The sequence below is a fragment of the Heteronotia binoei genome, chromosome 8 (genome assembly GCF_032191835.1).
Source record: "Heteronotia binoei isolate CCM8104 ecotype False Entrance Well chromosome 8, APGP_CSIRO_Hbin_v1, whole genome shotgun sequence".
In the NCBI taxonomy this organism is placed as follows: Eukaryota; Metazoa; Chordata; class Lepidosauria; order Squamata; family Gekkonidae; genus Heteronotia; species Heteronotia binoei.
The window spans coordinates 82,927,039-82,999,127 of record NC_083230.1 but is presented as its reverse complement, the minus strand read 5'-3'; the positions used below and the strand labels follow the sequence as shown (position 1 = coordinate 82,999,127).

At 42.9% G+C, this 72,089-nt stretch overlaps 1 protein-coding gene across 2 annotated transcripts; it reads right to left on the bottom strand.

Annotated features, from left to right (window-relative positions):
- Positions 1–18,898: 18,898 nt before the first annotated feature.
- Positions 18,899–68,302, bottom strand: PDGFB (platelet derived growth factor subunit B). Of its 2 annotated transcripts, none has more exons than XM_060245433.1 (8): positions 68,161–68,302; positions 52,217–53,232; positions 36,179–36,275; positions 30,004–30,093; positions 27,844–28,055; positions 24,645–24,780; positions 21,716–21,883; positions 18,899–19,397 (listed from the first exon to the last, which is right to left on the bottom strand). In XM_060245433.1, exons 2-7 carry the CDS (start codon positions 52,304–52,306, stop codon positions 21,747–21,749), a joined length of 762 nt encoding a protein of 253 aa, XP_060101416.1. In that variant the 5' UTR covers positions 52,307–53,232; positions 68,161–68,302; the 3' UTR covers positions 18,899–19,397; positions 21,716–21,746. The 2 variants fall into 2 exon arrangements, with proteins under 2 accessions (XP_060101416.1, XP_060101415.1); XM_060245432.1 differs by having other exon boundaries at positions 21,716–21,886; positions 68,161–68,300.
- Positions 68,303–72,089: the final 3,787 nt, after the last annotated feature.

Here is a 72,089-nt window from a genome sequence, read left to right as displayed (position 1 = left end):
AACAGGGTGAGAACATAAGTTCTCTCTTTCTCCCTGTTAAATCAACTTTGGAGGCAGCACTTAGCTCTCCACTCTCTTCTACCTAATCCACATTTCTCATGTACGCAGTCTCTTGTATCTTACAGCCATTTTTTTTTTAAAGGTATACTAGAACATTCATACTGTGCAATAATATTGCAGATTTTAAACCCCCTGGTTGATGTCAGAACAGGAAATGCTGTGGTGGCAGATGTATGCACACCATTGATTGGCCTCCTGTCAGCACTGGCACTGCATGTTTACTATTTAAGGAAGGATTATGGATGACTTGGTTGGGTAGAAACCGGGGATTGGCACAAACCGAATTATGAACCAAAATGCATACTCAGCTTTGGTTCATGCCATTCAGCCCCTTCTACAAAACTCCCAGGTGGCTTTGGGAGGTTTATGTGGTTCGTGTTGGCAGACACGCTGGTGCTGGTGGGGTTTGGAGAAGGCATTTAATGAGACCTTCTATGGGACACTCAAAAGTATTTGGAAGCAAACCCTATGCATATAATTCATAAGAAAGAAGGTCATCCAAGTTAGCTGATGGAGCCAAAGAAGGAACGCTATTCAGCAAGACGTAAAGGTTACAGAATTCTGGATCCACAGACCAACAATATCACTGTGAGTAGATCTGTCCATTTTGATGAAAGTGAAAAAGCTCCAGTTCCACAGGGGGCCAGCACTGAAGTGGACAGCCAACTACTGTATCCTGTGATCAACATCTAGGAAGAAGAGACTACAGATTCTGAGATGACTCTGACTGATGAAGCAACAGAAGAACATAAGAGAAGCCATGTTGGATCAGGCCAATAGCCCATCCAGTCCAACACTCTGTGTCACACAGTGGCAAAAAAATAGGAGGTTCACAGGTGGGGTTAGAAGCCCTTCCACTTTGCCCCCACCCCAAGCACCAAGAATACAGAGCATCACTGTCCCAGACAGTTCCAATAATAGCCACTGATGGACCTCTGCTCCATATTTTTATCCAAACCCCTCTTGAAGCTGTCTATGCTTGTAGCCGCCACCACATCCTGTGGCAGTGAATTCCACATGTTAATCACCCTTTGGGTGAAGAAGTACTTCCTTTTATCCATTCTAAACCTACTGCTCAGCAATTTCATTGAATGCCCACGAGTTCTTGTAGAGGAGCATATTGCAAAAAACATAAAGACCAACAATAAAAATTTCTTCAAATATATTAGAAGCAGGAAACCAGCCAGGGAGGCAGTGGGACCCTTGGATGACCAAGGGGTCAAAGGATTACTGAAGCAGGATAGGGAAATGGCTGAGAAGCTGAATGCATTTTTTGCCTCCGTCTTCACTGTGGAAGATGAGAAGTGTTTGCCCACTCCAGAACTGCTAATTTTGGAAGGGGTGTTGAAAGATCTGAGTCAGATTGAGGTGACGAGAGAGGAGGTCCTACAACTGATAGACAAATTAAAAACTAATAAGTCACTGGGTCCGGATGGCATATATCCAAGAGCTCTGAAAGAACTCAAAGGTGAACTTGTGGATCTCCTGACAAAAACATGTAATCTTTCATTGAAATCTGCCTCAGTTCCTGAGAACTGGAAGGTAGCAAATGTCACCCCCATCTTTAAAAAGGGTTCCAGAGGAGATCCGGGATATTACAGGGCAGTCAGTCTGACTTCAATACCAAGAAAGTTGGTAGAAACCATTATCAAGGACAGAGTGAGTAGGCACATTGAGGAACACAAGTTATTGAGGAAGACTCAGCATGGGTTCTGTAAGGGAAGATCTTGCCTCACTAACCTGTTACATTTCTTTGAGGGGGTGAACAAACATGCGGACAAAGGGGAGCCAATAGATGTTGTTTACCTTGACTTTCAGAAAGCTTTTGATAAAGTTCCTCATCAAAGGCTCCTTAGTAAGCTCGAGAGTCATGGAGTAAAAGGACAAGTCCTCTTGTGGATCAAAAACTGGCTAATGAATAGGAAACAGTGAGTGAGTATAAATGGGGAATCTTTGCAATGGAAGACGGTAAGCAGTGGGGTGCCGCAGGGCTCAGTACTGGGTCCCATGCTCTTTAACTTGTTCATAAATGATTTGGAGTTGAGAGTAAGCAGTGAAGTGGCTAAGTTTGCAGACAACACTAAATTGAGGAGGAGGTGGTGAAGGAGGAGGAGATTGGATTTATACCTCACCCTTCACTTACAATCTCCTTCCCCTCCTCTCCCCACAACAGACACACTGTAAGGTAGGTGGTGTTGAGAGAGCTTTTTGAGAACTGCTCTTGAGAGAGCAGCTCTTTCAAGAACTGTGACTGACCCAAGGTCACTCAGCAGGTGCATATGGAAGAGGAACCAGATGGATGCTTTATCATCAACCAATAGCAAAAGATCAAATCTCTGAAAATGGAGAGTGCTAATTCTGCACCCACTCTAATAGAAGTAAACTACATCAAACAATGAGATGACACAGAAGAGCTACTTACCATCACAACAACAGGTATTGTGAAATTCTAGGTAAGTTTCTTTATATTAGCATACTAACCAGACTAGACATAAGCACTGCAGTGTGGTTACTGGGTAGAAAGACTGAGAAACAAGCTAACAAGACCGGAATGCAGTTAAGAGACTTGTGAGGCACCTAAGGAGTACTACAGAACTCAAACTTAAGCTACCAGCCAATGATAGCTCTAAACTAATGGCATATATAGATGCTGACTGGAATGGACACATAACAGACAGAAAATCTACCAGTGGCAACATAATTTCCTATGGAAGAAGGAGCTATAAACTGGTCAAGAAAGAAGCAAGATATGCTTACAGCATTCACTACTGAAGCAGAGTATATGTCAGCTGCACAAGGTTGTCAAGAGATATGGTGGCTATGCCAGCTACAGTCAGACATAGACAAAGATGTACCACATCCCATACTAATACATAAAGACAACCAGAGCTGCATTCATCTATCCAATCAAGAAGATATGAAGCAGCACACCAACCACATTGATATAAAGTATCACCTAGTGAGAGAGCTGCAGAATGGAGTTATCAGGTTAATCTACTGTCCAACAAAAGAAATGATTGCAGATGCTCTCTCTAAGCTGCTTCTTGCAGAACGCTTTGAAGATCTACAAAAGAAGATGAATCTTGTAAATCATGAGACATCAAGAAGGGGAGTTAGAAGAGAAGGACTAGATGCTGTCTCTTAGCCTTAGCCTCCAGAGGGGAGGTTACAAGACAGCTAGATAGACAGGCAAACTGTAGATTTCCTTCCTGTTTACTCTTCTGCCTCTGTCCTTTTGATGTATAGACTGATACTCTCAGGGAACTGCTTCCTTCCTTCTGCTTCCCACTTTTCTCTCCTACACACACAATGAAGGTGTATGTTTGCTCTCCACATTTGGCACCATGGATGCAGGACATGCATCTCTGCATCTGCACCCACCCTAGGTAGTTAGATTCTATTCCTGTCTCTCATCTGTCCTATCTAGAATGGAGTTTTGAAACTGACAAGTTGTTCTGTGTAACTATAACTTTGCAACCACATACAGAACAAAGAAACTCTGCTGCATGTAGCCAATTGTGCACTCTGCTGAATTAATACAGGTTCCTGGCTTGCCATACCAGTTGAAACTTTTACATTCATTTTTCTATTCAGGAAAAGTTTAGGTTAGTGCTAAAGTAGCCTACTTATGAGGATCTTGCTGTTATCTTTAAGCCATGTTGGACAACGCACATTTTAGGAAGAAAAGTGAGCAGTTCTTTCTACAGGGAGATTTCCTGAAGAGTAGCCAAGTTAACCATTGTGATTCATACACACATTCCTCAATCAATTACTTATTACTCAGTGACTCACAGCTGAACTGCATGAACTGTTCCCAATACAAAAAGGTTGTGTTTAAAATGGTATGAAAGGCATATCCAGTGTTTCATCTACATTAATGTAGCCCTAGTTTCTACTAGATAGAGCACAAGAAAAGCGGTATGGCACACTAGAGCTGGGGGCCAGGCAGACTTCAGGTTTAAGAAATCTGTGTTTTTTTCTTTCCCAGAGTATTTTTTGGGAGGAAAGCAATCCAGGTGAATCCAATAGCAAAATCCTCCAGAGAGCAGAGCCAGTCAAAATTACCAGTGCACTGCATAAGTCGTACACTTAGGATCTGCCTGTATCATATTAGAGTCTAGCTTTTCATCCTAAATACTTTATCACAGAAGACCAATTAATACTACAATTTTACAGGTGATAAACACTGAGGATCTAACTATTCATTACTTAAGATTGCCAAGTTTGTCCTGGCAACCAGTAGGAGGGGGGGGTGGACATTGGGCTTAGCCATTGGCTATAGAGTAATGCCCGCTCATGGATTGCTGCCTTGCCATGGCGAGAGGGCTTGCGCAGTTCAATGAGGCTGTGGGCTATGCCATGCAGGGCCACCCAAGATGGACAGGCCACAGCTGAGAATCCAGACTAAATGTGATCCACTGGAGAAGGAAATGGCAAACCACTCCAGTATCCATGACAAGAAAACCCCATGAACAGAAACAAAAGATTAAAAGATATGGTGCTGGAAGATGAGCCTCTCAGGTCAGAAGGTGCCCAATATGCTACTGGGGAAGAGTGTTCAAGTAACCACAGAAAGAGTGAAGCAGCTGGGCCAAAGCCAAAAGGATGCTCAGCTGTGGATGTGTCTGATGGTGAAAGAATAGTCCGATGCTGCAAAGAACAATACTGCATCAGAACGTGGAATGTAAGATCTATGAATCAAGGTAAGCTAGATGTGGTCAAACAAGACATGGCAAGACTGAACATCAACATCTTGGGAATCAGTGAACTAAAATGGACAGGAATGGATGAATTTAACTCAGAGGATCACTACATCTATTATTGTGGCCAAGAGTCCCATAGAAGAAATGGTGTGGCCTTTATAGTTAACAAGAGAGCGAGGAAGGCAGTAATGGGATACAATCTCAAAAATGATAGAATTATCTTGGTCCGTATCCAAGGCAAACCATTCAATATCACAGTAATCCAAGTCTATGCCCCAACCACTAGTGCAGAAGAGGCTGAAGTGGACCAGTTCTATGAAGATCTACAACACCTTCTAGAATTAACACCAAAAAAGATGTCCTCCTCATCATAGGGGACGGAATGCCAAAGTAGGAAGTCAAAAGATGACTGGAACAACTGACAAGTTTGGCCTTGGAGAACAAAGTGAAGCTGGGGAAAGGCTAATAGAGTTTTGTCAAGAGAACAAGCTGGTCATAGTGAACACCCTCTTCCAACAACCTAAAAGGCGATTCTACATGTGGACATCACCTGATGGGCAACACAGAAATCAGATTGATTATATACTCTGCTGTCACAGCTGGAGAAGCTCCTTACAGTCAGCAAAAACAAGACCTGGAGCTGACTGCGGCTCAGATCATGAGCTACTCATTGCAAAATTCAGGCTTAAATTGAAGAAAACTGGGGAAGCCATCAGGCCATTCAGGTTTGACCTTGATCACATCCCTTATGGATATACAGTGGAGGTGAAGAATAGGTTTAAGGAAGTAGAGTTGATAGACAGAGTGCCTGAAGAACTATGGACGGAGGTTTGTGACATTGTACAGAGGGCAGCAATCAGCACCATCCCAAAGAAAAAGAAATGCAAGTAAGCAAAGTGGCTGTTCGATGAGGCTTTACAAATAGCTGAGGAAAGAAGGAAAGCGAAAGGCAAAGGTGAAAAGGAAAGATTCACCCAACTGAATGCAGATTTCCAGAGAACAGCAAGGAGAGATAAGGAGGCCTTCCTGAAGGAACAATGCAAAGCAATAGAGGAAAATAATAGGACAATGGGAAGGACAAGAGATCTATTCAAGAAAATTGGAGAAATCAAGGGAACATTTCGTGCAAAGATGGCGATGATAAAAGACAGAAATGGTAGGGACCTGACAGAAGCAGAAGAGATCAGGAAGAGGTGGCAAGAATACACAGAAGAATTATACAAAAAGGATCTCAGTGTCCCGGACAACCATGACAGTGAAATCGATGACCTTGAACCAGACATCCTGGAGTATGAAGTCAAATGGACTTTAGAAAGCATTACTAACAACAAAGCGAGCGGAGATGATGGTATCCCAGTCGAGCTATTCAAAGTCCTAAAAGATGATGCTGTTAAAGTGATGCACATATTATGTCAACAAATTTGGAGAACGCAACAGTGGCCACAGGATTGGAAAAGATAAGTTTATATTCCAATCCCAAAGTAGGGTAATGCCAAGGAATGTTCAAACTATCGCACCATTGCACTCATTTCACATGCCTGCAAGATCATGTTAAAGATCCTACAAGCCAGGCTTCAGCAGTATGTAGATCGGGAACTACCAGAAGTTCAAGCTGGGTTTCGGAAAGGTAGAGGAACTAGAGATCAAATTGCCAACATTCGCTGGATTATGGAGAAAGCACGAGAGTATCAGAAAAACATCTATTTCTGTTTCATTGACTATGCTAAAGCCTTTGATTGTGTGGATCACAACAAACTGTGATAAATTCTTAAAGAGATGGGAGTACCAGACCACCTCACGTCTCCTGAGAAACCTGTATAAGGGTCAAGAAGCAACTGTCAGAACGGGATATGGAACAACTGATTGGTTTAGAATAGGAAAAGTTCGACAAGGATGTATATTGTCACCCTGTTTATTTAATTTATATGCAAAGTACATCATGTGGAATGCTGGCCTGGATGAAGCCGAAGCCGGAATTAAGATTGCTGGGAAAACATCAACAACCTCAGATATGCAGATGACACTACTCTAATGGCAGAAAGTGAGGAGCACCTAAAGAACCTCTTGTTGACGGTGAAAGAGGAGAGCACAAAAGTAGGCTTGAAACTCAACATCAAAAAAACTAAGATCATGGCATCTGGCCCCATCACACCTTGGCAAATAGAAGGGGAAGACATGGAAGTAGTGACAGACTTCACATTTCTGGGATCCAAGATCACTGCAGATGGTGACTGTAGCCATGAAATCAAAAGACGTTTGCTCCTGGGGAGGACAACTATGGTGAACCTGGGTAGTATAATAAAAAGTAGAGATATCACCCTGCCAACAAAAGTCCATATAGTCAAAGCGATGGTATTCCCAGTAGTAATGTATGGTTGTGAGAGCTGGACCATAAGGAAGGCCGAGTGCAGAAGAATAGTTGCTTTTGAGATGTGGTGCTGGAGAAGACTCTTGAGAGTCCCTTGGACTGCAAGAAGATCAAATCAGTCAGTGCTAAGGGAAATCAACCCAGACTGGTCCCTGGACGGTCAGATGCTGAAGCTGAAGCTCAAATACTTTGGCCACCAATGAGAAGGGAGCACTCACTGGAGAAGATCCTGATGCTAGGAAAGACAGAAGGCAAAAGAAGAAGGGGACAGCAAAAGGTGAGATGGCTGGACAGTGTTACTGATGTAACAAACATGAATTTGAGCAGACTTCGGAGGATGGTGGAAGACAGGAGGACCTGACGTGACTTTGTCCTTGGGGTTGCAAAGAGTTGAACTCGACTGTGCGACTGAACAACAAATAGAGTAATGTCATTTCTGGGAAAACCCTGATGTCACACCTCTGTAGTACTTCCCATGAACTCTATGTGCCAGAACCATAGACCTGATGACAATTTTTTGATTTTATTTTTCTTCTGCCACCACTCTGAGTGGCGAGGGAATATGGGGACTGGGGGCAGAGGATTCCCTGCCACACTGAGTCTGCCACAGGAAATTGCCCTGCTAGCTTGGTACTTAAAAGACATCTCCCATGAGTGCTGGTGTCTGATTTAGCTCAGGATTAGAATATGTCTTGAGGGGTGTAAACCTTGTCCCATGTTTTCCCAACCTGAAATGCCCCCAGGGTGCTGTTATTTGCTCAGTTGGTAAAACCTACAGTTAGCCCTCAGTACATGTACATTTTCCCAGCAAGTCAAATAGCAGCTCCCTAGGGCCATTTCAGATTGGGAAAATGGTGCTGGAAGGACATTTAAGCTACTTCTCTCACATGCTGCTATCTCAACCCAAGTTGGGTTCATTCCCCTGGGAACTGAATTTTGAACACAGAACCCACAGGGCATGGCTGACTGAAAGCCTCATGGTGGAGATGGAAATGTTGTAAGGACAATGCAATGATTACCTAGGCCCTGAGGCTGACAGATATAATCACTTATCTTCCTATATGCAATTTTAAAGAGCAGCAATTTGTGTTGGTGTTCCTTTTCATGACTTTAGTAGAGAGGAACGGCTGCAATGCAGCCAACCAGCCTGGCTACTATAGTAATTGTGGGGCAGGGTGTCAGGTCTCATAGGATTTCTAGAAATTAGGACTGAAGGGGGAGAAGATGAGATTTATCATAAGAGCTATGCTTTTTCCAAAGAGCACTAGACAATAAAGATACCTTGTGGCCCCAGAGTCAGGAGTTTTAGAAGATCCACTGTGACCCAACCTGGGACTTGCTCACCCTTACCCTAGAAAAGGCTGAAATTTTACACAGTGGTGAACTGCTTACATGAACATTGTGTGGCTTACTGGTATTCTGGCAGTAGCCCAAACCAAAAATACTAGTTAGCCTGTCACTGAAAAGTAAAAATCTTGTGCATTTTTAAGACCAACAGAATTATTGTGGCAAAAGGAGTGCTGGCTCTGTCTTGAGGTTATGTAAAGCCCTCAAGAGGAAAATAATTTGGGGAAGTGGCATCTCTGCTTCCTGTGAAGATAGTTTCAGAGGGTAGCCATGTTGCCCTGCAATACAACAGCTAGATTTGAGTTTAATAGCACCTTAGAAACCAACAAGACTTGGCGGGGGGTGGCATTCCCAAAATCCTCCAAAAAACCTCTAAGGTGCTACTGGACTTAATTCTAACTCTGCTTCCTCTTTATCCCCACTGTCTCACCTCCCACTCTGCCTACCCCATGTCACCAATCTCTGCTTGCCCCCTTCTTGTTTCCCAGCCATGCTGAAACACAGTGGAGCAAGCTGTGCATGTTCTCTTGCACATTGTGAACATTCAGGAAGCCCTATTGGGCATGCACAGTTTGCTTTGCAATGTTTAAAGGTGCCTTAGTCAATGAATATTATTAATATTTGGGAAAACTTTCTCCAGTAGAACACGGCACTTGATCCCGAAAGATTCTACAAACCCTAATGATGTTACCAGCCGTGAAAACCTGAAATCTTTGAAAAAAATTCTCTTTGTTAATTCTCTCCACCCTGTGCATAATTTTATCAGCCTCTATCATGTCCCCCCTTAGTCAACTCTTTTAAATTGGAAAGTTCCAGACTCTTCAGCCTTTTCTCATAGGTAAGGGGCTCCAACCCCCTAAACATCCTCCTTGGTTTGCTGTGTCCAAAGAACTCCCTGCTCTGAAGAAGCAGGCAGCAAAATTCCAGGGAGCAGGGGTGGTGGTTGCCCTCATTTGGACACAGAGGAAGCCAATGGTGGCAACAGGAAGGAAATGGCAAGCAGGAATATGAGCTGTAGCTGGCATGCTGGCAGAAAAGGGAGACTGGAGGCTGGGCCAACAGCCCCACCCCATGCTGAGGGTAAGGCAGGAGGGTGGGGTCACAGAGAAGGTGCCCCACTGCATGTGTGGAATGTCTGTCACACAAATCTAACCCAGAGTGGGTGGGGATTGGAGAACCCACTGGCATCTCAGCCCGAGGGGGAGGGCTTAAACAGCAGGTGTGAGGCAGGTCAGGGAGGAAGAGCATGGGTGAGGCTCAGAGATGCTGGAAGAATGACTGGGCTACTGTAAGCAGGATAGAAGGAACAGGGTGCCCGTAATCCCCTCTCCCCCTATGCTATCTGAGACCAGAGCCAAGCCAATTTACTAAAAGTCACAACCTGGAGGAACCTGCCTCACTGAGCTTGGACCCAGAACACTCAGAACCTAGTGGCTACACTATGTATACTAGGTAGAAAGGTGATTAATAAATGTTTTAAATAAATATAATAAATTGAATAAATAAAAGTGGCCTAGCATTCTTAATCTTAATGCCTATTGTGAGAATTTGGGAACCCTATTGGGTATGTACTATGTTTCAGGGTGCCTGGGGGGGGGTCTTAATTTTGTTGATAGATCTCCTGGCAGTGGGTCCAACCTTCAGATTGGAAAGACCAACTGGGTGGCTATACATGCAGCTGCCAGAGATGGACACTCTAGTCATTCTGCCCTTTCCTTGTCTCTGTGGTAAAGATAAGCAAGAATGCCTAAATCTGAGCCATTTTGGTGAAGTGCTTAACTGTGCAAACTCTTATCTGGGAGAACCAGGTTTGATTCCCCACTCCTCTACATGCAACTGCTGGAATAACTTTGGGTCAGTCACAGTTCTCTCAGACCTCAGAAAACTGAGCCCCATCTACCTCACAGGATGTCTGTTGTGGTGAGGAAAAGGGAAAGAGATTGTCAGCCACTCTGAGACTCCAAGTGAAGGGCGAGGTATAACTCCATTTTCCTCCTCCTCCATCATCAGTGTGGCACAGTTGGCTTCAATGGCTTGCTAGTGCAGGCTCTATCCCACCTCATCTTTCACCTATCACCTGCCCAGGGGAAGGTATATGAGCCCACCGGTTGGCAAATCTGGGGGAGGAAGCAGGGAATGAGTGTTAGGTGCTCCTGGATTGTGGCAGGAAAAGAAGATGAGGGTAACTGGAGGAAGCTTACATGATACCTCCTGTTGAACTGTTACTGAAAAGATGGTAAGCCAGTTGACCAACAGCATGGGGAGAAAAAGCAAAGAAAGCCAAGGAACCAAAGCACAGGTCAGTTTTCCCTCTCTCCTCAACCTCGCAAGCCACATGTTGGCTTTGCAAGAGCCTTCCAAAACTGCAGGATTGTCTTCCAGTCTCTTCTGGTTCCTAGAGCAACTGTAAAGGCTTCTGCAAGAAGGGAGAAAAGGGATCCAGAAGTACATCCCTTCAAAAAGAGAAGGAAACCCCAACAGCTGCTGGTGGACCAGTGCACAATGTGCCAATGTCCTGTTCTATCAACTCAAGACCAGTTCCTCGATGGAACAGCAATTCCACTTGTGGAGCAGGGGAGGTCAGTTTTTGCTGATTCCCTTTCCTACTGCAGATTCCCACTTTACTCCCATACTCTTCCTTGAGGTTCACTAACCCACAGGAGCACAATATTGGCCAACACAAAAGGCTATAGAGATGAAACAGCACATTAGCTCATTGCCTTTCTCAGATGCTGCTCCATTCATGTCAATGTTTACATTGTACTAACACAACTGTGATAATGGCTGGCAGCTTAGCACACAGGTATCGCACAGGCTTTCCTCGTCCACCAGAAGAGGAACCAATGTGCCCTTCTGAACTCAGAGGAACTGGATCTGTCTAGACAATGACTAAGTGGGTAGAATCCATCCACTGTTTGCAGGTCTTTAAAGACAGTAAACAGCAAAGTGGGAGAGGAATTTTCTGAAATGGTTTGAATGGATTAGAAGAAGGAATGGGAGGAAAAAGTGTTCACTGAGAACGTTAGGTTGGGTTCTGAAATGAGAACAAATTTGCCAGTGGAGAAATTTATTGAACTGTGGAATTCTGATGATCACAATAGTTTAAATCTAGTTCTTTGGGTGTTTTTAAACTGTGCTCCCAGGAAAGAGTGTTTTTCATTTGCTTACCATTGATATTGCAATTATTGATATTGCAAAGTAGTGTTCCCCCTAAACTGGGCTAGTTTGAGCTGGCTCACACTTTTTTTTGTCTCAGCTCAGAAAAAATGGCCCCAGAGCAAACTAATTTATGCAGTAGCTCACAACTTTAATACCATTAGCTCCTGAAGTAGAATTTTTGCTCACAAGGCTCCACAGCTTAGAGGGAGCATTGTTGAAAAGGTGTTGGGTGTGTTTAAGGGCACATGTTCAGTTCATGTGCAATGATAGAGATGCCCAATTGGACTGGCTGGGAGAGAACTTCATATGCTCCTCAGAATTCTGTGCAACATGGAAAGCTTCCATAGTAGATGCTCATAATTTAAGACATGGCCATTTAAGTATAGAATGATGGCTTTAAAAGTGTGCTCCAAAACTTGGAAACTTCGTTTGGAGAAGTCCCAAATCCCCTAGCAGACAAGTCAATGTGGAAAGAAAAGATCTTTCAAGGAAGAAAGTCTGAAAATCAGTTGTAATAAAGTGCCGATGTTCACTTCATGTGGCATTTTCTATTCCTATTTGGTGTGCTGGACATATGTCAATTCAAAATGGGATACTTTATTGTACCATTAAAAAAAAAGAAAAGGTAAAGGTAGTCCCCCTGTGCAAGCACCAGTCATTTCCTACTCGGGTGACGTCGCATCAGGATGTTTTCTTGGCAGACTTTTTACGGGGTGGTTTGCCATTGCCTTACAATAACCATATCTGAATGTTCCCAGCTTATCCAAGGAGTAATTACTGTATGTGGGGTAATCATCACAGTAGTTGATACTACACAATTTCTATGAGGTAGGGTCAATGTTATGCCTTCTGTTTTATGGATTTTGGCATGAAGCCCAAGAGACACTCCAAGACAGCTGAGATTTACCTTTCTGTGTACTACTAACAGCTCACAGACATTGTCCTTTGGATGGCACCAGCCTTAATAGGATGCCAGTCATGGAATGCTCAGCAAGTTATTTGACCCACTATAGCATAGTCACTGATAAGAAGGATGTTGTTTGGGTGGACAATCCTTTTGGGGCACACAACAAACAATGAGTCACCTCAGTTATAAGAGAAGTGACTCATCCTGTTTGAGACAAGCTTGTCTAGATTTGGCTGTACTGTGTGTCTGTTTTAAGAGATACAATGCTTAATTTTGCATGATGCCTGTTGAATTTGTGTCTTTTATGAGATCAGCCACCATATCTGGCTGGTACAATGAGGCTGGAACCAGCATATCTGCATGACCACCTCTTCCTGTATACTCCCCAGAGAGCTTTACACTCCATGGATCAATATCTGCCAGTAATCCCTGCCCACCCACCCCCAAACTCCACTTAGCCTCAATCCAGTAGAGTTGCCAAGTCCAATTCAAGAAATATCTGGGGACTTTGGGCGTGGAGCCAGGAGACATTGGGGTTGGAGCCATAAGCAAAGTTGTGACAAGCACAATTAAACTCCAAAGAGAATTCTGGCCATCATATTTAAAGGAACTGCACACCTTTTAAATGCCTTCCCCACATTAGAAATAATGAAGGATGGGACACCTTCTTTTGGGGCTCATAGAATTGGACCCTCTATTCCAATCTTTTTGAAACTTGGAGAACATTTTGAGGAGAGTCATCAGATGCTATAATTTGGTGCCTCTACCTCAAAAAACAGCCCCTCCAAAGCCCCAGATCAATACTCCATTATACCTGGCCGATGGGAATTGATCTCCATAGGGAATAATTAAGTGCTCAGCAGACATTTCCCTCCCCCCCTGTTTCTGATGACTCTGAAGCGGGGGAGGGCCTGCTCCCACCTGGGGATTGGCATCTTTACTCATGAGTTGCTGAACTTTCAACTTCTTCAAAGTAACACAGAGCAACCAAAGGTTCAAGTTTACCTTTCCTATGCAAACCGCCTCTGAAAAGATTGTGCAACCAACGGGAGGGTCTGGGCTGCTTTCACAGCCACTGGGAGCAGTCATGCTGTTCTGCCTGCTCCCCCCCACCCCCATTCAGCCTTAAAGACATAGACACACCATCCCAAGAGGAAACCTTTCCAAGTGGAGTCTGAAGCCTCCGGAGGTGGAAAGGTGCATGGTGCCTGTGGGGGTGGGGCTTCTCCCTGCCAGCCAGCTGACTGGGGGTGGTAAGGAGCCTGGGAAAGCGGGAGAATCCCCGCTGGGACCTGGGGATTGACAAGCCTACAACCCAGGCAAGGGCATTTTCTGTCCTGGCCCCTACCTGGTGGAACAAGCTCCCACTGGATGTTAGGGCCCTGTGGGGACTGTTGCAGTTCCACAGGGCCTGTAAGACAGAGCTGTTCTACCAGGCCTTCAACTGAGGTGGTGGACATTTTATTAATCTTTGGCATCCCAAAGAGAGCCAGTTTGGTGTAGTGGTTAAGTGCGTGGACTCTTATCTGGGAGAACTGGGCTTGATTCCCCACTCCTCCACTTTCGCCTGCTGGAATGGCCTTGGGTCAGCCATAGCTTTCGTAGGTGTTGTCCTTGAAAGGGCAGTTGCTGTAAGAGCTCTCTTAGCCCCACCTACCTCACAGGGTGTCTGTTGGAAGGGGGAAGGTAAAGGAGATTGTGACTGCTCTGAGATTCAGGATATAGGGTGGAATATATATCAAATTTCATCTTCTTCTTCCCTGCTGCAGGGGCCTCGATGAAATAATTCTGTTGAGTCATCTACTTTATACCAGCTAGGGGATGTATGGGAGGAGTGGAGGCAACTAACATCACCACCTGCAGAATTGTTTTTTTAGAATGTTATATTGGTTTATTATATGAATCTGATTTTCACTCTGTGTTGATTGATTGTTGTTACCCAGTCAAGAGTCCATGCAAGAAAGGGCGGGTTATAAATTGAAAATAATTAAATAAATTTTAAAAATAGCCCTTTTCAGACATTCCTTTTTCAGCACTTTTGCTTTGTGTATGCTAATCTTCAGAGGGCTTGCTTCAGGAACCTTCACTTTCTGAGATAGGTGGGTGGCAACCCAGGAAAGGGCCTTCTTAGTAGTGACAAAAAAACTCTGGAACTCTCTCCCCAGGGAGACTGGGCTGTCTCCTTCTGTTACCATCTTCCAAAAACAGGAAGACTTTTTGTTTTGTTTGGTGTTCTCTCAATGATCCCTTCTTTCTGCCCAGTATTTTATATGTTTTCATTGTTGTTTCTATTTTTAACACTGTTTTTATTGCTTTAATGATGTGTTGTTTGGTTTTAAAATGTGATTTTTATTATTTAAATATATAAATTTGTTTGGTGGCCCTTGTGAGGGCAGAAGGGTGGGATATAAATTTTGCAAAATAAATAATAAATATGCTATGTATAATTTTCCTCACATGCATGGTTGCCATAATAGGGTAACACATGTATTGTCCAGGTTTGGTAGGCACTACTGAAAACCCAGATTTGTTTTGAACGTGCATTCACACATATCAAAGTTGATAATCTGAAGAAATGTGCATGCACACAAAAGCTCAAACCTTGAATAAAACTTTGTTGGTCTTAAAGGTGTCACTGGACTCATACTTTATTCATCATGTTAACTTGTTCACTCAAAATAGTGATCATGTATAACATGCTGTGTTGAAACTCAATGTACCCAAAGCATACTAAATGAAATGGTCTACATTATTTGGACTCTTGGGAGTACTGCTGACATTTCTCTAAATTTTGAACTTCTGAAAATGTGAAAAGTTGCAGAATGAAGCATAGCATGACAATAAAAATGGAAATCCAAGCTGTATCACAGAATGTAAATTTATCCTTTGGTATACTTTCCCCCAACCATCCCTCTATCATGCTTTTAAGAGCAGCAGACAAATGAAACACTAAACCACTGAGAGTTTTGATTTTAGTATTTTTTTTAAAACAACTTTTAAATACAGTACTGAGTATAAATTAACTTTACATAAAACGGGACAGGGGAGAGAAAAAGGCTTCACCAACATTGCAAATTAAAAAATGCAGGGAAACAAATGGTCTTTAAGACATGAAGGATAAGAGAGTAAGAGGCGTCTGAGAATCAGAAAGAAAGCTCTGGGTGTAAGGCTGGTAGGTAGTAGACCTGTGAACAAAAGCATGTATTTTGTCAAGCTATTAGCTTCCTCTATGGAACCACATGCTGACACTAGGAAATTTTATTAATTTATTCACTGATAGTTTCTTAATGTAAGCCACTAAACACATTTTTCTTTGCCAAGTGTTCCTGCCCAAAGACTTCGGGAGGGGGGAAGGGCCAGGTCAGCTAGGAAAATTCCAGGCGCATCATGTAAATGCAGGCTGCAGGGGAACACTGGCCACAGCCACCTCATATCCCTTGGACATGAGAATCTGATGGGTTTGAGTAATGGGGGAAAGGAAACTGAATGCACCTTTCCCTCACTCTCTCCAAGTGAATGGGGTGAATGTGTCCATTCACTTCTATGGATCATGGGAAAGGGGCTGCTGTTGTGTGTGTGGGGGGGGGATTGAGGGATGGGACTACAGATCGGTCCCTCCTGTGGTTTTCCGAAATGCCTTGAACCAGCCCTAGTGTAAGGATTTATTTACTTCAGTTTATATCCCCACCTTTCTCCTCAGTGAAGAAGAGATAGGATTTATACCCCACCCTTCACTCTGAGCCTCAGAGTGGTTTAACAATCTCCTTTCTCTTTCTGTCCTCACAACAGACACCCTGGGAAGTAGGTGGGGCTGAGAGAGCTCTCACAGAACTGCACTTGAGATAGCAGTTCTGAGAGAACTGGGGCTGACCCAAGGTCACCCAGCTGGTTACATTTGGGGAAGTGGGGAATCAGACATGGTTCTCCCAGATTAGAATCCACACTCTTAACCACTACACCAAACTGGCTCTCCACTACACCAAACTGGGGATCCAAAGTGGCTTACATCATTGTCCTCTCCTCCTAAGCTTTTAGCACATGCTCCACATTTTAAGTGGCTCCAGGAGGGTTTATTCCTTCCTTCCTCCCACCTCTTTCTCCAAGTCTGTACAGCCTTGTCTTCACTAGAGAGGCTATGCAAGGGGCACCCACCACCTCCTAGCTAACATAAATATGTCCTCAACCCTGCCTCCAGCCCTCTTATTGTCCATGAATGTAGTTAGCAAATCTTCTATATGTTGGGGCTCTATTCAAGATGCATTTTACACTGAATAAATGTCCTGTATGCTTAGGACTCCACATTTGATCTTGGGAAAGAGAAACAGCTGAGAAGAATGATGAGGCAGTGGAGAACTCAGTGGAGGGAGGAATTAAATCAAATTCCCATGTCTCTTGCACACCATGATTTATTCTGCCTTTTCTCCTTTGGAGCAAGAGTATACAGTGAACGAAAAGTGCCAAAGAGGTAGATGGAAAATAAAATGTTTCTGTCTCTCAACATTTCTGGGCCTGGCTTATTTGATTCTTCTCTGCTCTACCCTCTAACTTTTCCCACCATGTCTAGGTGAGTTTTTCTCCTTCAGAGTGAACAGAAATATTTCCTTTTGATTTTTAAAAACATAATTCTTGCAAACAGGTCAGTGTCTCACTCTGTCTAATCACTCAGAACCTTCAGGGAGTCTCATTCTTGGGGGTTTTGGAATGGCTTTGTGAACTACAGAAAGTAACCTGTGGCAGGGTTCTAGAAACAAGAGACAGGTGGAGAAGCTTTAAAATGGCATGTGGTGAATGTGCATTAGTTCATTCTTCCAGCTTTCTTTTCCTCCTCTACAACTACTGAATGCTAGTGGCTGGATCTTTGTCTGAGGATGCCAGTTGGATAGCACTGGAAGTAGACATGAAATGCAAATGTTCCACTTGGGAGTTTAGAATGCAACTCTATATAGTGCATCATTTGTTATGGCTGCTACAGGGCTTTGTACAATTAGTGCACAATTGCATTTTAATCAGACCAGAAGACTGATTAAGTGTTATTCCAGTGTTATTCCTGTGTAAGTATCCTGAGCATTTGCACATTCTTAACTAAGGGAATTCTGAGAAGAAGTGGTGGTGAAGTGGTAATAAAAATGGTCTGTAAATAAGATCACACACAAGGGACACTTGTGACTGGTGGATACTAGGTTGGCAATAACATATGTAACCAGGGCTTTTTTTGTAACATGAACTCCTTTGCATATTAGGCCACCCACACCACAATGTAGCCAATCCTCCTGGGCCTTACAGTAGGCCCTGTAAGCTCTTGGATGATTGGCTACATCAGGGGTGCATGGCTTAATACGCAAAGGAGTTTCTGCTACAAAAAAAAGCCCTGTATATAACTGAATCAAACCACTGAGTCATCCATTCCATCTAGTATTGTCTACCTTAAACAGTAATACCCCTCTCCCAAGTTCACATTAAGTAGTCTTGTTCTGTCCCACTTTAACAGACTGCCCAACAGAGATACCATAGAAACCTGTAGCCTTCTACGTACTCTCTCACAGCTTACAGAGACTAGCAGCCATGGAAGTAGCTACGCCAGGGATAGCAATCCAGCAGTGTTGGCGACCTACTTTATCCCTAAATGATCAACTTCAATCTGCTCTGCAATGTTATGTTCTGCTTTCATGGGCAGGTGTAGAAAGTGAAGCTACTATTTGTTTGGAGATTAGCACCTTGAGGGTACATCTGCAGGAAGATATGCCCTGATTGTTAGTGAACTTCCATATGACCCAACCATGTGGCACACCTATACCTGCTTCCAAAGGCCACAGACCATCTGATCCTGGCCTCTGGAGGTTTGCTCTGAAAGAGGAAAGTGTAAAGATCATCCCCTTTGGCTGTCCAAAACAGCTGAAGAAGCAACAGAATACTGGAACACTGTTACCCTCCATCTCCTTTCTCATGAATCCACAGCTCACATGGTACATACACTGCATGTTTGCATATTTGCTTTTTCTCTTCAGCTTATACCCAAATCCAGCAATAAATTCCTCTTATGGAATAAATCCACGAATGAAATCTCACAGCTGTACAATACCACCCCGCCTCCCAAAACTCTAAACTTCCAGCAGATGTAGGAGACTGGAAACAGGATAAGCCAAGCCCTCCATAGTCATGTGCAAAGAAGGCCCAAGGGAATGATCCATGGATGCGGGGCAGCGGTGTCCTCGACTGCAGCTCCTTTTCTGTTCATTTTTCTGCGGGTAGTCCAGTTGACAACAGAGTAAAGAAGGTAGATGGATTTTCTTTTGTTTGTTCCCCGAGGCATTGTGTGGTTTAGTGGTTTTAAAAATAAAAATATACATACGCACATTTTTAAAAAAAATCTATTCAGACATAACAACAGAAGTCCTTAGTGCATTTGCTGTCATTGGATGCCAGTCTGACTGCTTTGAATTGTGCCCAAACAGTCTAAGCCCAGCTAATGTCTGGATGGGGGGAGGGGAGAAGGAATAGGAGAGAAAATACCCTTCTCCCTGCTTTTTCGTCCCCCTTCAAAAAGGTGATAGGGACCACAAGTGCCACATTTCCATTTGGGTTTGCTGCAACAGGAAGCACAGAATCCATCCAAATTGCTGTTTCAAGTTGTTTATTCCCTGCCCACAGTTTCTTCCTTTGGGAGAATGCTGAAATGTGGTTAAGGAGCAAAGAGTAAAAACCTGAAGGGTAAACTTTGGTGGGAGAATGTCCAGCAAGTGAGGGATCGGAAAGCACCATTTGCCGTCCAGAACAAGCGATGAGGCAGATGGACGGAGAGAAAAATTCCGAGGACCCCATGGGGGCAATACAGCAAATATATTAAATAATAAACCTGTAAGGTAAACAAACAGGAAAAGAAGGTTTAGATTCCATCCTCTCCTACCATGTCCTTTCATTCCCGTTATTCTTGCAGAGTCGGACAATATACTCTCAACATAAGGGTTATGGTTGATAGAGCCTCATTAAGTTTCTTTTTTAAAATAAAGAAAAAGAAGAAAAGGTCTAGTCCCCATGGTTAGAGACAAATATCCAAAAACATAATAAGCATATTCTCAACATCTCAGAAGAAGAAAAAAGATACCTTTGGATATTGGCTGCCAAGCCAATTTTGAACTTATCAATACCTGATTCAGGATGTCAGACATTTATTTTTATTCACATATGCTGCCTTTTTGCCACCTGGGTCTTCAAAGAAGCTACTACTGGTGGCAAAGCCAATGCTCTCTGGGGCTGTTAGAAAGGGCAAATGGCCACATGACAAGGGATTTTGAACATGTGTATGAAAGATGTCTGGCACTAATTTTTTTATTTAGAACCTATGTATATTTTAGAGCAAAGTTGAGTCCGGTGGCACCTTTAAGACCAACAGAAGTTTGTTCAAAGTATGAGCTTTAGTGTGCATGCACACTTTCTCAAGTACATAGAAATGGGAGTTAAAATTTCACATATATAGGCAGATGCTTCTACAGCAAATTAGCATACATTCACTTATGTAGCGGCATCTGCATATATATATATAAAATGTTAACTCCCATTTCTATGTACTTGAGAAAGTGTGCGTGCACACAAAAGCCCATACTTTGAACAAACCTTTGTTGGTCTTAAAGGTGCCACTGGACTCAATGTTTGTTCTACTGCTTCAGACCAACACTGCTACCCACCTGGATCAGTATACCTTGCAGGGCTTTTTTTGTAGAAAAAGCCCAGCAAGAACTTATTTGTGTATTAGGCCACACCCCCTGACATCACCAATGTTTCACATAGGGCTTTTAAAAAAAAATCATCAGGAACTCATTTACATATTAGGTCATGCCCTGATGCCAAACCAGTCAGAACTGCATTCCAGTGCGTTCCTACTTAAAAAAAAAAAAAAGCCCTGATACCTTGTCTTTCTTCCACCACAATCAGGACAAAAAGGCCTGATAACAATAAAAGTCAGCGTTTAACATATTTCAAAAGATAGTTAAAACAGTTAACACTGTTTGAGCTGCCCATAAGCTCTTCAAAATAAATAAATAAATAACATAACTTCCAGCTTCACTGGGAAGCCCTAACGATAGGTGCCTGATTCACTCCTGCTGCAAGGCTGTCTCATAGCAGCAATGGAAAAGGCCTGGGATGTCACACACCATGTCCTTGAAAGTGAGGGAATGACTGAGAAAAGTTAATTACATTGTGCAATTTTCAAATGTAGGCAAAAATTATAGTTACTCTTTTGTTGGAGGAAAGACATCTAGTTGACTAAATCCAGTATTTGATTTTCTACAGAATTTGGATTTATTATTTTGAGAGAGAAAGAGAGAGAGAAGGAAAAGGTAGTGTGGTGGCAAAAGAAAATCAAGAGGAAGAGAAGACACTGGGGTATGTAGGCAAAAGCAAGCAGGAAAAAATGAGCATATCTTTCTTTTTCTATGTTTGGTCCTAGCAAAGCCACATTGGCTATGCTTGAAGCCACTTCTTTGTTCTATGTTTCCCATCAATCAGGAGCTAAGCTGTCAGCCCAACAGAATAGAAACTTGTTCCTTCCCTTTGATGTGGCATCTCAGTCAGCAGGTCTATGTCTTTTCTGTAACTATTATGCCTTCCTTCCTTCCTGGACAGGTGATGGCCCATTAAGAATAATCAAAGACTGGTACAAAAATCAGCCTCCCTCCATAAGAGAAATCCCAGTGCAGGAAATATTTATTCCTTGTCTCTTCCTCTCATTCTCTGCGCTCCAAATATGAAAAGTAAATTGTGTGATTCTCACATGACTGCCAAGGGAATCACATTTTAAACAGCTATCAGATACAGAAGCTAGTCACAAATCATGTTACCTGTAAAAGGCAAGGTTGGCATTGTCATTTGTCAAGAATGTTACAAACTGGACAGCCATTAGCGTTTCTGACTTCCACATTGTATGCTGGAGTGAATCAAGTCTGCACTGCATAGGAAGCCACATATAGAGCCGACACCTGCCCAAGATATCGCAATGACCCTGGTATGATGTTGGCTTGAGATTCTCCTGTGCTGCATCATGTTTTGTTTCTCTCCTTACAGACATCTCCTGCAACTTCCACTTTCTTCCTAAATTCCAAAGCAGAGTTCTTGTTTCTGTACATTATGGTTTCTGTGCATTCCTAATGCAGCTTCTAAGTCTGTTGCACTTACCTGACATTTGCACTTTTGCCTGCCAACATCTCTATGCTGGGAAGATATCTTTCAATGCCTTCTTATCATGTACATGCTTGAACTTCCGATGCTTCCTTTTTTGGGGCATCAACCGATGCGCTCGTGCCCTTGCTGGAAGAGGACTGTCTGTGCTCAGTCGTGGCCCACCTGCTGGAGGAGGGAGCACAATATACCACTAGCAACAGTTACTGAGGCCCCTTTCACATTATTGCTCTCAGCCAGATGTTATTTATTGTTTGTCCAATTCCGAGTAAAGCAATACAGGGACAGGGGTTTCATACAGCAAATTTCCTTCCATTAATGAGCCATTTCTAAAGTGCTATGGAAGGGGTGTCAAATGGCCAGCCTATGGGTCAGAACTGGCCCACCCAGGGCTTTAAGCAGGCCCCAAGGTTCTTTTCTCCCTCCTCCCCCTCCTGTCCTCACCCTTTGAAGCTCCAAGGCTGCTGAAGTTCCCTGCTTTTTCTGCCTTGTCTTTGCCAGCTGCAGCAGGAAGCAAAGCTGCAAGGAAAACGTGGAATGGATTTTCCATTAATGTCTCTGTGCCCAGACAGAGAGAGGTCCCAGAGACCTTAATGGAAAATCCATTCCACATTTCCCTTGCAACTTTGTCTGTGCTGCAGTGTGTTTCAATGGAGTGGAGATCAGTTTCACTTTCAGTGTTCCTATAGCCAGCTGAAACTCATGCTTCCTGGAGTTGTGTCATTGAAAATAAAGGGTTGATGCTTTGAACGAGCTTGTCTCTGTTCAATGGAATTGGCCTAGTGAATACTCTAACCTGGGAACTCACAGCCAAAGGCCATATTACACAGGCGATCCATTGCCAATCTGACTAGATCTCAGGGAGAGGGTGAAGCTTGAAATGCCATTTCATTGTTTCCCCAGACTCAGAGCATTTTATATTTTTAGTTTCTGCTGTGATCCTTGTGCTTTTTCTTAAATGTTTTAAAATTGCATTGCCAAATCCCCTATTCCCCCACCTTTCCATTTTAAACAAAATATTGCAAGAGTTTTAAGCATGTTTGTATTTTAAGTTAAAAAATCATATATTCAATTGTGTTTGTCTATGTCCTTTATAAAGTTTATATCTCCGCTACCTCACATTACACTTTATGACATACATGGCCCAGCCCCACAAAGTCCCATTTGTGTCAGATCTGGACCTCCTAACAAATGAATTCAACACCCCTGTAAAACAGTGCTACTTTCCCCCCCTCCCTTTTTCACTGAGCGATCTTCCTTGCATTTTCCTGAACATTCTAAATTGAGTGCTATAGCACTCAACCATATAGCACTTCAGCACACAGTAGCACCATTGAGATGCCTTGACTCCATTGACTACAGCTGTGATCTTACTGTATGTCAATGGAATCAATGCATCTCAGTGGTGCTACTGTAGTGCTGAAGTGCTATACTGGTTGAGCTCTCAACTTAGAATGGTTTTTTTAAGTGAGCAAGTTCTCACAGTGAAATAGGGCAAGGGGGAAAAGCAGCATTGTAGGAAGTGCTATTGGCATTTTAAACAGCACACCACAGCCATTCAAAAGCACAACAAAGAGGTGAACATTAGAATCACAGAGTTGAAATGGCCCTCCAGGGTCATCTAGTCCAACCCCCTGCACAATGCAGGAAATTCACAAATACAGGGCCTTTTTTGTAGAAGAAGCCCAGCAGAAGCTCATTTGCATATTAAGCCACACCCCTGGTGTCAAGCCAGCCGCAACTGTGTTCCTGTGCATTCCTGTTCAAAAAACGCCCTGCGCAAATACCCCCCCACACACATACATCCCCAGTGACTCTCGCTCCATGCCCAGGAGACGGCAAAAACCTTCAGGATCCCTTGCCAATCTGGCCTGGAGAAAAATTTCTGACTGACTCCAAAGTGTCAATCAGCATTTCCCTGGGTGTTTAAAAGGGGTCACAAGAACTAAGCTCTGATGCAATCCTTCCTGCCCTCCTTCTCATGATCTGCCTAAGTTCACAGAATCAGCATTGCTGTCAGATGTCCAGAAAACTGGAAGAAAGCAGTTTACCTCAAAAACGACTCAGTGGGCCCTGACTTGGATAGCCCAGGCAACCTAATCTCATCAGATCTCAGAAGTTAAGCAGGGCTGACTCTGGCAAATACTTGGATAGGAGACCTCCTTAGAATACCACAACCAGGAGGCAGAGGCAGGTTGTATGAAGCCACTTCTCTGAACATCCTCCATGCCCCAGTAGGGGTTGTCAGAAGTCACCATGACTTCCAGGCATGCATGCACACACACACAATACAAAATACTAAAACAAAAGAGTTTGAGACTAAAAAGTGGCATGCATACATGTCTGTTGAGAAAAACAGCTCAACCATGCTTTGCTAGCCCAACATGAGTGGCTTGAACGAACAAGTAAATTAATTCCATTAGCAGCCAGTTACTAAAACAGGCCTGTTAGAAATGACAGGAAAAAAGCATTAGCAACCAGCTACTAAAATAGAATACAAAGGCTGTTTGAAAAGGGCCAGGGCCAGGAAAACAAAGATGTATACCACACTGTTGTAAAACAGAAGGCACAAAAGAGTTTCCCCACATTCCTATGTATTCCTGCATTCCCTTTCTATTCTTGGGCCTGTGGGATCTGGATGGAGAAACAGCCATTTGAACTCCTAGGCTTGAGTGAGGAGAGGCAAAGGGATGAAATAGACTACTCCTTTCTCACTTCATCCGTCCATCTGCTATTCCACTGCACAGATCCTGCAACTGTGGGATTGAGCTTTCTGGGGGTTGAAATGGGTACAGGAACAGAGAAATGCAGGAAAACTCTGCATTCCATGCATAGAGTGGTAAAATGCCAACCCCTGTCTTTTCTTTGGACTTCTCCCTCTCCACACTCATCTTGTTTTCATAAACATCAGTTCTGTAATACTCACCTCTGTGTTCATGGGAATATGTTCGACTCGGTGGTCGAGGTGATACTGCCTCACATCGACACTCCAGGTGGTCCTCCAAGGCCACAATGGCTTTATTAAAGGTTGGCTTTTTTTGGACAATTCCAATCTTATTTACCTTTCAAGAGAAATTTTTAAAAACCCTCTGATATGTAAGCATGTTGAATTAAGCACAAAACATCAACATCTGTATTTCTATAGATTTCTTAAAGCCTTTTCTAGTCTTTCACTGAAATTCAGACGCAGCACAGTTCAATGTAACCACCACATTCATTAGCTTAGGCCATCACTGAACTAAGGAATCATGAGGGTACAAGGGATGTGTGAGCACCTTGTTAACTCCTAGTTATTGCTCATGATGGTCCAATAATTAAGATGTGAACTGCTGGGCTGGACCAACAGATCTGAAAGAGATCAGAAGGCCACCCAATCCAACCTCCTGTTGCAAAGGAGAATCCTCCTTTCACCAGCACCACCCCACACTGTGACATAATCAAAGAACTGATACACTTCAGAAAGAGACATGTGGAGAAACAGGTTCTAGATCAGGGGCGTTAAAACATGCAGTTCGGGGGCCGAATCAAGCCCCCGAGCAACTAGCTGTCATCTGCTTTATTCTCCCTCTCTCTTGCTTCCTTCTGTATCACAGCTGGCTTTGTCAAGCTTGCTCAATCGCACAGGAGCTACAGAGTAAAGCCTCTATTTCTTCATTGGCTGAGGCTCCTCCCTTGGGGATGAAGGGGGGAGGGATAGCTTCCTTCAAAGGAAGCTCTGGCGCTTTCCTTCCTTCCCCAGGAGGGGGAGGAGCCTCAGCCAATAGCAGGAAGAGAGGCTTGGCTCAGTAGCTCTGCTGTGCAATTGGGAGAGCCTTGATTACATGGGAGAGATACAAAGAAAGTACCTTTAAGACAAACAAGTGCTAATGAGCCCGCTTGCGGGATATAAATTAAAATTAAATTCAATTACATGTTTCACTTTAAGTTTTTTTAAAAAAAATCTTTGTGTGTGTGTGTCCTTTATAAAGTTTATATCTCTGCTACCTGGCATTACATTGTAGGACACACTTGGCCCGGCCCAGCAAGGTCTCATTTATTTCAGTTCTGGCCCTCACAACAAATGAGTTCAACACCACTGTTCTAGATTATGCCAGCTAGTAGTTGAACTAAAGGGGAAGGGGCACAATATGTGTGGTGTGTTAAGACAATAGACAGTAATCCTATTGTGAGCAACAAAAAAATCTACCATTGATCAAAGCATCAGACTTAACCTGTCCAGAGAATAAACGGTAACCAAATTATCTGTTTATCTTTCTTTGAAAGTTTTGCTCTGGCACTCTTTCAGACTTGCTGCTTCCTAGACAAATGTTTCCAACCAAACAACATAGGAATCTCTATTTTCAGAGAAAGCTTTTCCAGGTCACATTTTTGGGCTAACCTTTGACCTCTGGCTTGCTATTTTCCACAAAAAACAATCCCCTGTCTTTGCTGTCATCCCAACCATGTTCACTATGGTTTTCTGCAGGAAAGAATTTCCCCCACACAGATGGTGTAATGGATTCTCCTCCACGTGACTTTGTAACTCAAGAGGCCCATGGTATTCTCCCTCATACACACAGGTCAAGCAAGGGATTCGCATGATATTTTTAAACAATTTGTCTGGGAGGAAGCATCAAGATCACATTCAGCTGGATATCTAACAGAATCAGAGCGAGAGGTCAGCCGTCAGGTATCCGCTTACAACACTTCTAGACAGGAAGAGGAGGAGGAACCGCTGGCCTGGTGTAGTCTGAACTGCGAGCAAGGTGTGTTGACACAGTGAAGAAGCAAAGGGCTGTCTATTCTGATCTGTCAGTTGCCCGACCCTCTACTTTATATTTTTATATACGCCAGTAAAGGCTTGTCTTGTGTGTGTGTGATCTATCAGTTTGACCACCAAAGTCCCTCTGCCTCCATACCACTTTTGCTCTGTCTAGTTTACATATAGGACACAGACTGCATTTGGTTTTCCCCACCAAAGCATCCAAAGTTTTTGCTAGCTAAGTGAAATAAATAACCTAGATTGTTGAAACAAAGAAGCTCTTCTGGCAGAATACCAGATCCTCTATAAGGAGATTTTTTTAAATACAGTATTCAAAGAGGAGCTTTAAAGGAGAACTTCTCCCAAATCTTTAGCTTCTGTACAAGTTGTAACAAAACTCAAGAAGCCTTGTGACAGAAGATTAAATGCAAGCCAGCCAATTCACATAGCGAATTACAAAGACAGCAGAATAACACAGACTAAAATCTATGCCACAGCTTTAAGATACGGGCTATATAGAATGTTTAATTTGTTTTTACAAAATCTGTTTTTAAAAACAGAATGATACACTTTTCTATCTAACTGAGCAGTGAGAAGTTACAAGATTTGGTTGGATGAGAGAGAGAGAGTGGATGAGTCACAGTATGTTTGTAAAATATACTTTACAAATATACAAGCAGAACATACTGGAAGCAAACAGACACTTCTTCAGCAGGCAGAGTCCACCAGAGAGCTTGTGCAGCCCCTCCCCGCTCTTTCATCCACCATTGCAGCTAACTATTGACAGCTAGAATTGATCTCCAATCTATACTGCAAAGCTCAGGTTTGGAACCTGCAGGTGACTCTTCCATTCAGAAAACATCCTCAGCCATTAAAAGAACATTGAAGCTCCTTTGCCAAATTCCTAACATCCATCAGACAAGAATTTAGGCAAAAGAGTTGTGACAGAAGCATTCACAGCTCTCAGATGGCAAATTCCCATGATCCTTTGGCAGTGTTCCCTCTAAGCTGAGTTAGTGTGAGCTAGCTCACAGATTTTTGGCCTCCAGCTCACACATTTTTGCCTTAGCTCAGGAAAAATAGCCCCAGAGCAAACTAATTTATGTAGTAGCTCACAACTTTAATGCCAGTAGCTCACAACATAGAATTTTTGCTCACAAGTTTCCATGGCTTAGGGGGAACATTGTTCTTTGGTCTCAGTAGGGGTTCACAGGCAAGTGGTGCATGCATGTGTGTGTAGTACCTTAATGTACATAGTTTAGTTTTCCAAAATTGACATGTCTGCACTCTTTTGACTACATGCCCCATTATTCCTGTTGGTTACTACTTTACTCAAATGGAAACAATTGGAGATTGCTGAAGAGGAATGCAGGTCTATGCTTACCTGGATGTGGCGCACACGAACCCGTGTGGGAAGACAGTGCATGTTTCGGGTGTTGCAGCAGCCTGTGCACCGCTGCACCTCCACACATGGTGGCCACACTATGAAATTGGCATTTGTGGGATCCACCATGCTCCTGGAGATTTCAAAGACTTCTGTCCGTGTCTTGCACTCAGCAATTACTGCTGGCTCAATTGGTTCCTCGCCACCTGAAACTGTTTCAGAAGGAAAACCATCTTGAAGATATCAATTCGGATGGACAAGACCATATTCTTTTATAATTTTACTAAGTGCCCCCTTTACAATCACATTACTGTAGAAACCTAAGCATCATACAATGCACTGCCTTGTTTCTCCTATGAATCATGGTGGGTTATTATTAGATAATTTTTGTAAAAGATTTGGTTTCTAGTCTTCATGTTTATGAAGAAAATGAGGAGGGGGACTTCAGAAAATTCTCCTACATATTCAGAGACCATTAGGGGCCTTAACTAAGGCTTCTAATAGACAAGGGGTACAGGGTTTCTATAAACTGAGTTATTCCCCAGGTACTCGTGTGTCTGCACTACTACTTCCCAATTTCTTTTTGAAACCTCAGTTATTTTGTAAGATGGCATTGGAAGTCATCAGACCACAAAGACAAGCCTTTTATTCAACACCTCCATGACCCTGAAGCTTTTCATTTGAGGCCATTCACACATTCAAGTACTAGTCATGGAAAGAAATTTTCAAGTGACCTATACAAAGCATGCAAATCACCTCTCAGTTCCCAGTGAAATGTTTAGCTCTAGGACTGACCAAAGGAATTTTGGTGTCTTACTTGGAAAACAATTAAGCTGCATAGTTGGATTCAGATTAATGTTTCAGCAAATAAAGACTCATGCCTGTGGAGTGTGATTGTCCCACATCCTCCACTCTCACAGCAGCCCCAAATCCCCCTGAACTTTTGTTCCTAGGGAAGAGAAGGCCCCTGCCAATGGGATTTCAGGGGCAACCCCTCCCCCCCAAAAAACCCCAACCAAATCCTGGGACCTTCTGCATGTAAAGGAGAGGCTCTTCCACTGTGCCACAGCCCCTCCCCAGGAAGGTCTCCTGTGCAAATCCTGCTGAAGGGTAAAGACAGTACAAAAAATGGGGCTTGCACAGGCAAATTTCCTGGGGGACTGTACCTCATGTGTCAGAATTGTCTGCTTCCATCCTGCACCCATAATAGCACTAAAATCTGCTCATACAAACCTTCTCACTACTTTGACAGTTCACTCAGATTATGGCAGCTCACATAAATCAGGTTGATCAAATGGACTGCAGAATGGCTGATTTCTGCAAACCATTTTTCAAAAGTGCTGCAAGCAGTGCAGAGAAGGCTGTAGCATTATCAACATCCACTGTCCTGAGTCAGGTCAAAGACAGTCAAGACATACTGCTGGAAACAAATTGTGTCTTGTAATAAAATGGGCCCTATCCATGGTTGACAAAGGGAAGGTTCAACAGCTGTGGCTTACCCCCCCCCCCCATCATTGCAGCACAGGAGAAGTTGCACCTGCTGGGTTTTTGTCACTTGTTATTGTAAATACAGCTATACATACTGCCATGTATAGAAGCTTCGTTTCTTAAGTATATATGTGTGTGTTTGTGTGAGTGAGACACATGACAGACATGGCTTTGGGTCCATATCCATTAGCAGAAGGCACTTTTCCCTCCTTCTGACCCCAGGAAAGTTTTTTCCTGCAGTTGTGGTACACACAGGGAGTAACAGCCATGCAGGATGATGGGCTGCATTGATGAGAAGAGGCAAAATCACAGGTAGGTGGGCTTCAGTGAGGTGGAAGAAGGAGCTCTGCTGATGGAAAAGGCAGAAAGGGAAACTTCACCATCTTCCCCTTCTTCACTGCAGCCACTGACCTTCATACAGGTCCTGCAGTTTCAGGAATCAACTTTCACAGCGTCAAAAGGGACTGCTGGGGGAGGGGAAAGTGTAAAAGATGCACAGTCAATTGGCTCCAACCCATGCTTTCTTGGTGTACCTTTTCCCTGGGTTTACATGCAATAAAAGAAAAGCAGAACACACACTATAATACTCCTACTATCTATCTGAGCCTATAAAACCAGTCTTATGCCTGCATTTCCTCACACGAGTTTAGCTTAGCCATGTGTGACACTCACCTATACTTCGTCTTCCTCGGAAAAAAGGAACATGATTTCGATCTGGATGTATTTTGGTAGAGTTCAGATAGAAATTGAAGTCATCTTCTTCTGCAAAAGGGGAAAAGAGATAATAAGGCAATGCAAAAGATACAGCATCAAGGCAGACAGGTGGAAACTGACAGGTTCACGAAGAAAGGGATAAAAATCAAGAAAAGCCATTTCTTCATTGGTATCTGATGAAGGGAGATTTAATGCTTGAAAGCTTACATCCTAAAAATCTAATTGGTCTTTAAGGTGCTTACAGGACTCAAATCTAGTTCTTCCACTGCAGACCAACACTATTACACTCTTTCTTCATACAACACATTTCTTCATAGGACAGTTACTAGGAGGATCAATTTGGGCAAACAAGTGTGGTGCAGGTTCTTTTGGAAGAAGCTCCAAAATCTGCACCAAATTAAAGATGTATTTCTGCACACCAAATAAAATATGTTAATTAGCCATATTTGCCAAATGGTTGATTTTGCATACAAATAAAAAAAGCATGTATAAGGATGAGGGGCAATAAAGATGATTGGATAAGGAAATGTAAATACAGACTATGAGCAAAAGACAAGAAATTACACTGGGCATAGAAATGCTGCCCTTAGAATAATGGGATTCCTTTCCTTGTATGATATGTCACCAAGAAAGCAGAAATTGTGTGTGAGTGTTTAAGTGAAAGATGAGATTGTGAAGAAAAGAGAAAAAGATGAGACATACATGTTCAAGTTTTTAACTGGAGAACAGTTTTGAAGGGAGGCAGGTGGCCTGCTTTCTAGTAGCAGCATTCCAAGCCCATTTGGGATCTCCTTTATATTTTAAAGCCATTCTCCACATCAGCAGTACATCCCACTTGGATCCAGGAAACTTGGACTCAACTTGTTTAAAAGCCTGTATGTGTAGTTTTGCCCTCAGGAATCTACATTCTTAACAGGACACCAAATTCTACATATTTAGAATGGTGGCAAACAGCCTGAAGACCAAGTGTATCTCAACAACATACCTGCCATCATTTGAAATGAAAATTTTTACACATTTGAAGCTAGCATGGGCAACAACTAATGCTACTTACATGTAGGATGGTAAAAAAAAAATCACACAAAAGTCATTTGGAGTATTTTTCTACATTTTTACACTTAGAGAAACTATAAATGAGACCAATTTTAGTGTCATACACATCTTACTTTTTCCTGATATTTTAAAATATCAAATTATTTATTTTTCATAGTATATCCTATCTATACCCCTACAGAGATATACTCTGTAGCTTGTTATTTGCCAATTCCCTATTCTTTTCTGTCTGACTTGAAAAGGCTTGAACAAGATTGAAAAGAATGAAGAATTCTTGGGAATAAGCTTCCAACAACCTGTACATATAGTAAAAAAAAACAAACCCTACCCCTTTTATATAGGCACAGCTGGACGGTATTCATAAATCAGAGCATATGACTTCTGACCATTCCAGCAGACAATAAGGCACAGGCTAAGGGGAAAGCACTTTAAAAGAAGACATGCAGGCCATAGAAAGGTAACTGAGCTGAAGAAAAGGACTCCCATGAAGAACCACAAAAAATATTCCCAGAAAGGATAATACCCTATGAATATTTCTTGTTGAACTATCACTTGCTTTTAAATAATCCTTCCTTCTACAAGGCCTATTTGATCAAGAAGTGAAATCCAGGAGGGTTAGGAGCAAGGTTGCAGGCTGACATTCCCTTCTAAAGCAGGATCTTGACTCTGTAGACTTGTAAGGTGAAACATCTGAGTACAGTTCTCACTACTCTGGAATTTTGTTTTATGGTTGTATGATGTTTTTATGCCTACTGTCTTGCTATTTGGTCTTGCTTCTGGAAGAAAAGGATGGAATCCTTGTGAACTAAGAGACAGACAAATAGGTCTGAATAGCTCAGAAGTCTTGAAGCAAAAGGTTCAGGTGCAGAGGGTAATGGGATGATAGCTTGTAAGAGAAGGAAAGGCCTGCCACAGCATTCAGTTCAGTTCCCAAAACACACACCCCTCTGTTTTCCCATAGGAAATGCTGAATAAAGCAGTTTCCGTCAAACCTTACTGGCCCACCCCAGGAGCGCCTGCGAACAGTCCTTCTAAAGCCTAGACAATGGCAACATTTGAAGAGAGGTCCTGCTCAGCTGCAGGTCTTTCCTTCTGTTAGCTAGCTGACTTGCCATGGGAAATGGGACAGACGTCAGTGCTGTGGATTTGATTTGGATTGGCAGATGAAGGGAACTGTAGGTTTGTATTTTTCTGCACAGCAGGCCAAGAATGAAGGCCAGCTTCTCACAGTGGATCACAAAGGCTATATCTTCAAGCTAGCTTGCAACCAATGTTCCAAAGTAAGAGATGAACTGGGAGATGGTAAGAAAACAATATATTTATTATGAGTTTTAGAACAATATTTTATTAGAATATTCCTTCCTTGTAAAATACAAGGGCACAAATTTTCTATATCTTTCTGGCTGATACCACTCTTTATGTTGACTGAGATGTAGTAGGTATGTCTATAGCAGGTATTGCATAATGGAATGAAGTTTGAGTCCAGTGGCACCTTTAAGACCAAAAAGTTTTATTTTTTGGTCATAAAGGTACCTCTAGACTCAAACTGTGTTCTGTTGCTTCATGGAAAGGCTAGTAGGTATATGCGGACACACTGGCTATTCCAGTGTCAATCTCAAACACTTCACATAGTGCCCATACAATCCTGAATGTAGGAGCTGAAACAACTTTGTGAAGCTCCCAGATTCAGTGCCCTTAAATACCCCTCGCTTCTGAGGAAATGCGTGAGATTAGTTAGTGGAACAAAGGTATATTTATTATTCCTGTGCCAAAGGGCCAGACAGGCTGTATGCACTCCTTCCCCACCATCATTCCATTCCCCATTTGTTGGAATTTTATCAGGCTAGGGTGGGGGCTGCCTTTCACCCAAAGGTTAAATTGATGGGGGAGGGGCAGGAATAGCAGCACTGTTGACTTGAAGCAAATCTTCTGTTGGAAAACAGAGTTCACCACTCAACCCCACCTTATTTTCCCTCCAGGGTTCACCTCCTCCTTGATAGGGCAATGGCTGGCCCAGCCTTGGAAAAGTCAGTGCTGCTAATTTTGGAAGCCACACCATTGTACTGCTTGTAGAGTCCAAGTGAAGGGGGGGGGGAGCCCTAGTCGCCTTTCTTTAAGGGAAACAATAGAAGAACACAGCTGGTGCCCTCCCTCTCTCATTCCCTCCTCCCCTCACAGGCATTTTGAAAGGGAGCGGGAATGCTTTTGAGAGCAGGCCAGTGGTCCAACTGGCATAGGAAACAAAAGCAGGAAATTCTGTTCTCCCATAGATAGTGTCTCAGCAAGGATTACAAAGCTACAAACAGACAAAACACCAGAGAGAAGGCAAGTGGCGGGGGTGGGGGAGGGAGAGAGTAGGACAGACAACAGCAAAAGTTGGAACAGAATGGAATTTGCTCCAAAGAAAGCATTTATAAATACATTCCAGGGCCAACCCGGTGGCTGTGAAGCATGCTCACATCCCTACACGTGCCAAACCTCTCTACAATATTAGGGCTGTTGAGTGACCACAGTCCCCAGAGCACCACCAAACAGCCGAAAGAAAACCCACTACCCAGAGGCAGCAGCCAAGCAGCACTCAGCCCCTTCATCATCCTCATACAGCCACATGTCATTCATTTCTTCCAGTACCACAGGAGAGGAGGGAGCAGGGCTGTAAAATTCACAAGGCAGCAAGTGTGCCACAAATCAGAAAAGCCTACTTTTCTAGGGCAAATCTGACAAATTGGCCAGACTCCTTGAGATCTCTGCCCTGATTTAAAAACAAGGGATTATTAGTCATAACTTGGGAGGGGAAAATACTTACAAATATGCTAAAACAATTAGTTGTGAGAGATAGATAGCTCTTGAGGGCATTTCTCCCTTCCTTTCTCTCACCTGGAGATCTCCTGCTGTTATAATTGATCCCCAGATGACCAAGATCAGTTCCTTTGGAGAAAATGGCTGCTTTTGAGGGTGAACTCTATGGAATTATACCCTCCTGAGATCTCTGCCCCCCAAATACCCTGGTATTGCTCAACTTGGAGCTGGCAAAGCAGTGCTACTCCTATACCGTTCCCTCTGCAGCTACTTCCCAGAAAACTTTTGGTTGGGGGCAGCTGTTGCTATGCTTGGTTTAAGTTACCATGAGACCCTGAAGTGTCCTAGGCCTAAAAGTACTGTTTACTTGTGTTCAAAGTAACAAGGCTGCATTCAGACATCCTGATAAACCCAGGTCAGTTGTGTTGTCTGAAATAACAAAATGGGGTTTGTTGACCAGGACTACAAACTAGGATATGTAGCTAATTTGTTCACAGTTTGTACCAACTGGGATTTGTTGTTACGTTGGAATTCACAAATCACAGTTTATTATGTAATGTCATCCCTCACAGGCACCTCATGTGGCCAGAGACAACTCCGTAAGAAGGTTGTTCTGCCTGCTGGGACTGTGGCTCAGTGCATTTCCAAGAGGTCCAGGCTGTAGGTCACAGACCCCATGGAAATCCCTTCTTTCCTCAAACCCTGCCCTCCTCAGGCTCCATCTCCCCAAATGTCAAAGTATTTCCCAATCTGGAGCTGGCAACCTTATCTTGCCAGTCAGAGTAGGCAATATTGATCCAGACAGGATGATACAATCTGGGAGTCTGTAGCATGATATCATGATATTTGAATGCAGCCTCATCTATATAAAAAATGTCTGGGTGTTCAAAACACTTCTCATAACTAAGTCATACAATAACCTTGTAATGTAGACCAATATTATTATTCACAGGTACTGTTTGGGGAACATCCTGAAAAACCAGTTGATTAAGGCCCTTTAAGGCAGGGGGTGGAGAGGAATTTTAAATTTGGGGAATTCCTGGCTCAGAGCAGTTCAAGTGCTCTGAAATACTAGGGGAGAACAGAAGTGATGAAAAGATAATCAGGAGAAAGATGCAGTGGCTGTGTGTTGTGTGTATGTGTGCTGACAGTGTGAAGACAGCCAGAGTACTTGTATGCGAGAAAAAGCCAGCAATAGCATACTAGCAGGTGTGCATGAAATACACCTCCATTCAATAGGTTACCTGTTAAATTGTATCTCAAAATATTTATCTCTAACAGCAGTACATTTTATTACACTGGCAGCCCTATTAAAAGTTTCCTTCATCTAGATTCGCCCTTGGCAATTTCCTACTTTATACTGTCGGGGTAAACCTTCTCAGAAACCGCAAACAGGCAGATGAAAGTTTCGATCGCTACGAGCCATGACTTCACAGCCACCACCCACGACCTCTTCCTCTACCCCCCACAACGTTCTCATATGTCTTTCTTTTTTCTACCATCATGCCTGCCAAAAATAATCCCTGTAAAGAGATGTTAAATTTGGCCACTATGTGAATCCTTATTTTGTTTAATCAGGCAGGGTCTGTTTTGAACATTAAAGAATCAGCAGCTACATGGAATGAGGACCAGACATAAGACCTCCAGATGTCTTTTTGGCACTGAAAGTATTCTGTGTGTACATGGAGTGGAGAACAGAAGCCAAATTCAATTCCTGCTGCATGTACATGAGCAGTATACATGGTAGAGACAGCACTATCCTTCTCACATCTGTTCACCCATGCACTCAACCATTCCATTTCTTGCTGTTCCCATTACCAGGTCTGATAGTTTCCCAGGAGATGCTCTGGGCATTTCTCCAGGCACATACCAGGCTTTTTTGCCTATTGCACTATTCAAAGCCAGGCCTATGCAAACTGATTACCTAGAACAAGCTATTCAAAGCCAGGCCTATGCAAACTGATTACCTAGAACAAGCATAGGAAATAGAAGCAGACTGTACCCAACCCACTGAAGTCCTCTCCATTCTTTTCTCCCAGAATAGTTGGCCTGTGCATAAGTGTTGGTCTCACACATGTGATTTGTGGGTCAGGATAGACTTCAGTCAATGAGCTACAGCTAGCTGGGGGCGGGGTTGTTGTCTGCTCAAATCTAGAGAAAAATAATGCATTATCCTCCTTCAAGTTAACTCTTGTTGGAATACATGTGTACTTGTTTTCTCATCTTACTGTTTCTTCTGCTTGGATTTTAAGGTAGAGGAATATTCGATCTTGAGATTTACCTACGGAGTCTATTTGCAGGACCCGCCGAAGGTCCCTGATGGAGCGTATGGAGCTGTCACTCAACATTTCATAAATCTCTTCAGGGATGGGGTCTCCCTGCCAAACAATAAAAAGAGAGAGAGAGAGAGAGAGAGAGAGAGATTAAGTGTACAATAAATCCCATATGCTAGTTCTGCACCAGCTGCTGGAGAGTTATGGCAGGGGATGGGCTAGTGGACACCCAGCCAGCACAACAGCAAGACAAAATGTGTACAGGAGCATTCCATTGCCAAAGTGTGGGATTGGAAACCTGAGAGGTTCAATGGTCTGTGAGAGAATCCCTCGTTCCTGGTCCACAGAAAGAAAGCTATGGCACTTTATGACCCTCAGGACTGCACACACCAAAGGAAGCTGAACACACTGCTAACAGGTGGAGAGTCAGTTTGGTGTAGTGGTTAAAGTGTGCGGACTCTTATTTGGGAGAACCGGGTTTGATTCCCCACTCCTCCACTTGCACCTGCTGGAATGGCCTTGGGTTAGCCATAGCTTTCATAGGAGTTGTCCTTGAAAGGGCAGCTGCTGTGAGAGCCCTCTCAGCCCCACCCACCTCACAGGGTGTCTGTTGTTGGGGGAGAAGATATAGGAGATTGTAAACTACTCTGAGTCTCTGATTCAGGGAGAAGGGTGGGGTATAAATCTGCAATTCTTCTTCTTCATCATTTTGGGGACTTGCTTGAAAGGGCAGACTGCTGTGATGCACACATGGTCTGGGGATGCTTTGAAAAGGCTTCCCAAAGAAAACAGTCTTTTCTGACATCAAGTTAGCATGTAGAACAGAGTTTGAAGGTGTTCTCTAGGTTTGTTTGCTGATTTTAGAATGTTGATCCCATTATATGGACAACATGAGCACTGTTACAATACTGGAAACAAGGAAAGTGATTAAGGACATATTTTGGATAGCCTGATTTATTCCTTGTCAATAAAAGTGCAATCACTGCCACTCACATTAAATGACAAGGGTGTTAAAACAAACACACTTTTTATTGGCAATTTTTAAAGCAAATCAGCAAACCTACATTCTTGAGTCCCTTGAGCTAAGAGACAGAGGCAGAAAATTACGCAATATCTGCAAACATGTATGTTTTTTAAAAGGAAAACAGCTTCAGGCAATAGTGACTGAGAGTAGAAACATAGAGAACAATCTATGCCTTTCTTTTTACCTTTTCCTCTTCCACATTCTCTCTCTCACCATAGAATTCAAAATGCATCCAAACACATTTGAATTCCCAAGGAACAGGGATGGAAAACCACAGGGGACCTTCCCACCCATCCACTGATTTTACAGTGCCCACTGCCTCTTCCTAAAGCTACTTTTCTTTTAAAAACAACAACCAGAAAAGGTATTGCAGCTCTAAATGATGAGTTTGTGCATAATGTGCACTAAGCCCCCTCATATAATTTTGTTCAATAAGAGGTTACCTACATTCAACCAGTACAGACATTACTGCTTCCATGGGCTGGCTGTGGTTGCTGAATGTATCATAGGGCAGGCTGGGGACATTTGGGACACATTAACATGCCACTAGTATATTTTGTGCCATTCTACAGTTTTCAGCTGTGTCTCACTACAAGGAAGCTCTCTCTCTCTCTCTCTGCTCCATCCCCAGCACTGCAGAAGGGGTGTGAAGGAAGAAGGTATTACTAAAGACAGCTGGCTTGGAGGGGTAAGAAGGGACATAAAATGTAAATTGCAAAGCAACTGACAGCACTGAAAAATACCTTTTCTGGTTTGTTTGTTTTTTAAAGAAAAGTAGCTTTAGGAAGAGGCAATGAGCACTGTAAAATCAGTGAATGGGTGGGAAGGTCCCCTGTGGTTTTCCATCCCTGTTCCTTGGGAATTCAAATATGTTTGGATGCATTTTTGGATGCATAACCTCAAGCTGGCATAAATAATGGCAGTGTTTCTTATGTTTTAAACATAATATTCCAGTTTTAGGAAGGCCAGTCAAAGATAGAGTTTGATCCCACAGAGGATTAAGAACATAAGAGAAGCCATGTTGGATCAAGCCAATGGCCCATCCAGTCCAACACTCTGTGTCACACAGTGGCCAAAAATTTTTATACACACACAAATATATACACACTGCGGCTAATAGCCACTGATGGACCTCTGCTCCATATTTTTATCTAACCCCTTCTTGAAGCTGGCTATGCTTGTAGCTGCTACCACCTCCTGTGGCAGTGAATTCCACATGTTAATCACCCTTTGGGTGAAGAAGTACCTCCTTTTATCCGTTCTAACCCGACTACTCAGCAATTTCATCAAATGCCCACGAGTTTTTGTATTGTGAGAAAGGGAGGAAAGGAAACTTCTTTCTCTACCTTCTCCATCCCATGCATAATCTTGTAAACCTCTATCATGTCACCCCGCAGTCGACGTTTCTCCAAGCTAAAGAGCCCCAAGCATTTTAACCTTTCTTCATAGGGAAAGTGTTCCAAACCTTTACTCATTCTAGTTGCCCTTTTCTGCACTTTTTCCAATGCTATAATATCCTTTTTGAGATGCGGTGACCAGAATTGCACACAGTATTCCAAATGAGACTGCACCATCGATTTATACAGGGGCATTATGATACTGGCTGATTTGTTTTCAATTCCCTACCTAATAATTCCCAGCATGGTGTTGGCCTTTTTTATTGCAATCGCACACTGTCTTGACATTTTCAGTGAGTTATCCACCACGACCCCAAGATCTCTCTCTTGGTCAGTCTCTGCCAGTTCACACCCCATCAACTTGTATTTGTAGCTGGGATTCTTGGCCCCAATGTGCATTACTTTGCACTTGGCCACATCGAACCTCATCTGCCACGATGACACCCACTCACCCAGCCTCAACAGATCCCTTTGGAGTTCCTCACAATCCTCTCTGGTTCTCACCACCCTGAACAATTTAGTGCCATCTGCAAACTTGGCCACTTCACTGCTTACTCCCAACTCCAAATCATTTATGAACAAGTTAAAGAGCATGGGACCCAGTACTGAGCCCTGCGGCACTCCACTGCTTACCGTCCTCAACTGCGAAGACTGCCCATTTATACTCGATCTCTGCTTCCTATTAATTAGCCAGTTTTTGAACCACAAGAGGACCTGTCCTTTTACTCCATGACTCTCGAGCTTACTAAGGAGCCTTTGATGAGGAACTTTATCAAAAGCTTTCTGGAAGTCAAGGTAAACAATATCTATCGGGTCTCCTTTATCCACATGTTGGTTCACCCCCTCAAAGAAATGTAACAGGTTAGTGAGGCAAGATCTTCCCTTACAGAACCCATGCTGAGTCTTCCTCAATAACTTGTGTTCATCAATGTGCCTACCCATTCTGTCCTTGATAATGGTTTCTACCAACTTTTCTGGTGTTGAAGTCACTGACTGGCCTGTAGTATTCCGGATCTCCTCTGGAACCCTTTTTAAAGATGGGGGTGACATTTGCTACTTTCCAGTCCTCAGGAACTGAGGCAGATTTCAATGAAAGATTACATATTTTTGTCAGAAGATCCACAAGTTCAACTTTGAGTTCTTTCAGAACTCTTGGATGTATGCCATCTGGACCTGGTGACTTATTAGTTTTTAATTTGTCTATCAGTTGTAGGACGCCCTCTCTTGTCACCTCAATCTGACTCAGGTCTTTCAACACCCCTTCCAATATAAGTGGTTCTGGAGCAGGCAAACACTTCTCATCTTCCACAGTGAAGACGGAGGCAAAAAATGCATTCAGCTTCTCAGCCTATCCTGCTTCAGTAATCCTTTGACCCCTTGGTCATCCAAGGGTCCCACTGCCTCCCTGGCTGGTTTCCTGCTTCTAATATATTTTAATAAATTTTTATTGTTGGATTTCTGCAGATAGAAAGGATTTCCATTTCCATCCATGGAGCACTCCTTTCTAATCTGGCCCCTCTCACAGCAACAGCCCAAAATATTGCTCCAAAGGAAGAATGGCATCAGGAAAGAGCTAGAGTTCTAGAGCAAGAGTGGGTAACTGATGGGGCCTGTTTCTCCCCTTCCACCTGTTGAAATTTTCTGCAGGATCCAAGCTGCTCTCCTGATTTTGTTGTTCTTTTAACAGAAGAGGTAAAGAAGGCTGAACTATAACTAAGATTATGATCAAAGGGAAGAGATTCCCCTACCTACCTAATATATTTGCATATATTTGTATATTTGCAATATAGGAATCCATCAGCATGCTCTCCTATGCAAACTTCAACTAAACCAAACAGGATCCCAATCAGATCATGGTAGTGTTTTTAACTAACCTGGTCTTTCAAGTAGATTTTGTGCAGGAGAAGTTCCTGGCTGATTATTTACACCCATTGTCAGCAAAACAAAACACTCTGTACCCAAGTAACAATTTTTAATTCAAATACACATTGGACTCATTTTAAACTTCAAACACGCATACAGTGGGGAAAGGTTTAAGTTAGAAGCCCAAACATGCCTTTTCAATGTATCAACCTAAAGAATGTAATTTAAACATTACCACTCCATAAAACTTCATTCACTACTCATAGTCCTTTCTATTGTCTTACTTAGCTAAGAAAATTGCTTTGGCAAATGGATTGAAAAGGTCTTGCTACTCTAGATACATGTCACGTGGATTAAATCAGTTCGCACAATGATAGAGAACTAAATTGGACTGATAATGCAATGCTGAAATAGTACATTTCACTATATTTGTTTGGATATGGCTGTGTCCCTTTTCCATTGCTATTCTATTCTGGCTTGTCCAAATGGAGCAGTAGATCTGGAAGGGAAAACTATCATTCCAGTTCTTCTTCTATGAAGCATGATCCTCCACAAATCTGCCCCAATGCCAAAAATTGTTGCAAAACAACGCTGCACCATCAGCTCTTGCTTATGCAGTGTATCTTAACATACAGCACTTTACCATGGTGAGGGCAAAAAGTGAGCTGTAGCGTTGCCAGCTCTAGATAGGGAAATACCTGGAGATTTTAGGGGTGGGGCTTGAGGAGGAGGGCAGGGTTTGGGGAGGGACCTTCAATGGTGATTTACATTTCAGCAGGCACAAGGAGTTGAAATTATGTTCATGGGGAACAGTGGATCCCTGGGAATGGGATTTCTGGGGATATTTTGCCTGCAGCAGCATGCAAAAAAAAAGCTGCACTTCACAGGTAGAAGTCCCTGCATCTGCAAAAGCTTCAGGGTTGCCAACCCTGGGTTGGAAACTGCCCAGGGATTTTTGGTGGTGGTCTTGGGAAGGCAGGGTTGGAGGAGGGAAAGGGAACTCAGTGGGCTGTAATGCCATAGAGTCCACCTTCCAAAGCAGCCATTTCCTCTGGGTGAACTGATCTCTGTCTTCTGGAGATCAGTTGCAATCCGAGGAGATATCCAACCACCATCTGGAGCGTTTTCTCCGTGTGATGTGCTGTGCTATGCTAGTTATTCTTGTGTTAATTGACGTGTGGGGGAACACCTCCTGGATGAAGCAGCGATCGGAAACAGCGGTACATGCGTTGCTGTAGAGGCTTTGTCTACACCCACCGTTAAAGTTCAACTGGTTTAAACATGAAGCATCTTAACATGTGTTTTGAAACTTATGAAAAAGCTTCAGAAGACTGCTGGAATTTTTGCACAAGGAATTTCGCGGGAGCGAAATTCAAGCTTCTAAGTTAGAAATTGACAAGCTTATGAATATATGAACTTTTCCCACAAGTATAAATTTTATATGGATGTGATGGTTTCTTGTTTATGAAATGTATTTTTGATACTGAGAAGGGATACTGAGAATTTTTTGACACTTGTAAGATTGTTTTGTCTTTTTTTTGTTATTTTCCCACAGGTTTTTAGGGGGTTGTAGGTATTCATTCTGCAGTTCTCTTGGTGTTCACCATCTGGAGGCTGGCTACCACTGGGGTGCCAATGGGTACAGAAATAAAGACAGGCAAACTTAGGGTCATTTTCAAATCATGGCTAGACTGAAGGGCATTCCAAACAGCACGTACTTATAAGGGCTCCCAAATAGCCACTGTCCTCCCTACAGTACAGTCTTTTCATTTTTTTGACCAGACTTCCAATCAGTTCTCCAGAAAAAGGTCCATCCTTGTCTAGGTACTGAGAACCTGTTTGAAGCAGCTTATGAAATGAAACATAATCAAAATGTAGAATAGTAAAAGTTGATAAGTAAAAACTCAGTATTGAAAACCGTTATTAAGTTTGGCTTAGCAATGGGTTTTGGTCCAATACTAGACCTCCTACACTCTGTCTCATTTTGATCATTTTTGATGACTTTAGTGCTATTAATCTTAAGACAAAATAACAACAACAACATTTTACCCACACACGAAATAGCTACAACAGAAAAGGAAGCATCAACAATTCAAGATATCAGGTTCTAGAGGCCAGATGCAATGTTTGCACAACACACTTATATTGGTTTTATAGCAGGCTGGCCTGGAGAGGGAAAGAAGGGAAGTGAGCAAAGTAATTGACTGAAGCATACAGGGCAACTTTTCTCTGGGTGATGGCCAGGGAGATGAGAACGGGGAGCCAAGTCTGATATAGCTCTTTCTTCTGAAGTAGCTGGGCTGCGGCTGCCTAACCAGGCTGCTTTGAGTCCAAGATTAGGGCTACTTATTTGGCTGATTTGCAACAAATGGGGCAGAAAGGACCCAGTGTATTTTCTTTGGCCTGTGGTTTGCGCAGAACCCTACCCAAGGTCTACTTAGTTGGGCTTACTGCCAGGAAAGGAAGAGATCCTGAGAAATCTCTGTTGGACATCCTAGTCCAACTCACAAAGTCATAGTTCCCAGGGTTTCCCAGGGAGACAGAATGAATATTAAACCAGGGTAAGTTTGTTGTGGCATATTTATATGTCCAAAGACTTCAAGGAAATATCACTTGGGAATCAATCAGTAGCTGCCAGTTGAGAAAACGTCAGTTTATAAGCCAGCCCAGCTCAAATGGATTGGTCTGAGTTTGAAATGCAGTGATGAAATCTGCATCTTCTTCCAGTACTCCAGTGTTGTACTGGTATGTTATAGCAAGAAAAAAGGGCTGTTAGCAAAGCTTAGGTCTTTGCAACCTGATAGCAGAACCAATAAATGCAGCCATTTTGAAAGTATTGCACCTGTCAAGAAAAGCAGTTGTGCATGAATACTGTAACTGTACAAATGACTCCAGATATTTAATTCATGTAGAAAACGGGGTTTCGTTTAAAACTTGGGCACCCGCAAGAGTTGGGCAAATGCTGCATGTCTGTGTGGCTTTGGTGCGGAGGGCACAGTATATCTTTGATAATGGGAGGACAGAAAACTGGAGGTGTTAGGAATCAACGCTTTTACTGAAGGGACTGCAACAAAAAAAAAAACTGCCCATGGGAGGCCAACATGAGGAGGAACTGATTATAGGACTAAGCTCCCACTCCCTGTTCCAAGAGGTGGGTTCAGGTGCCAAGTTTTTCCTTGTCAGAGATGTTATCAGTTGGACCAAAGCATGTCAACACGCCCAGCTTGTAAAGTTCATTATCCTCTGTCTCACAGAGAGGCGTGTGTGCCTGTGCTACAAAGGCTCTTTATTTTCTCTTTGGACCCAGGTCTAAAGGCATAGGATGGGGCAGTGTGTGCCTTCAGAGAGAGAGACTTCAAAATGGAATTAAGGACCTTGTTTTTCTTCTGTCTATACTTCTTCAGCAGGAAACTGATTCACTCCAAACTGTCCCAGCATGCTGATATCACAGAACCCAGTTCAGAAGAAGCAGCTTGCTTGGGACACCGCACACCTACGTTCCAGACAAGCAGCCACTCTCAGACTTAATCAGCAAAGATACCCAGTGCAAATCATTAACAACAAACTTAAGCTACCTTCCTCTCTGAAAGGACTGGGAAAAAGGGAAGAAGCTATGAGGGGGCAGAGTCTGTCCATAGGCTAATCAAGGCAGCCAGCGTTATTTTACGGCCTGCTTCTACAGAAGTAAGGTTGTGTGTCTAGAGCAGGTTAATGATCTCCTTTTAATTGCTTGTAGATCAAAGAAGACACTTGCTTTGCTGGCTGGCTGTCAAGTGCCTGAGGCCTGGCCCTGCATCCCTCCAAGGCTGCAAATTCCTAGCCCAGTGATTTTTATATCTCTTTGTCTGCCTTGCCTTCCCAATCTTCCCAAGTGTACAGTATGTACTGGCATGCATAGCCATATGCTCACAAGCCACCAGACACACACGTACAAGAGCACTCTTTACATAGTACACACACTAGTCTAACAATTGCCGACATATCTAGTTGTCAAAGGTGGGTGGGGCAGTTATAACAGGATTCAGACTTGGGATGTGTGTTCAACTCAGAGACCTACAGGCTTAAGGTGGGGTATGAACCATAGCAAGCAATAAATTCTGGCCAAGCTCCTATACCCAGCCAATCGTAGGGGCCAGTGTTGCATATCCACATTCTGCTTGGAGACTTGAAAAAAATCACTATGCCCTGAGCGGACATATTTTTGGGTTATTTTACTGACCAGGAGACCATTCCCAATGTAAGCCCTAATCCCCTGGCATTGGTGTACATGAATGAAATGTGAGATGTATATCATCCTGGGCAACTTCTATGCAGGGGAGAGAGAGAGAGCTTCTCAATGAAACACTTGGAGATGGCCACTTTTCTGCTTGGCCATTGTTCATGTATCTCCAAATTAGTAAGCAAAATCATAATGTCTCCATTTATACTGGGCATGACAAGCAATAGTGGGGTAGGGAGAAAATAGGGAAGATGTCTCCTATTGTATTTAGTTGTTAATTCTGGGTACACACAGAGTACCGTGTCCTTGCAATTGCAGATGAGGAAGAATGGAAGATCTGATCTGAAAAAAAATGAAGGAAAGGATCTAATCTTCCTCTTCTAAGTTTTATTTCAAGTAAATCACAGTAACATGGAATTCTTGGGCCAGCTTATTATTGAAGTGACAGAGAGAAAGAACTAGGTGAAGAGTCATAACGTACAACAATTTTTTTTACCCCTCAAGGGACCTTATCAAGAAAATTTTAACTTTTGAACAGGTCCGAACTCTCAGTTCTGGAATCCATCCTGTTCCTTGTGCTACTCTATCTCCTCATTGAATTTTAGCAAGGGGTGGATTCTAATTAAATCAACACATTCTCCTTTATCAAATAAACTATTAGAGCTAAGTGGAGTGTTTTTTTTTAAAAAGAACAATAATCTAAAAAATACTACCCAGGCTTCATATGCCCAGCATGCCAAATTGATACCATCACTACCACCAACCTGGCAGGCCACCCACAAGGTCCCAGTCAACCCTTGGGGAAATCTGTGCCTTACAGCAATTAACTATTATGGCTCTGGTGTTGTATCAGGGTGGGGTGCACATTGCACACCTGGAGGACAGGGAGAGCAAGGCAGAAAAAAAAATTAAATATGTTTCTTCATTCTCAAACTGTGCTTGGGGGGGGTGGTGGGGAAGCACCGTGACATTCCTTAGCATGGAGTAACAGAGACGAGTCCCAGCAGAATTGAGCAAGAGATACAGCAAGATCACTTAACCCCAGGGGCCATTGATTCCATGGCTGGGAAGATGCCATTAACTACTCTGTTGCCACAGCCAGAAAAGGGCATTCACCTTGGAAATCTGAACAAAAAGGTTTCTGACTCTCATGTGTCATTCTAGCCCTTTGAAACATCTCCATCAGCAAAGAAAAGCTGAATTTTACATATTAGGGCACTGCAGTTTCAATTCTTCCACTAGTCATATTGCAATTGTAAACATATGCTGAATGGAACCAGGGATTTTCTAGCTGGCAGATGTCATCTTCAGATAGAGGACACAATCTAGGACCATTCTGCCAGGGGCTGGATTTCTGCAATACTAGTATATTTATATTAATATAATCTATACTATTAATTCTTAGATTCTAGTTTGTATATTTAGCTCATGGTAACAAAATTAACACAAAAATTATAGTTGGTCTAAAAAAAGGCAAAACTAGATTTTCTTAATATTTCTTACTAGTCAAAGTTCACTGTTTGTGTTTTAGCCACTCCTCAATATGCAGTTTCCAATAAAAACAAAAAAAGCTGACTGTGGGATTTCCCTAGAACTATGATGTACATTTATGAGTCCAGGAAACAACATAATAGTCATTATCTCCTGAACCAATACATCAGCTGATTGGAGAGTAATGCTCTGACACGACACAGAGAACAGTTTCCCATCTGTAACTGATAGAGTCTCATGTGGCACACCAAGAGTCTCACCACTGAGAAATAAATGAGTGACCAGCTACAGGCTAATAGTGAAGAGCAAGAGCAACAGAATCAAAGCTTCAGAGACAAGACCTGAGCAGAAGACCCCTGTCAGCATACTGAATGGAACCAGGGATTTCCTAGCTGGCAGATGCCATCTTCAGATAGAGGATATAAACTGGAAACATCCTGCCAGGGGCTGGAATTTCTGCAATCTAATCAAAGACTAAAGTGACAACAGAGCATGTGTGCAAGAGCATGTGCATGTACGTGCCAGGGGACGAGTACACCAAGAATGAGTAGACCAAGTGACATTGTGCGCATTTCGTTCCAAGCATGGATTACAGCAGCAGCCAAGGAAAGAAAATGTTTACTGTTTAAGGAAGAAATATAATTGGCCACATGTATACAAACCAGCCACAAAGCAGCCCACATCTCCATCTGTTTCCCTTTATGACCTGGGTAATAATAAGACAGCTACCGGAAGGAAGGCTTCACACACACCCACTCTCCTGCGGCTGCACAGGGACTAACCAAATTGAGGAAGAGAGAAGAATGATGTCAATTTGGTGGGAGTTTTAAGGGAATGTCCCAGACCCACCTCCTCCCTCAATTGTATTTTATCCATCAGTATCACATCTCCAATAGATAGGAGAAGTTACTGGGATGGTGCTAAAATTCTTGTACACACCCTTAACTTCTGCGTAGTAGACCTGGTGTGATGAGCACACCCAATGCAATTCCCACAAGTTTGTGAAGCACAGACTTAAAACCTTTCCTAAGTAACACTGGAGAAGGAGGAGTACAAACACCTACATGCATTCATGCATGCCCTGTAGCACTGAAACATGCAGTAGGCTCTTTGGTTTTACTATCAGAGAGCTAAAGGAACCCACTAGTCATCTCACTTTCAGTTTCCTGAAGTCAACGGGCTTAGAATGCCACCAACAGTGACCAAGTAATTAGAGCACTTCCTGCATTTTGCAGATTTTCCACCCCCCACGGATGTTATACTGGATAATTCCTTCTCTATCAAACAGTCATTGAGCTGTAGCTAGACACAGCAGTAAACCATACCAATCTCTTATGTACATAAGCTATAGAAACAACTGTGCATCACTCATGTCAGAACAACCACTCAGAGGTGATCGAAGATCTATCTTACTTTGAGATCTTATCAGTCAGTTTAAGTAGCAGCATCAATTTCTACTCTGATAAAAGTAGTTTATGAACAACATTTGCATCATTCATTTACATATGTGAATAAACACACACTCCTTGAGTAGATATGTTCTCCACATCTATAGATACACATTTTAATGTAGGTGTATGCCATATTATGAATGCTGCAATGTCTTTGGGATCATGGTAATTTCTGCTTCACAGCATGGCCTATTCTTTTGTTTGATGATGCAGGCAAACTTTACTTGCTTCTATCATGTTTCAATGACAACAAGAAGATATTGGATTTATACCCTGCCCTTCTCTCTGAATCAGAGTCTCAGAGTGGCTCACAATCTCCTTTACCTTTCTCCCCCACAACAGACACCCTGTGAGGTACGTAAGGCTGAGAGACCTCTCACAGAAGCTACAAGGACAACTCTGCAAGAGCTATGGCTGACCCAAGGCCATTCCAGCAGCTGCAATTGGAAGTGGGAAATCAAACCTGGTTCTCCCAGATAAGAGTCCGCACACTTAACCACTACACCAAACTGACAACTGTATGCTCCTCAAGGCAGGGACTCTTGTCTTTACATGTCTGCCATAACTGATCTGACATACTTCTAGGTAATTAAAAACTAGATGAATAAATGTGTGCATGTATGAATGCGAAATTAGCACTTGTGTAACTATGGGGCTGAAGTGATAGTGTACATTTAGCCGTGATGAGCCAAATGCTCTTTGCATTAATCAAACCTAGGCATCTTTAGGGAAGAGTTCATCTCTAAACCACTAAATAACACATTTGTACTCATTTGCAGATACTCAAATACAACTCATGCAGTTTTTCCCAAGCAACACCTGTCAGCAATAAAACAAGATAATGTTCTTAAAAGATAAAGTTGTTATTTATACACATGAAGCGTTCATAGCTGACATAGCATTTGATGAATATGCATGAAGAGCATAAGAAGCAGTCCTGAGAACAGCTGACATACTCTGAGAAAAGAAATGGCTTTTCTGTTATTGTTTCTATTGTTATCTGAACCAATTTCTTCTGTGATAATAGCATACTAGGCAAGCTTTTGGATTGTACAAGTCATGGAAATCATCCTAGGTAATTTAGCATAAATAATATTTTATTACACCATTAAAGTTGTCAATAATATCTATACCAGCTAACTTAGTACTAAGGAAGGAGCGTTTTGATTCCGTCTCAGACTAGAACACACATTCCAGCATTGCTAGTTTGGACTCCCATCTAGATATATTGGTACAGTTGACTGGAAACATTGTGTAAACTTCTGAAAACTTAATCAGTTTCATACACCAGCCTTTCTCCTATGAGCTCAAAGCAACATACAGGGTATTATTCCATTTTACTGTCACATCATCTCTGTGAGGTAAGTCTGTGTTGCTCATAAGGTTACCAGATCCCCCCTGGCCACTGACAGATGAGGGAAGGGTTGCCAGATCCAGGTTGGGAGACTCCTGGAGACTTGGGGATGGAATCTGGAGAAGAAAGGGGCCCCAGTCATAGAGACCACCCACCAAAGCATCCATTTTCTCCAGGCAAACTGATCTTTGTAGTCCGGAGATAAACTGTAATTCCAGGAGATCTCCAGGTCCCACCTGGAGGATGGCATCCCTAGTTGCTCAACGTCACCCAGTGAACTTCATAGGCCGTAGATCCTAGACCTCCCCAGCGGCTCCTCCTCAGTAGGCCTCATTTGTTTTTGTAAGATGTGATAAGTTTCCAGGGCTGTTCTCCCCCCCGCCCCCCACCCTCTAGCCAGCCGGAGGTTTTTCTTGTATTTGCATTTCCACGTGGAGAAAACTTCACCTGCCGAACTTTGCGCGAGGGACAGAGAAATAATTCAAATTACCCTCCCACCAGAGCAGACAAAACCCTCGCCCAAGAGACTAGAGAGGAGGCCTGGGAAAGCAAGCAGGAGGTGCGCCTAGATTCCCGCGGCGAGGATACCTTTCCCCCTCTCAGTAGCCGGGCCGCTGGGGAGGCTAGAGGGAGAGCCAGCAGGCGGGCGCCGCCCTCTTCCAAGTGGTGAGCTACCGGCAGGCATGGCGAAGGGGGGGGGGGGGCGGCGCGTGCCCTGTTGTGGCGACCGCCCCCGGGCGGGCCTTTGGGGGTGGGGGAGGGAGGTCGGCGCGCGCTCTCATTCACACGCCGAGAACAAAAGAAAGCCTCTTTGCTCAGGTTTGTAGGTACAACAGACTTGAGGCGGGCTGCCAGGTTCCTTCTCTCTCCCCCCCCCCCCTTAATCCTTTTTGAAAATGTACCCGGAAACCACCAGGACAGTTTGGATGCGAGCCTGAGTGGTTTCCCTCAGGTGAAGCTGCCAGGGGGAGGGGCACTCTGCACATGCTCCAAGCGGCTCTCGCTGTCTCACGTCTTCCTGCCGGGACTCGGGCGTTTGAAAACATTTCCTCTCACCTGGTGAGCCTTGGCCCAAAGCAAGCTCTGATATGAACCTCTATTGCCCCCCCCCCTTTCCTATTTGAAAAGGGCGGTATTGACTCGCACACGGTTTGTTTATGATCTCCAGTACCATGCCCCGAGTTCTCTATAAATAACGTTATTACAGGATTATGGTTGTTCCTGCTCTTCTCCCTTCGGCTTTCTCCCTGCTGCTGCCAGCTCGTGGCAAGGAGGAGCCAAAAAACCAACCCGACTTGATTTCTCCAGTCCCTCCCTCGCAGCTATGCATTTCCAGACAGTCTCCTTTCCCTTCCTGGCCTGGTTCTCCCCTCCAGAGATGCTCTTCGTGTTCTGCACATATTCGCACGCACAGGAGGGCCTTGGGGTTTATGACATAAATGCGCTCGTGTACGAGACTGTGTACCTCGGTGTTTCTTAACTAGAACTATTGAGTACCTATGCCTGGTTCTTTATTCATGGATGAAGATAAAAATCCCCACCATCGAACATAAAACCAGAATTTTTTTTCTGGTGGTGGTCAAGGTGGTTGTAATTTTAAAGTCAATCAACCTGTATTAGATAACTTGAGTAGGCATTTAAAAGCAGAGTTATGTTAAAACTCTCTTTGACCCTTCTCCCTGACCAAGCACAGGCTGTCCTTCCTGATGTATACCAAGAGTTTGGTTCCTGGAGGTTGTAATTGTTATAGAGTCATATACCTGTTGGGGTAAATGACTCTAGCTTCAGTTGAAGTTCATAGGGGGAAACACTCAGCCAGTGGAAACTGAATCATAACCCCATGCAAGCTGATGGGCTGGAATTCCCATAAAGGATCATTGTTTCTCAGATATTACATGGTACAAATCTGAGTGACTTTGCAGAAAATAATGAATTACCCAGCTTCTCAGGGAGTAATACCAAAATGAGTCATTTCAGTAAATAGGATTAAAATTGGTACTGGTGAGAGGAGGTGCAAACTTCCCCTCCCCAAGATGAATGTAAAGGTGGGAGGTAATGTCTTTAAAATTAGTGGAACATAAGAGCTCTAGTCCTTTAAGAGCCCCTCCTCCCCAGTCTCAGTCTCTGCAATCTTTCCCGGTCTTTCCTCCTAGGCATTTGTTTGGAACTGATACAGGATCCCTTCTGCAGCAGTTTCAACTTTGAGCAGCTGGGAAACTATGGCCTCAGTTACCAACCCCTGGTTGGAATTCAGCTGCCAGCCAAAACTATAATATTCAGCTCTCTTTAGCCTGACCTCCCTTCGTGGGAGAGAGAGTGTTCTATCTGCGCTTTTCCATTCGGACTTACTCCCCCAGGCATAATAATATATACTGCAGAGCCCTCCATTATCTACAAGAGATTCTCCCACCCTCATTGCAGCAAGTAGCTGGGCTGAATTCCCAGGTAGGCTTGTCTGATTTCAGCAAAGCCTTCTCAGTGATCCCCTGGGGCAAATCCAGTATGGCATTTGAATATGTTTTGTAGAAAAGGATCCTTACCTTTTGGGAGCCCACTAAAAAGCCCTCAGGTGTCAACTCATTAGCCAATAAGGTAGGCTGCAAAAGACCTACAATACAACATCCTTTACCTGACTTTGTTGGAGGGGGTATCCAAAATGCTCGAATAATAACAGCTACTTATAGCAGGGTGTAATTTGCATATGATCATATTGATGTTCAGAGCACAGGGGTGAATGAGATAATTGGAAGATCTGGTTTGCATAATTAAGGTTCTACAATTCCTAACTACCAGGTAGAGAGTTAAAAGCATATGCCTGCTTTTCTGCACAAGTTCCCCCGGAATTCAAAACATTAAAAGCACTGCATTTGCTCAGACTAGAGGGATGCTTCAAAAGAGAACTGAATCATCTTTTTGTTTGGCTGGTAGTCACATTAAGAGTACATTCCTTTGCATGTTTACTAAAAAATAAGTCTTGAATCTATTGGGACTTCCAAGTAACTATGCATAGGATTATGGTGCAAGACTGTAAACATACTCAATAGGAAGTCAGCTTGGCTAGATTTATTGATTTACTTAAATAGGTTAGGATCATGGTGAAAATAGTAGTTTCACAAATTGTTCTTCTTAAAAATGAATAGCCCAGAAATGTATTCTTTGCATATATATGTTGTTAAGTGCCCACATACAGTATTCTCTTTTACAGGTAGATTCCCCCCCCCCTTAAGGAAATACAATAAGTACTCACCTTAGTGCTGATGAGTGGCAGGTACCAGAGAGACAGGAAGAGCACTCCAAAATTCATGCCGATTCCAATCCCCAGAAGTTCCAGACACATTGAAGGAGAGTCTTTTAAAAGAAATAGAATCCCCACCCTGTAGGCACAGAGATGAGAGGGAAAAGTCTCTGCCTAGAGCCTGCCTTGTCTTTCATGCACTGGGATTTCTGTGCTTTTTCATTTCTCTAATTTTATTCTTCACACACACCCCAAATATAATGCGGTCTTGACTGAAGTTTTTTTAGGGGTGGAAATAATCACTGATTACTATTCTGTCTCCTTGCTAGAGGAGAAGTGTCTGAAAAATAAAACGGGGAAACATCCCCATTAGAAAATTTGCACATCCAGAATGGGTGTCTGATCCATCAGCACCCCAGTACTTCACTATAAGAAGCCTTTCAGCATTTCCTTTGATTTGGCAGTCCACGTGAAATCAGACCTTCTTTAAGGAGGAAAAAGGTGTCGGTTGGCAAAAGCAAAATTTGCAGTATTCCTCAGAAAATGTTAAACATCAAAAGTTAAAATTTATCTGGGAGAATTGAAGTCTTCATGTCTTTCCTTCTTTCTTGTTTGATTTCTTTAAAACACTTTTCTCCCCATGAGTTGGCTCTTTCTGTTTTCAGTCAGATGCTTGCTTGAGGTTTCTTTCCAAATGGCTTTGGTTGGGTGAAAGTTTGAGGCTGGACTTGGTATGTTTGTGGACAGGTGAGCAAACGGCTCTAGTGGAGCTTGCTCGCGTAGGCATTCAAGTCTTGCTAAGTCTCAAACTGGAGTTGCTGCTGTTGCTACTGCCTCCGCTGGTCTGTTTTAGCAAGAAAGAAAAGGTAAGCTCAAGTGGGAGGAGAGACAGCACCAGGGAGAGAACCAGTTTGGGTCTTGATTTTTAGTTTGCAAGAAAATAAGGTGTCACCCTTTCATTTGTTCCTTCTTTTAAAGGAGAAGAGAGAGGAGGGGGTGGAGACAGAGCTAGCAGTAACTCCTCTTGGCTATGAATCAAAGTGAATGGGAAAAAATGAGGCAGGATTCAGAACTCAACAGAATTTTTAAAAGAAAAATAAAACAACCTCCAATAACAAACTGTGAATGCAGAAACATCACTGATATCAAATGGAAGAACCTGGGAAAATATATTCCTTCAGGACAGAATGATAAAGGGATGATAACTCATTACAGCAGGCTTTTGTTCTGTTTTAAGCTCTTAATAATCTCTTGACTTTTTTGTTTTTTGTGACAAGATTAATTTGTGTTAATTTAGTTCTGTCACCTCTGTGGTTCAGAAGAGAGATGGAGGTTTTTAATATCTTTGATCTATCTGCATATGCAGAAGAGAGCCAAAGAAGTATAAAAGCTGTTACAACAGGATCCGTAGAGGGGTTGGTGCTTGGTGTTGCTTTGGTGCTAGAAGGCATTCCGTTGCATAGTAATTTCCACAGTGTAATAAACATCCAAGCTTTGGAAAGTTGAGCCAGCAGATATTTGCTGAGGGAAGTAGGGGCAATTAGTTAACAGGTGAGAGCAAGACATAGTTATCATTTTCTATTAAAATAACAACACAGTTTCCCCACCTGAATATTTCCTGTTGTAGCTACATTTATGGCAAAGTTTGCTGTACCCATATTCTGGATAAATGAATAAGGATGTTGTAAAAAGATGGTTGAAGATGCCCATCTCATCCCCCTGGTTTCTTCCCAGTCACATCTCTAAGTCCAAAACACATTTATCAAAAACTCCATATCCTTCTCTGCTGTTTCAGACATATAAAGCTACTTTGCTGTCAGGCCATTGGACAATCTAGCTGAGTGTGCCTATTCCAACAGGGAGTAGCTAGCTACCTGGATTCCGTTTAGCAGAAAGATATTGGCCATTAAACCTAAGATCTTATCCATGTAATGTATATAACACTCTTATTATTCATGCTGTGACCTCTCTTCATGTGAGACCTGTGGCGACCATTTTCTAGACCCTTCATGTCTGAGAAGAGCTGTTCCACAGCTGCAATTTGTTGTTCCTGTTGATTAAATAGGCAAGAGATGAAATGTGAATATTTAGGGCTATTGAAGAATGATGAGAATAAGGGAAGGGCAGAGTCACAAGGGAAAAGAAAATAGGTGGTGGTGAAGTTATAAAAGAGGTAAGTGGGCCATAGTCCAGTGTATTCTTTGTGCGCTTACTACATGTTTGGATAGTCAAATGCTGTTTCTGCATGGGGTTGGGGAAAGCCTTTACCATTGTGGAAATGACAGAAAGCTGTTACAACAGGATCCATAGAGGGGCTGGCACTTGGGGTTGCTTTCAGTACTAGAAGGCATTCAGTTGCATAGTAATTTCCACAGTGTAATAAACATCCACCTCTCTGTCTTGTAAGCACAGAAGAGGCAATGTGACAAGCATGGTGGCCTTGCACTCAACCCTCGCAGCTGAGCTGTGGTTCTCAAGGCACTAGTTCAGTTGTGAATTTGAAGGGGGAAGTCAGTTAAGAGGGGGGGGGAGGGAAAACAGAATTCAACACCACCATTTTGAAGATGGAGTTTAACTCTGCTGCCCTCCCTGGACTGGCTGTGAGCACAACTTCCACATGGAGGTTCTGCCTACAGCTTCCCTACCATTTTGTCTTTCAGCCAGCACAAAGGAGGGTTTTCCTGTGTTCTGGCTTGAAGGAAGAAGTCCAAGGGGACACACACATTACACTCAGGAACAGCCTGACATCATCTAGAAGCTCTCCACCAAAGAGTGGAAATGCTGTGCTGCACCGAGGGGAAATCCCCAGGTGGAAGCAGCCAAAGTAAGCCCACTTTAGCATGTGTTGTTAATGTATGTCATCTAGAGTGCAAAGACACCACCTTGGTTTCTACAGGCTGATGTCATTTTAGGTGTAGGCCACTGTACATTCTGCAAGAGTAGTCTGTAGTGTGTTGTGTCTGTCTGCACTACAGTTGAAGAGGGGCACATGAGGGTCACTTGGAAGCAGCATCTACAGTGGTTTGCTGCCAGTCTTGTTATTCCTGTGGGAATTACTTGCTGCACTGCCATTCCTCCCTCTGGTATGCATAGTCTAGGCCTGGAGTGTCAAACATGTGGCCCGGGGGCCAGATCAGGCCCCAAAGGGGTCTTATCAAGCCTGCAAGCAACTCACTTATCTGCTTCCTTCTGCATCACAGCTTGCTTTGCAAGGCTTGGTCAGTCGCACAGGAAATACAGAGCAAAGCCTCTATTTTCTCCATTGGTTGACCAGAACATGAAGTAACTTGCGTACAAAAGTTTGCAATGCCCAGCCATTTCATGTTTTCCCCTGGCTCAAAGCATTGACCATGAGATTTCTATAATGAATGTCAATAAATCAAAAGTAGGTTTGCAACTTACAGACACACACCTGAACAGCATATTCAGGATAGCTACAGCACAGACATTATCTACAGATTTTGATGCAATAATTCAGAGCAAGAGGTGTCAGTTATCAGAAACACTTAAATAAACAAAATATTGCAGGAATGCTAATCTTTTAAAGCATATTTTATTTTAAGTTTTTAAAAAATCTTTAATTGTGACTGTGTCCTTTATAATGTTTATATCTCTACTACCTGGCACTACTTTTTATGACAAACATGGCCTAGCCCAACAAAGTCTAACTTATGTTAGATTTGGCCTTCATAACAAATGAGTTCGACACCCTGGTCAGGGCTGTTTTTCCTCTTCAGCAAACTTGTGCATTCAGAGCTTTTTAGCAGTTGAAATGGCTGAGCATTGCAAACTTTTGTACGCAAGCTGCTAAGCCCTTCACGAATTAGTTCCTGCCTTGTAGCAGATGTCTAGTATTTATACAAACAGCCTGGGGCCATAAGAGGTTACATTTTAAAAATGTCCTCAAAAATGCCTTGTGTGGCTGTGCATCTGTGGAGGTAATCTGGCATTAGAGTGCCTGTTCCAGGAAGAGTTAGGCAGGATGGTCTCTTCACACACAGCCTGGAGAGAAGAGTTTTATGACATCTCCCCTAACTTTGATGAAATCTCACTGCGAAAAAGGTGGATTGTGAGCTTCCCTCTCTCTGTTTTGAACCCACTGGTATAATCAGCTGGTCATCTTTTTTGGTGATGCTATCAAGGGTGAAACAAGAAGTACTTTGACTGAGAGGAAGTGGATCATGTGGGGGATGCAGGAAGGGTTTATTTAGTCTCAGAGTACCTTCTCCATTATGTTTAAATAAAAGCCCCATAGTCCTATCTGTGTGCAAAACCATCCTGTCAGCTAAATGGTCTATTTCATACACACAAACTTTATCAAATTCAGACAGCTCATAATCATATGTGTTGAACAGCACAATCTTCTCATTCTCTTTTTCTGACACATAGATATGGCCAGACACATGTAGGATTATAGTGCTGCTCTAATTTCACTTCTGTACCTCTGGGATTTTGACATACTTTACACTGTATGGAACCTTGGCAGAGAACAAACATCTCAGGCTGAGTTGACAGCCAGCTGTGTCAGGCAGTCAATTTCCATATCAGAATTTCATTCCAGTTACAAAACTGGGGTTGCTTCCCATGGGGTGCCCCAGGAGCCTTACCATGGTAGCCCCAGTATATGAGGAAGAGGAGCTGCCTGTTCAAAACTTAATTTCAGCATTGGAGTCCAGTAGCACCTTTAAGACCAACAAAGTTTTATTGAGAATGTAAGCTTTCGTGTGCATGCACACTTCATCATTCTCAATGCCTGCATTCTCAATAAAAGTTTGTTCTTAAAGGTGCTACTGGACTCCAACTTTGTTCTGTTGCTTCAGACCAACATGGCTGCCCACCCAGATCTCATTAATGTCAGCATAGCACTCCTAAGGCTTTGACACTGTCTGCAGTCATTCATTTTCAGAAAGGCACTGTTATGATCTTTTGTCATCTAGCCCATCTCACAATTCAGGGGATGAAGAAGATAGAAGATACTGGATTTATATCCCACCCTCCACTCCGAAGAGTCTCAGAGCGGCTCACAATCTCCTTTACCTTCCTCCCCCACAACAGACACCCTGTGAGGTGGGTGGGGCTGGAGAGGGCTCTCCCAGCAGCTGCCCTTTCAAGGACAACCTCTGCCAGAGCTATGGCTGACCCAAGGCCATTCCAGCAGGTGCAAGTGGAGGAGTGGGGAATCAAACCCGGTTCTTCCAGATAAGAGTCCACACACTTAACCACTTCACCAAACTGGCTGCCATGCCAAATTTAAACTGCCATGCATTGCAATATAGTACATATATCTTTATGTCTTGTAAATTGTTTGGTGAGCTAACATACAAGGAAATGTAGTAATCACATAGAAAAGCCAGGAAAACCAATAGAGTCTTGTGGCACTTTAAAGACTAACCAAATTAAATCTGTTAGTTTTAACCAATTTTTTTGTTTACAGAGCAGCTAGTCAAGGACTCCCCTGGGATAAAAATACTGCTCTGTTCATTGCTACCTGCTGACAAGCCAGCTCAGTGTTGGTGTAGGGAGATCGCTGTGGGAAATCAGCTGCAGACCTAAGCAAACTTATTAGGAACAAAGTCTCAGTTGAACACACCAGGAGGATGGTAAACATGTTTAAAATCTGTCTGATAAATGTATGGACTATGCAGACCATGCCCCTATAGGAAGCCTCTATAGGTTTTGAGGCACACAAAACAGAGTGCAACTCATAGAGCCATTTTTACATTTGAATGTTGGGGCCATTGTGTTTCTAAATTTTGTTGATTTCCAGATTCTTTTGGAATTTATAGATTTGTATTTTTACATGGATTGTTATTTTATACTGTCCATAGAATTGAATGTGTTTATGCTGTTTTATTATGAATATTTGTGTTATATTACTGCATACTGCTTTGTGCATTCATATAGAAAGGTGGTGTATAATTTTTAAAAATAACAATTTCAGCTTGTTTACTTGGAAGCACCATTGAAATCAATGGGATCACAGTTTACATGACCTGTTGGGAGAGTGGTTAACTTCTCCCAAATGTGCCCCCCCCATCCCCGGCAATACAACAGCAGAGGTCTAGTGAGTGAGGAGGTAGTGTCACTGTGGGCTGTAAGAACTCTATCCCACAGCATGATGCTCGATCCAGGACTTCCAGTGTTGAGGCTGGAGTTGAAAGATAGGGTTGAGATTCTGTTCACGCAATACTCATCTCACTACCAATGCTCTCTCTAAGCTGTGGAGTCTTGTGAGCAAAAATTCTACTTCGTAAGCTATTGGTATTAAAGTTCTAAGCTACTGCATAAATTGGTTTGCTCTGGGGTCATCCTTCCTGAGCTAATGCCCCTGTATAAATCATAATGCCCCTGTATAAATCGATGGTGCGGTCTCATTTGGAATACTGTGTGCAATTCTGATCACCGCACCTCAAAAAGGATATTAGAGCACTGGAAAAAGGGCAGAAAAGGGCAACTAGAATGATTACAGGTTTGGAACACTTTCCCTATGAAGAAAGGTTAAAACGCTTGGGGCTTGTTAGCTTGGAGAAACGTCGACTGCGGGGTGACATAATAGAGGTTTACAAGATTATGCATGGGATGGAGAAGGTAGAGAAAGAAGTACTTTTCTCCCTTTCTCACAATACAAGAACTCATGGGCATTCAATGAAATTGCTGAGCAGTCGGGTTAGAACGGATAAAAAGAGATACTACTTCACCCAAAGGGTGATTAACATGTGGAATTCACTGCCACAGGAGGTGGTGGAGGCTACAAGCATAGCCAGCTTCAAGAGGGGGTTAGATAAAAATATGGAGCAGAGGTCCATCAGTGGCTATTAGCCACAGTGTGTGTGTGTGTGTGTATATAAATTTTTGACCACTGTGTGATACAGAGTGTTGGACTGGATGGGCCATTGGCCTGATCCAACATGGCTTCTCTTATGTTCTTAAGACAAAAACATGTGAGCCGAAGGCTAAAAGACTGTGAGCTAGCTCACACTAACTCAGAGGGAACACTGCTCACTATCTCACAGTCTACTTTCCTGAGGTGACGGGGTCTCAAGGGTGGTGTTGAGGACCTCTAGACTGGTTGCCATGGAGCACTTCAGTATTCATGCTGAGGTGGTCTGGTCAGGAGCAATTCATGATTTCATGACATCCCTGACAACTATGGGACTGTATCAGGTAACAACTGGTTCTACACTTTGTGCAGGTCACATTCTTGATCTGGTGCTCTGTTCTGGGTGGGATGAATGTTATCTGAAACAGGCTGGGTTGTCAATATGCAGATGACACTCAGCTTTACTTTGCACTTCTGACTGATCCCAGGGAGGCTGTAGAAACCCTGAACTGGTGCCTGGAGGCAGTTTTGGAGAGTATGTAAGCTGATAAAAGTGAAGCTCAACCCTGGCAAGGTAGAAATGCTACTGGTAAACTGAAGGTATAACCCAGGATTTAAGGTGTCACCTGTTCTGGATGCGACTGCACTCCCTTTGAAGGAACAAGCCCATAATTTGGGAGTACTCTTGGATCCAGGCCTACTGCTGGATAAGCAGGTGGCAACTGTGTCCAGGAGTGCTGTTTAGCAGCTTTGACTGGTTAGCCAGCAGTGGCCTTTTCCTGGGAAAAAAAGATCTGGCTTCTTTTGTGTATGTCCTAGTTATATCTAGATTAGATCACTGCACTGAAGTCTATGTAGGTTACTGAAAAGCATTCAGAAACTTCATCTGGTTCAGAATGCTGCAGTCAGGACGCTGACAGGAGTGAATCACAGGAACCATGGCACTCCTGTTTTGATGCATCTTAACTGGCTCCCAGTCTGTTTACAGGCACAATTCAAGGTGCTGGAGTTAACCTTTAAAGCCCTTTATGGCTTGGGACTGACATACCTGAAGGATGATCTAATCTCTTATGAACTACTCAACCACTGCAGTCGTTTTGGGAGGCCTTGCCTTCTGAGATTAGGTGGATAGTAGAGTTGCAATCCCCCCACTGGGTCCACTCATCCCCACCAGTCACCCTTGCCCTTGGGCCCATTCACCCCCAGCAATCACCATGCCAGCAGAGGGTCTTACTGTCATTGGGGGAGGCCTACATCAGCCTGTCAGCATCACTGCCAGCAACACAGTGATGTCACTTCTGGAGGGTGCCATAGGTGGCACCCTCTGGCACCCTCCAGAAGTGACATCACATTGCCAGGGACTCTAGAATTTTGGCAAAAACTCTGTGGTAAAAAATGGCTTCTATAATAAAATGTTTTGTCTAAATACCAGAGTATCCCTTCAATGACAATGCTGAGATGCTGGTATAGGCCTCCCATGCTGTTGTTAAAATCCCCTCACATTGGTTGTCAGGGTTACCTGGCAACCCTAGCAGGTGGCCACCCAAGAAAGTGCCTTCTCAGTTGTAGCACCAAAGCTCTGAAACTTTCTCTCCAAGGAGACTTCTCTGAGCAATCCCTTCTTCCTGCCCTATGTTGTTTTTATGGTTTTGTATTTGGTTTTAATTGTCTTAATGATGTTTAATTGTTGGTTTTACTGGTTTTTTTTAGATGAGGTTTTGTTACGTATGCTTTTAATCTGTTAGCTGCCTTGATGGCAGAGTATGGATTTGAACCTGAATCTCCCAGATCCTAGTCTAATACTTTTAACTACTATACTACACTGGCTGTCTACAATTTCTTTTGCTTACTTATTAAATGCCTAGGCCATCTTTTTTTTACTGTATTTGTCCTCAAAGTGGCTATCTTTTCTATATTTTAGCATATGGAGAGAAAGGAAGAAGGGAAGGATGCTAATGGCCATTTTTAGACAAAGCCCCAGACAAAAACATGATTTTTCTTTTAAATATCTTGGAATACCTATAGGTAACCATTAGCTGTCGCCTTATCCATACAGGGATCAGTGTACTGTGGGCGTACTGAGCAGTCTCTTTTATGTACATCAAATAGAATTTGTGCAGAGTCCAAGGCTATTTTACCAGCAAGTGCAATGTTTGTGGCCCAAGAAAGCTGGAAATCTCATGTTGAATCTTTTGGTTCAGTGTCTTTTCTACATCCGGCTAAATAACATGGGAGCTGAGTTGGGAAGGTTATTTATTTACATGTGGATGATGCCAAGAGGAATTTTTAGAAGCATGGATTTCGAAAGAAGCTAATTTCAACTGATACTTCAGACGAGGAAGAGGATGTTTGGAAATCCACCTAGAGTCCTGGATGGGGCCAAAGGTAAATAGTATTCAAAGTCATGTAAGAGTTCAGTGACTATTCGTTTAGTTTATTTACCATGGGAAAGAAACAGATTGTCTGTCCCTGTGGAATCATAAAAAGGGTCCAGGTCAGATTCAGACAAAGTGGAGACAGGTACAGTATCTCTTTAGCAGATGTATAAATGGTAGTGGTTCCTGGCCTGTGGCTTTACTTTCTGAGTGTTATAGATTGATGAGAACCAGCATGATGTAATGGATAGGACATTGAGTTTGGAAATGAGAAACTTAGGTTCATAAACTATAACCTCATTGGGGTTGTCTTGCTATCTAACTGAGTAAGTTTCCACTGAACAAAGGTGGGGTACAAATCCAATAGATGGAAGAGAGGCTGTAGCTTCTTCCAACTTTCCAACCTTCTGTCCCAGAACGCATTCTGATTGGGTTTTGCAGAAACAGTGCTAACCCATCGGGACGATGATCTGATGTTCTTCTCCCAAAGCTGTTCTCTCTTCTGCACCTTAAAAATATCTTAGACCCATGTTAAGCCCACTTCTTCATTTTAATTTTGATCTGTATCTGTCAGCAAGAATTATTTATGTCAACCTATTTATGCCATATTTGTGGAGACTTGGTGAATTGTTTCCAGACCCACCAGGTTAATTATTTAGCATTTAAATGTTGTGTTTTGAATCTGCAAACTGATTTGCAGAATGCTTTACACACATGATCTCAGTCATCCTTCTGATAATCCTGTAAGGTAGGTCAGTACCCTTGTATTTTGGATACAGGGGTGAGACACAGTAGTTTGCCATAGTTCAGCTGGTGTGTCTGTGGCTGACAGTTTGGGAGGAACTCACTGGTACTGAGCACTGACACCTTGGGGGAGGAGCTCTCCTAAGTCCTATAGGGGGAATTGGTGGGAAACCATGCAATCTTATATATGAGTACTACACTTTTTTTAAAAAACCCAAAAACCTCTGCATGAAATCATCTTCAGTCAGTGGCTCTCATTAGCTAAAGTGGCTTCTTTTGTCTTTCAGACCAAGCAGTGTCATGCATGTGATTGAAAAGATCCTTCCTCATGCTCCATAGTAGATACAGAACCATTATCAAAGTTTTGACAGTTTTCCTTTCTAGACATGTGGTTCTGTGAATGCTTTCACTTATGGGAGGCATAAATTTTTAGTGGACAGTCTGACATGAAAAATAGCAGTGCAGTCTCTGGATAACAGAGTTGCTTGTTGCGTTTGAGATCCACAAGTTAACAGCCCAGTGTGCTGAAGGTCTAAACAAAAGATGGCAAGGAATGGAGCATCAATGTGTCCCAGTAGATAGGACAGCTGGACTTTGATTTGGTTCCTTTCCGTTCTGCTTTTAACCATAACAGTGGCTTTGAGCAAGTCTTGTGTGGTATCTTCTGTAAAATTGGGATAACTGTTTCATAGGGCTCTTGAAGAGGTTTAGCTGGGATTAGGTTGCTGAGGTTGCTACAAAGACTCTTCGATGTACAGAGTGCAATCCTAGTCATTGAGAAATGAGGCTGTAACTCAGTAGCAAAGCATCTTCATTGAATGCAGGCAGTCCCATGTTCAGTCCCTGGCACCCCTAGTTAAAAGGCTCAGGTAATAATTGATTTGAAAGGTATCTGCCAGAGACCCTGAAGTGCTGCTTCCAATCAGAGTAGACAGTAGTGACTTTGGTAGACCAAGAGTCTGAATCAGTGTAAGGTAGCCTCATGTGAACCAGGATGTTTCCTATTCTGATCTCACTTCTCACCATGAATTGCCATAGGCAAGGCATTTTGCCTCAGTCTTGCTTCTGTAGTATGGGGGAAAGAATGCTGGCATAATCTTAAATGGCTGTTGTGAAGGAGTTCACCAGGAGACTGCATGTGAATGTGCACAGTTTAGTGTGTGCCTCTAGATCAGATGCATGGCTGTTAGGTAGGCTTGAGACCCAAGAACAAAGTATTAGTATTCAAACATTTCAGTAAATAAAAAAGACAGCCAGTGTAGTGTAGTGGTTAGAATGCCAGACTAGGATCTGGGACCCCCAGGTTTGAATCCCTACTGTGTCATGGAGACTTGTTGGATGACTTTGGGCCAATCCCATGCTTTCAGCCTAACGTACCTCCCAGGGTTGTTGTGGGGATAAAGACAGATGAGAGAGAACAATGTTAGCCCTTTGGGTTCTAGTGGGGAAGAAAGGTGGTGGTATAAATGAAGTAAATAAAAAATAAAATCTATGCACCATGTTTCCGTTACACAGCGCTCAAAGTAGCATTCAGTTCTAACATGAGCATTATCAGGCATAGTGGGATGGCAGTAGTTTCTTCCCGATTTCACATCCATTCTATATCTATAGCATCCTTGTGTTTCAGAAGACTTGCTCCAGCTTTGTCTGAGAGATCAGATTAACTTTCTGAATGTGTAGCTCAGACCTGCTGTTAGACCCAGGTGGGCAGCCGTGTTGGTCTGAAGCAGTGGAACAAAGTAGGAGTCCAGTAGCACCTTTAAGACTTTGTTGGTCTTAAAGGTGCTGCTGAACTCCTACTTCAGACCTGCTGTTGTTAACCTAATCAGTTGCACACATGACTTGAAGGCATCATTTGGCAGAGAAAGGGGGGGATGGGGCAGGTTTACATTGTGTAGGGTGGATTAGGGAATTAAAGGGTATTTGGCATTTGAATAGAGTGTCTTTTCTCAAATTCCAGGAATTGTAAAAGAAGCCTGTGGCTCAAAAATCTTTTCAGGTATTAAGGAGGCTATTTTCAGTGCATGTGGGAGCAAAAGATACCACCTAAGTGGAAGCTGCAAGGTCACAGAAGCTGACAAGACCTCTTAGTGATTCACTGCTTTACTGTCATTCATCTTGATTTTGCTGGGTTTTTATTATCCAAGTCTCATCTCCAAACCAAGAGATTGATAAAAGCGGCCTTTTCTCAGGAATGGGTCTTTTTATGGTGGCACCATAGCAGTGAAAGAGCCATCCTCAGTAGGTTTATCTGACAACACCTTTGCTGTCACTTTAGTTCTGGCGATGAAAGTTTTATTTCAGGTAGTATTTAATTGTTAATGTTACTGTTTATATTTCTCTATTATCTGTGTCTCTGAGAAATTTGCTGTTATTAAATATTGATGGACTGTTTCTATTTTATGCCACTGTATTTTATTCTGATGTTACTATTCTCATCTATAGGCAGCAATTTCCATAACTTATCTGCTAGAATATTTTATGGTAGCCTTCCCCCCCCCCCCCCATGGGCCTCAAAACACAATTTATTGTCCATAGATTCCCCCTTATATCCACCATGAATCTGGTCTAATAGATGTGCAAGAGGAATTCTGTTCTTGAAACTGCGTTCAGAGGTATGCTGGGGTCATTTTTGGATCAAGCCTTCCTGTCACTCATGCACACACACACACCCATTTTTCTTACCTGAAACATTCCCAGGGAGTGACTGTTTACCCTGCTGGGGAAAATTATGCATAGTACATGTAAATTTCTTTAGTGGGACAAATAGCAACTTCTGAGGGCATAGTTGGCAAGCGAAGGCTTAAGCTTGCTAAACTCACAATGCTGATCCAAGGATGGGCATGTGGGGGGTGGGGACACAAAGATTGTACAATGTAATTAGGCTCCTAAGTAAGCTCAGTAGTCATGGGGTAAAAGGACAAGTCCTCTCATGGATCAAAAACTGGCTAATTAATAGGAAACAGAGAGTGAGTATAACTGGGCAATTTTCACAGTGGAGGGTGATAAGCAGTGGGGTACCGCAGGGCTCAGTTCTGGGTGTATTGCTTTTTAACTTGTTCATTAATAATTTGGAGTTGGGAGTAAGCAGTGAAGTGGCTAAGTTTGCAGATGACACTAAATTGTTCAGGGAGGATTGTGAGGCACTCCAAAGGGATCTGTCAAGGCTGGGCAAGTGGGCGTCAACATGGCAAATGAGGTTCAACATGGCCAAGTGGAAAATAATGCACATGGCGGCTAAAAATCCTAACTATAAATACATGTTGATGGAGTCTGGGCTGGTGGAGATTGACCAAGAGAAAGATCTTGGGAGTCATGGTAGATAACTTACTGAAAATGTTGTGACAGTGTGTGACTGCAACAAAAAAGGCCAACACTATGCTGGGGATTATTAGGAAGGGAATTGAAAACGTATCAGCCACTATCATAATAAAGGTAAAGATAGTCCCATGTGCAAGCACCAGTCGTTTCTGACTCTGGGGTGACGTCACATCATGACGTTTTCACAGCAGACTTTTTACAGGGTGGTTTGCCATTGCCTTCCCCAGTCATCTACACTTTCCTCCCAGCAAGCTGACCTCAGAAGGATGGAAGGATGAGTCAACCTTGAGCTGGCTATCTGAACCCAGCTTCTGCCAGGATCGAGCTCAGATCGTGAGCAGAGTTTGACTGCAGTACTGCAGCTTTACCACTCTGTGCCACGGGGCTCCTAATAATAGGAGCCTCTGTATAAATCAATGGTACTCATTTGGAATACTCTGTACAATTCTGGTTACCACACCTCAAAAAAATATTATAGCATTGGGAAAAGTCCAGAAAAAGGCAACCAGAATGATTAAAGGGTTGAAACACTTTCCCTAAGAAAAAAAGTTAAAAGCACTTTGGGGCTCTTTAGTTTGGAGAAACATTGACTGAGGGGTGACATGATAGAGGTTTATAAGATTATGCATGGGATAGAGAAGGTAGAGAAAGAAGTACTTTTCCCCCTTTCTCACAATACAAGAACTCATGGACACTCAATGAAATTGCAGAAGCAGTTGGATTAGAACAGATAAAAGGAAGTACTTATGTACCCAAAAGGTGATTAACACATGGAATTCACTGCCATAGGAGGTGGTGGCAGCTACAAGCATAGATGGCTTCAAGATGGGATTGGATAAACATATGAAGCAGAGGTTCATCAGTAGTTATTAGCCACAAGGTATAGATGGAGATGTTTGCCTGGGGCAGTGATGTTCTGTATTCTTGCTGCCTGAGGGGGTGCAGTGGGAGGGCTTTTAGTGTCCTGACCTCACTGATGGCCCTCCTGATGGCACCTGTTTTTTTGGCCACTGTGTAACAGAGTGATGGACTGGATGGGCCATTGACCTGATCCAACTTGGTTTCTCTTATGTTCTTAGGGTGGTTCAGAGACATGGCTGTGGAATAGTATTGTTGTGAAATTGTTGTGTCTTGTCCTGCTGTTTTTTACTGTGTCTTGAACATGCTTCTGGAAAGGCAGGAAGGATATAAAATGTTTTAATAAATAAAAGCTAATCTAAGGCTTTGTGATAGTTGTTTCTCTGAAGTAACAGGACTGGTTTGCCCTCTTAGTTTTATTGTGTGGGGGGTTATTGTGTGTGGGGTTAACTCTAAATATACAGGGCGAGAGAGGACCATGCTGCTGAGAAACTAAGTCCTATAGTTGCTCACATTAATCTAATAGCATTCAAAATAAATGTAAAATGGACTAGGTCAGATGGCAAGAGACTTCTGGACTCCTGAGGGAAATGGCAAAGTTTGTTCCTTTTGGAGGGATATATTAATGTGTGTGGGGACAGTTGTACCCCTAGATCTTATTTAATGTAAAAGGGTTTATTGAACAAAGAACTTTAAAAATAGTTCTGAAAGTGCTATAAGCCTTTTGAGTAGCAATGTGTTACTCGTGGTGGGTGTTATTCAGTAGATGCCTACAACAATCACACCAAAATGCATGTAAGTATGTACACTTTAGAAGGCTTTGAGCTAGCCTTTTCAGTGTATGGCATGAAGTCATATGGCAACCTATCACCCCCAAAATAATTGTTAACAGAAATTAAGGCAGGAGACACAAGATGAATCTGGGCAACAGTTAGTGATAGTTCTACAATGCCTCTGCCTAGTATTTGGGAAATATATAGAGTACAAGTCAGCCAGTGTACCTTGAAAAATGAAAAAAAAAAAGTTATTTACCATGCTTTCTCTCAGGGCTAATGATTCAGGTATTAGACCAATCTTATACTGTGTGCTTGGAATTTATTAAGCTAGAAATACCATCTTCTGATTCCATATAGTTTACTAAAATGGATGAGAGTTCTTACTTCATCCATAGTAAGAATGCACTGGAAGCATGGGAAAGATGTATCCTTTCATAACTTTGATTGTGAGTGCCACTTGATGATGAAAGGCTATTTGAAAAGGGCAGCTGGACCACAGAATGTGAAATTGAGAATGCTGCCCTTGTCGCCTGATGGATGTCACAGAGAAGGAGAGATGCGTTGAAAAAAATTAAAGCTGTCTTCAAGGGAGAGCAGTTACCTCAGACTTGTGATTTGTATATATTTTATGAGCCAGAGATTAAAAAAAACCCAATATACAGATCCATACTGAACTGATTTATTCTTTTCCCTTCTGGACTTCGACAGATAAAGGAACTCATCATGAGGAGCAAGTGATGGTATATGTACCCTCCCCCTCTTCTCTCCCCTCCACCTTTTTCCTGTTTTGATGGCGGTGGGGGTGGAATCTGCTTTCCTTCTTTATTTTTCCAAAGAGACAAATATCACTGGAAAGAAATATCTTCTCCCCAGCCCCCAAAATAACAATGCTGTTTATTTATGACATACATCACAATACATCTTATTCTTTGGGGATATTAACACACTATTATTTTTTCCTAACTGGTAGAAACTGTTAGTCCCCCCCCCCCCCACTTCCTTTCCCAACCACTACCCAGCCCCTCCACATATAAACCATCCATCCCCCTCCCCACAACTCACCATCCTCATGTCCTTCACTCCTCCTGCAGCAGCAGCAGAGGAAAGGAAGCCTGCTGAACAAGAGTAAAAATAGACCCGGCAGTTACTCAGCTCCTGAGAACATGATGACATGACTCATGAAGTAAAATAAAGAGATGTGAAAAATCAAAAGCGGTTGCATTTCTCCCCCACCCAACAACCGTGCACAGGCTTTATGCATCCCATGCCCACCTCCACATAGGCCCCTGCTGCTTCTCAGATCTAAGGGGGAAGGGAGGGAAAGAAAACCAGTCTCGAAATATAGAAGTTACTGAAGTAAATTACCCAGATAACTGCTCCAAAATGCATATCCTTTTTAAAAAAATAATTTGAACTTCACTTCCATTTTCACATTCTCTCTCATATAGCAACTTTTTGCTTTCTTTCATGGCTGACACACATGGTAAGCCAAGACTCTGTTCCTACTTTGCTTTCACTTGGCATGGAATGTGGACATATATTTACTTATTTGGATATTTATGCCCCACCTTTCTCCCCAATGGGGTCCCAAAGCAGCTTGCAACATCATTCTCTCCTCTTCTATTTTGTTGTCAGAACAACAACTCTGTAAGGTAGGTTAGGCTGAGAGTGTGTAACTAGCCCAGGGATACCCAGCAAGCTTCCATAGAGTGGGGTTTTGATTCTGGTCCTTTAATAGCCTAACTCTAACCACTACACCACACCGGCTCCCAGTGGCCTTGGACCATCTCAGTGTGCATTGCTGAGGACTTTGAGGCAGTCTCAGTCTGCATATTCCATCTTCCTCCATATCTCACCAGTCATGCTTTTGTTTCACCCCTTTTTGGAAAGAACCAGGGCTGTTTCTCAAGCACTTCCCAAGCACAAAATGCTGTGGCAAAGCCAGTGCAGGTAGATGTTAACTCCCAAAGTCATATGTGTGAATATTGTCTAACTGGATGATTGTGACCTGCACTTTCAATAGTGTGGTTCATCAGCTGCAGATCAAGTGATGAAGTAAGCTATTATTTGCAAGAGTTCATGTCACAATAAGTCATTTGGCATTCAAGGTATCTCAGACAGCATTTTCAGTATTGTTACTTATCCAGTTTCCCCAATTTTTTTTTCAGGACTAATTTCAATTTAACATTTTTTTTCTTGCATTGTTCAGGTCCAATTCATACATAAGTACCACCACCCACAGGTGACGTTCAACAGCTCCATGTGGCTGCTGTTATGTGGTGTAGTATTGATATGCAGCTGCTCACCATGCAAACTGGGTGATTTTCAGAATCCCACCATGACAGGATCAATAGGTGGAATGATTTCAGTTAAACTAGCCTGTGTGGTGAGACATGTGGTTGCCATTTGGACCAATTTAGTGGTCACATGGTAGTCATCATGTAAAACTTCAAAGAGAGGTGAGAGAAAAGAACCCACAATGTGAATCTTGGAGTTCAGTTGTGCAATAAGGAACAGTGTGTACTAGAAGTCTTTCTGAGCTCTGCCATTTCAGATTGCAGGTCAGGCAGGGATTGATAGCTTCTCCATTTTATAGAGTAACATTTCCCTGGCAAATGCTGGGAAATTTGGGGTGTGTGTGTGAGGAGAATGGAATTTGGGGATGATGTGATGTCACTTGCAAGTGACGCTTTAGACTGCCTCTCCCAGTCTCTGATCTTCCCCATAGAAACTAGGAGAAATTCCTAGAGTATTAGAATGCCCAGCTTGCTGGGGAAGGCAATGGCAAAGCAACCTATAAAAAGTCTGCCGTGAAAACGTTGTGAAAGCAACATCACCTCGGAGTCAGAAATGACTGGTGCTTGCACAGGGGATTACCTTTACCTTTATTACTATGTGGAGGTCATTTTTTTCCTCACATTTGTGTTCCTCAGAGCCAGGAAATTAGGGCTGGGGGCAGGTAAATCAGAGGCCTACCATTTTATAATCCTCTACTTTACATACAAGGAATTTTTTTAATGTGGGGAAAATTTCTTCCCCTTGTGGTATATAATGTGATTTTGTTTATCATGAAGTTGACTCTTTACCATATTAGAAAAATCTCACCACACAATGGAGAAAGCTGGTTTATGCATTGCATGTATCAGTTACAAATTTGCAAATTTCTTCCCTGATAGTCAGTTTTTGTGTCCCTACATTCTCACATCTTCTAGTAGCAGAGGAAAGTTGTGTGAAAATAGGCCCCCACATACCCCAGTGTTGCCATATAAAACAGAGCACAAAATACTGAATGATCTCTAGCTTTGTATTCAGTATTTACTAGCAGTTGCAATCTGTGGCACAGGAGGCCACATTTTTTTTAAAATGCTAATTTGCCAGTTAGCTTAGTGTGTGCATTTCCCACTATCTTTGTTTGGGTAAAGTTGTATGGAGCATTACACTGGTCCAGAGAGTGACCATGAATCATTCTATTTCGGTCTCTATCCTTAGCTTTGCACCTGAAAACTATATGGGAGAAGCTGCTATATAGGCACATAGAATGGGGAAGTTAGAACCATGTCCAACCATGAAACGATCCTCTAAGGAATCAAAAGTGGAATCAAAACAGATTTCCCCCCCAACCCTCACCATCTTCACTTTTGTGGAATGTAAAAGCTGTGTGCATGGCATTTTACTCCTATCCTTTGGGTTATTGTCTGAGATCCTGTTTGATCAGTTTCACTATTTTTTCAGATTGCTTTCCTAGTGTTTTGGGTGGAGGTGACCACAGTCTCTGTCTTTTCCATAAAGTTTCTAGCTATCCCTTTATTGAAGCCCTTTATTTGGATCTGCTGTGTACAGTGGTCTCATATTTCTGACTTTCATGCTTCTAGTGATATCTTATTTCCAATTTGCTAGTTTATGAAAGTTTTGTGAAAATAAGGTTTAATTCAGGATTTCACTAAAACTGGACTGCCACATATGTGCACAAAACCATAAGTTGCTCTCAGTCAGCACATGAGCTACAGCTTTGGCATTGGAAGACTGAACGCTTTCAGATATGGCTATCTTGGGAAGGTTCAAATTCTTTTTCCTTTTATCTAACAAAACCCCCTGAAGCCAATCATGAATGTAAGACTGAACAGAATGGTGCAAAACTGTGCAAAAATAATATTGTGCAAAACTAAACAATTTCTCATCTCTGAAATGGAGAAAATGTTGGCCTTATGCTCAGGATTGTTGGAAGACTGACCATGTGCAAATGTGGCAGCATGCCTGCTGACTATGAAGTCCATGCAGATGCATATTCAGCCAGTGCTGAATTGCACTGGCTGTCTATTGAGTACCAGACCCAGTTCAAGGTTATGGTATTGACCTTCAAACCCTGTGCAGCCTGGGACCAACATATGTGCAGGTCTGTCTCTTTAGCTATCTGCCCCAAAGAGCTCTGCTCTCTGCTGAACAACATTTGCTGGTAATCCACTTAGCCTCAGCTAGGGCCAGGGCATTTTCCACCCTGGCCCCAACCTGGTGGAACTTGCTCCCACTCGAGATCCGGACCCTGCGGGATATAGTGCAGTTCTGCCAGATCTGCAAGATGGAGCTGTTCTTCCAGATCTTTGGTGAGGCAGTAGACATATGAAGACCTTGGCCTCCCTTGCCTACACTATCTGGATGAATAGTCCTCAAGAACTATCTTGGCATCTGTTCAATCTGGGCACTGCTATTGGTTTGTTGTTATGCCCTACCCAGTGGGAGACATTGGTTGGCACCAGAGATGGTCATATGCTGGCTGTTTTAAATCTTTAATCTGTTATTAATTGTATTTATTGTTGTTACTTTTCTTGCTGTGGCCTGCCGTGACCTTGCTTGTGGGGAGGGCAGGATATAAACCCAAGAATAAATAAAACTAAAATGATGCTTGCAAACATCCTCCTTGCAAATTCAAAAACTGTTAAGGTACAGTAGCATAATTATACATTACATCGATTGGACTTCTTAAACTAATTCAC

Bases quoted from the DNA above. Each gene is read 5' to 3' on its own strand.
- PDGFB (XM_060245432.1), bottom strand. From the start codon at position 52,306: ATGTGTCTGGAACTTCTGGGGATTGGAATCGGCATGAATTTTGGAGTG. The intron at 30,094-36,178 runs GTAAATCTCAAG...CCCCTTTTGCAG, and splicing joins CCTGCAAATAGACTCCGTAG to AAGAAGATGACTTCAATTTC. The intron at 28,056-30,003 runs GTGAGTGTCACA...CTTCTGAAACAG, and splicing joins CCGAGGAAGACGAAGTATAG to TTTCAGGTGGCGAGGAACCA.